General features: G+C 38.1%; 1 protein-coding gene and 2 long non-coding RNA genes across 4 annotated transcripts in view; all 3 read right to left on the bottom strand.

Annotated features, from left to right (window-relative positions):
• The window catches only part of LOC121370739, a 7,578-nt gene extending 518 nt beyond the window's left edge, over nt 1-7,060 (bottom strand). Inside the window, exons 1-4 of the mRNA XM_041496170.1 lie at nt 6,912-7,060; nt 3,578-3,749; nt 1,772-1,891; nt 1,589-1,644 (exon numbers count right to left, since the gene is read on the bottom strand). Of these exons, the coding sequence (XP_041352104.1) occupies nt 1,601-1,644; nt 1,772-1,891; nt 3,578-3,749 (336 nt within the window). The 5' untranslated portion in view covers nt 6,912-7,060 and the 3' untranslated portion in view covers nt 1,589-1,600. The remainder of the gene's footprint in view (nt 1-1,588; nt 1,645-1,771; nt 1,892-3,577; nt 3,750-6,911) is intronic.
• Nucleotides 7,061-16,669: 9,609 nt separating this feature from the next.
• On the bottom strand, nt 16,670-29,801 carry LOC121372550. Of its 2 annotated transcripts, none has more exons than XR_005957950.1 (4): nt 29,659-29,801; nt 18,134-18,253; nt 17,239-17,294; nt 16,670-16,749 (listed from the first exon to the last, which is right to left on the bottom strand). It is a non-coding gene; the product is annotated as an uncharacterized LOC121372550 (long non-coding RNA). The 2 variants fall into 2 exon arrangements; XR_005957951.1 differs by lacking the exon at nt 29,659-29,801 and adding an exon at nt 20,151-20,559.
• Nucleotides 29,802-40,341: 10,540 nt separating this feature from the next.
• Nucleotides 40,342-49,124, bottom strand: LOC121372461. The gene is made up of 5 exons (XR_005957933.1): nt 49,017-49,124; nt 46,391-46,538; nt 43,438-43,539; nt 42,369-42,424; nt 40,342-40,424 (listed from the first exon to the last, which is right to left on the bottom strand). It is a non-coding gene; the product is annotated as an uncharacterized LOC121372461 (long non-coding RNA).
• Between the last annotated feature and the right edge of the window lie 22,965 nt (nt 49,125-72,089).

Here is a 72,089-nt window from a genome sequence, read left to right as displayed (position 1 = left end):
TATTACATAATCTCCAGGCTGGGATTCAAACCCATGGCCAATGTTTTCCATTACTTGTTAGAATGCTGCATCTTAGACCACCACAATGCTATGTGTATTTTAAACGTGTCAAACAAATAAAGTGATGGTCAACATCAATATAAAAATTCAAGATTGAAATAAAAACAGTGTAAAGAACTGTGCAAAAATACAAATATCACAGATAGATACTGACTTTTACTCAAAATGTCAATTGTATCTCGAAGAAAACAAGGGGATTTGTGCTGTATTGGTCATTCTCAAAGAGAATGTTACACCCCTGCACCACGGTGAGGTTACAGCACGCGCAGGGGTTAAACCTTAAAAGCAACCAAACAAATAATGATCAGAATTTATTGTTCCTGATTAAGGCAAAAACATTCAAGTTATTGCAATGATGTGCTTATTGCTATGTATCTTCTTGATACTTTGGATCGTGACAGTAAAGAATTATTTAATAGCATTATACTGTTGTCCAATGTAAAGGATTATTTGACTGAATTCATCCCTTTGGTACAAGAAGTCGAGGGCATATTGAGACTATCCCTTATCTCATTATCCACTAACCCACGGTCCTGATCAGTTAGCTGAGGTGCGGGCCCAGGACAGCGTGCTTGAAACTTAATTGGGTATAAGTACGAGAATAAGTATAAACAACAACAAACTCTGATATATGCATTACATCAGATAGCAGATCATATGCATTACATCAGGTACAGTGTTCGTCGTGGATATACTTTATTTTCAAATGTTTCGATCGAGGAAAACGTCGCTGTATAAAAACTAAAATGTGATCAGGGCTGTACCATGTCTAAACTAAATGATGTGCAGTTTAAAGCCCAAAAGTGCTTGTTAATTGAAAGAGGAGTTCTTTAAGGTAGTACTAGACCAAATAACTTCCGGCTGGGTCAAAGTTCGAGGTGCACCGAACTTTTGATAGAGAAGTGAACACCACAAGTCCTGTGATTGGTTATAAATGTGAGTGTGTTGGTTGTAAAAAATAATCGTTTTATCTGGGTTAAAAAAAAAGCAATTTTATTTCATCTAGTACCAATGTGTCAAGTAGCCTTGTGCTTGAAACATGTATGGGGTACCTGTAAAAAAAAGTACTCGAATTTTGTGCGGAACTATGGTAGTCATAGACGCTACCCGTTATCTCAGAAACGAGCAGCTTGACCCCCATTTTTTTCTGATTCACTTTAAGTGTGAGGGGTGGTAGTATTTATATCCGTGGCGTTTATGTTGGTTGATACGTTGCAGGTAGGAGTTTTAGCCACATATGTTACTATTGTCGTCTATGGGATTTGATTTGGTAGTATACACCCTTAAGTAAATGATTCGTCTGGGAACTGTACGCCTATTACCCCGCAAACTACAGTGTTCATAGTATAAGTGTATTTATGTATACTTATTAGTTAAATAAAATATGTTGTTATACTTAAGACATCTACATTAATTTTGCTGATATTGTAATTAGAAAACATAAAGAAAGTATGACTATATTTAGACAACAAGCTTTTACTGGAAGAATCAGAAAACGATTAATTACTTAATATAATGATGTAGTTACCTGATTAACTGGTCACTGCTTGTCATTAAATTCATCAACAGAGAGGAGGTCATCACCTGTGGAAGCATATATAATATAATATAATATAATATAATATAATTTCGCAAAGACTTCAGCGTAATTTATCCAACCGCTATTGCTTTATCCGTATGACCAGCTTGATTCTGTACACTTAATACTTACCATTTTCATTTAAAGCCGATATGAAATCGAGAATGTCTCGTTCACTGAGGTGTTGTTCTAACTCTGTTTCATCCAGATAGCCGTCCTCGTCTGTGTCGAGTTCTGTACCAAGATCTCTCTCTGTGAACAAAATCATGGAATATATATATATATATATATATATATATATATTAAACAGGCTACAGATTTTCGTAGCTATCTTAACGCTACAATATAGTAAAACCGTCGTAAGCTTTGACGTCACAACGACGCATGCCATAGCCTACGACGGTTTTACAATATCGTAGCGCTAAGATATCTTTAAAAATCTGGGCCCAGATCATTTATATAGAGAATAATACACGAGTGGCCGTTAGATACCATTTATCTCACAACGAGTTGTTTTAAAATGTATCTAACGAGCGAAAGCGAGTTTGATACGTTTGTAAACAACGAGCTGTGAGACAAACTGTATCTAACGGACACGAATATATTATTCTATTTCTTACATATCCTCACAAAAACCAGGTTTTAAGCAAATTTTAAGCATATTTTTCGACTAAAAGTTATTTACAGCCGTTGCACTTGTAGCGAATGTACACGTCACAAACACATGATTGTCAGGTTAACAGTGTCATCTATTTCCACCGTGTTGATTTTCATTGGCTGCATGGCACTGGTTACCTGGTGATCACCTAGGCGCAGCCAGTCGTATGTCGTACGTATGTCGTACCGTACGTGTGTTAACAACCCATGTGTTATCAAATATAAGGCATGGTGTTGTCACCAACGGGTGTGTAAGAAGTATATATTTTAACACAGCTGGGTGCTGCACCTTTGATTAATATTCTGTGAAAGGAGAGATAGGTAGGTAGGTAGGTAGGTGGAAAAAACTATAAACGATAAAGACGTGTACAGTATATATGTATTAAAACAATTTTAAGAAATAATATCCTTTAACATGTTTCAATTATTCATCATCAGAAAGGAACTGCTAAATAACTGCTTAATATGACGTCATACATATTATGACGTTATTGCAGTAGAAGGGGATTGGTAATTACTTAATTACGTAATGATTGCTTTTATCTAACGAAGAGCATTAAGAAATGGACAAAACTTTCTAATAAAATACATTTTTTGTCTTTCTTTTCGATATTGGGGAATCCCCCATATTTCCAACACGTTAATGCTGATTTTATTGTCCCCAAGGATTTGATTAGGCAATCATTTGTTTTTTATTAAATTAAAATCTAAAGGGACAGACCCTAGTTTCAGTCCATGAAAATTAACACTAAGTTTAGTTCAACTACAAACCTGTAACACATTTGGATAAAGATACAATTGAGGGAAACCTGAGTTTGTGACTTTGAAATGGTGAAATACCCTCTAAAAATAGACTAAAACTCGACTCCATAACTGCTACATCTCAGACGCACGTGCGTTTTTAAAAATATTAGAAATGCATTTTGTGATATGAAAAACACCAGGATGACAAAAAACACTTCGATCGTACGGAAATTGATAATCTAAACCATAACTTTTAAGTAAAGTTTAATTTCAGTTATCAAAAAACGGTTATAATAGACAAAAATATGCCTTAGTGTTTAAAAACTAGGGTATGTCCCTTTAATAATTAGGTTTGCTATCAAAGCTACTAGCGTAGCCAGGATTTTACACTGTGTATATAAGTATGTATATATCATTTTATAAAATTTAATACAGTAAAAAATGTGATTGGGGCATGCCCCCTCCCCCTCGCTGCGCCACTGATTAAAGTTGATGCAAATTAAAATATTGTCGTATGATGAATATCTTGTCGATTACCTGCTCTTTTGGATACGATTAGGCCGTATCTTCCAAAGGGACCTGGGCGTGACATGCCAATGACACCTGGGCGTGGCAGGCCAATGACACCTGGGCGTGGCATCCACTTGTAAGCGTCAGATTGTTGCCATGCAACACAGGTGAAAATCAACAGAAGTACAAACAGCTTCATCTGTAATAATGGAATTTATATGCTGCAAATATCGTATAACACATGTATTCTTTAAAAAAAAAGAGGAAACTAATCTATTAAAAAACCTATCACATCCCACACCCTCAATAAAAAAGCACATTAAATAATCATTAAAAACACAATGCTGAGAAAGTAAAACAAAACAGAAAATAAAAAAACAAATTAAAAAACAACAACAATAATGATGTTCAACAATAAATATTACCGAGCTACAGCTGCGGTTTCGCCACATGTAACATATGAGTGTACCTTTGATGATACAGGTCGGGACGTAGCCCAGTTGATGCGCGGTCGGTTTGGGATCGATCCCCGTCGGTGGGCCCATTGGGCTATTTCTAATTCCAGCCAGTGCACCACGACTGGTATATCAACGGCCGTGGTATGTGCTATCCTGCATTTGTTACATAGTGTAAATTAAAACTAATATCTGAGAGTTTTTCAGTAATGAAATATGCAAATTACTTTATATATTTGATAAATATTCCTTGGATATCAACCGGAGAGTGTACGAATAATCGGGACAACGCCGTACCAAAAATCGTCCAAAGTCCACTCCTGAGGTAACCGAGTACCCATACAGTGATACTACACTGATTTAAAGAGACATTCCTGAGTTGCTGCACGTTTTAAGATGTTATCGACTAACAGAGACTTTAACGATTGTATTTGCATATCAAATATATTGTTCTGCATCAAATATTAGTGGCTGTATATTAACATGTTTGTGATCGTTCTAATATTTGTACTGGGTTAAATTTCATTTTATTTCCTAATTTGTTTTTTCGCACGTACGAAATTATTTCAAGACAATATCCAGTTAGGGCTTCTTACAAATATTAAGACGACCAGAAGCACATTTAATATACAGACATTGGTATTCTAAACAAGAAAATATATGTAATATGCAAGTTTAACCGTGGACATTTTTTACTAGTCGGAAACATCTTACAATGCAGCAAACTCGGGAGTGTCCCTTCCAAAACATATGCATTAAAACCCCTTTACGGATGTTAAATATTAGTAAATAGTAAATATTTTACGGGCAATATCGAATCTAAGCCAATTGTTGATCTTTGAGAAATTGTGTCGCATATATTTCACAATCAACTATGACGTCAGATATCTATAGGACCGGGGGGGGGGGGGGGGGGGGGGTGGACAAATGAATTAACTTTATTCCTGTATGCCAAAAAAACAAAACATACAATACAAAATCGTGAACTATATAGAAATTTTAAAACCAATTTGCAATACAACACTATGTAACAATAAATATAAATTATTAAACAGATTTATAACTATTATATTTGATGAGGAACACTGCTAGATAAGGGGAATCAGTGGTAAAGCGCTCGCTCGAGGCTTGGTCAGTGTAGGATCGATCACCGTCGGTGGGCCAGTTAGGCTATTTCTCATTCCAGCCAGTGTTTCACATGTTTTGTAACAAAGTCCGTGGTATATACCATCCAGTATGTGGGTTAGTGCGCTAATTGATAGTTAAGTGTAGCACATGGAGTGGTCTTTAACCATATAACCGAAATTAAAATGAGTTCTCTCTTTCTGACCTGTTTGAAAACACACTGAAAAAATTCAACTTAACGGCAATTAGCATGGCTCATCCTGATCTCATCGTGTATTTTCAAATATTTTGCAACGGGTAGCTTCAAAAGTACCATTTTTTGTGACAATCAACAAAGTTCTGACGAGGTTAACGGCAACACGCCATTGGCTACTTCAAGAAATGTAGAGTAAACTGGCGAGTACATTTAAATACATATATATATATATATATATATATATATATATAAGCATTGCTAATATAATTGATTTCAGATTTCATCCTGTTTTACTGAACAAATAAATAGTTATTTGTTTTAATTAGCCAATGAATACCAGTACTGATATTTAACCAATTAATTAATTCACTAACATGATATCTCTATTTAATTTGTGAATTTTCAACTCATGAATCTCCACACCCTCCGCAATTAATCAAATGTTGAGTACAAATATCAGTTTGTTTTGTTTAACGACACCACTAGAGCACATTTACTTATTAATTATCGACTATTGGGTGTCAAACATTTGGTAATTTTGACATCTAGTCTTAGGGAAGAAGTTTCTTTTGTTTAACGACACCACTAGAACACATAGGTCTTTTGTTTAATGACACGGCTAGAGCACATTGATATATTAAAGGGACATTCCTGAGTTTGCTGCAATGTTTAAGATGTTATCGACTAACAAAGACTTTTTAACGATTGTAATTACATATCAAATATATTTTTCTGCATAAAATATCAGCGGCTGTATATTAAACGTGTTTCTGATCGTTCGAATATTTACACTAGGTTAAATTTCATTTTATTTCCTAAAATATTTTTTTTTCGTACGTACGAAATTATTTGAAGACAAAATCCAGTTTGGGCTTCTTACAAATATTAAGACGACCAGAAACACATTGAATATACAGACACTGATATTCTAAACGAGAAAATATATTTAATATGTAAGTTTAATTGTAGAAGTATTTTATTAGTCAGAAACATCTTACAATGCAGCAAACTCAGGAATGTCCCTTTAATCTTAGGCTATTGGCTGTCGAACATTTGGTAATTTTGTCATATAATCTTAAAGATGAAATTCGCTACATTTTTTCCATTAGTAGCAGGGGATCTTTTATATGCATCATCCCAGACAGGATAGCACATACCACAGCCTTTGATATATCAGTCGTGGTACATTGGCTGGAACGAGAAATGGCCCAAACCAACCGCGCATCAAGTGAGCAGTTTACCACTGGCTACGTCCCGTCCCCTACAAATATCATGTATTGTAAATAAATAAATGAATGAATGAATGAATGAATGAATGAATGAATGAATGAATATTTACCGACACCCCAGCACGAAAATACATCAGCTATTGGGTATCAAGATATTGTAAATGCAAACCATAAGTGATGAACCACATCAATATAAACATTCAACAGTTAAATGAAAACACAGTGTAAAGAATAGTGCAAAAAAAAGCAAATATTACAGATAGGTAAAATTAAAATTAAGAATAAAAGTTGGTATCACGAAGAAACAAGTATTGTAAAATATAACAAATAAATCTATAACAACCACAGCCACTTACCTCTGTTATGTGTCTGGTTAGAACAATGTGACTTACTCCCACATGTAATCAGCTTTTTAAACTTTCACGGTGCTAAAAATACACACGTGTGGTGTTATATAATAATAATATCATTTAAAATGTGCAAAATCCGGATGAGAATAACAGCTGTAGTTCAGGATACAATGGTATACTGTCGTGTAAATAATCCGTATCCGCAATAGCACCAGCAAAATGAAGTATCACTGTAAAAAACGTTTAATCAAACACATTATAAAAGTGCACCATAAAAGATAATCAAGGTAAAGGCAGACTCGAAAACACTTTAGAAAAACCCTTTAAAAAGTGACATCTAAAACATATTATATAGATTAGTTGCCCGTTCGAAACTTGCGTGATACAAATCACTAATATATGTAATAAAATGCATAGTATTATTGGCCTGACGCTTCAAAGGTTAATTTTTCCTACACCGTTATAAGTGAAGACCAATTGTCCCTATAACAGAAGGAAGGAAGGAAATGTTTTATTTAACGACGCACTCAACACATTTTATTTACGGTTATATGGCGTCAGACATATGGTTAAGGACCACACAGATATTGAAGGAGGAAACCCGCTGTCGCCACTTCATGGGTTACTCTTTTTCGATTAGCAGTAAGGGATCTTTTATATGCACCATCCCGTAGACAGGATAGCACATACCACGGCCTTGGATGTACAAGTCGTGGTGCATTGGCAGGAGCGAGAAATAGCCCAATGGGCCCACTGACGGGGATCGATCTCAAACCGACCGCGCATCAAGTGAGCGCTGTACCACTGGGCTACGTTTCGCCCTGTCCCTATAATACACGTCCTTCCTGCCCTGGGATCCGCCGGGCTACGTCTCGCCCTGTCCCTATAATACACGTCCTTTCTGCCCTGGGATCCGCTGGGCTACGTCTCGCCCTGTCCCTATAATACACGTCCTTCCTGCCCTGGGATCCGCCACTGGTCGTGTCTGACACAGGACCTAGTGTGTAGACATGTCTGAACCTTTATGCGCGTTTCTGATCGTCCTAGTATTTGCACTGCGTCAAACTTCATTTTATTTCCTAATATATATATATTTGGATATGTACGAAATTATTAGTGATTGTATATTAAATGCATCGATCCACATCAAATATATAGACACTGATATTTTACAAGAAATATATATGTAATGCTAGTCGTTTCGAAATTGTATTAGTCGAACACATCTTACAATGCAGCAAACTCAGGATGTTGCAGCACCTTCAACCAAAAAGCTCAGGCCCTGCACGTCAAATATCCTTTCTGCGGTTTTGATTTCTAAATATGTAGGTTTAATAACGTTTACATTTAACTTTCAGGAAAATAAATGGTTGAATTTACAAGAAAAGGTAGATGGTCTATAGCAAAATTTCGTCTCGTCTTGAAAACAGACATTTAGTTTGGCAATAACAAATAAAGAGACAAAAAACAAACCAACACAAAACTGTGTGGTAATAAAATTTAAAATAATTATACTTTGAACATGTCAGATGACGAACTATGATATTGTATAAAATCTGCTGAAATTGGGGATACCTTTATGGGTATGTAAAACAAACAAACAAACAAACAAACAAACAAACAAACAAAACAAAACAGAGACAAAACAAAATATAAACAAAACAAACCATAACAAAACAAAACAAACAAACAAATCAAAATAAAACAAAACAGAGAAGAAGAAGATAAAACCACACAAAAAGACAACAGAGAAAACCCACAAAAAACATCAAACAGGTACAAACAACAAACAAAGGGTCTGAATGTCTGAACATGAAAATAGTTGTTTATGGACAGTAAAACTAGGATGAATAAACAGGATCCCGGATTCCAGGCCTCCAGTGTACTCATAGGCTAATCCGTTAATTAACATTTGGTACCAGACCTCTAACACCAGGTGTAATTACAAGTATCACGTCTGACAGTACAACAGCCATGCACGCGGATAGTCTGTGTCCTATTCAGAAGGAAGGGCGCACAAGAACAATTCTATTGGTTCTCATCCTGTCACATTCATGTAACATCAATGTGTTTTATATATATATATATATATATATATATATGTATACATATACATATATACAAACTAGTAATAACAGACTTCGAACACTCAAACTTCGAACATTCGAAAAACTCTATCTCTCAAAGTAATTTTGTGGTCCCACCATAAAAAAAAGGGATATTGGACTTCCAAAACTCGAAGTTTGTGGAGTGACTGAGCCTTTTAACTGTACCGGTAATACTTTAAAGAAAAATGAATTGTCACCCAAGCCAAGCGTGGGTGCCCCGACTGGTCTCGGCTATCGATGATACACGCTGTAATTACAGAATAATAGATCGCCGACTATGCGGAACGAAATGATCCTACATGCCTGCATTGGGTTGTCGGTGTTTGTACACGGCAGCGGGCCTCATTACACAAAGTACGGATAGTCTTGTAATCTTCAAAGAACTGTTGTAATAACAATTAACGCTGTTTGTTTGCAGAACCGTGAACATTCGGAAGAAATGCTGCTCAATCTGTGCAAGATTACAGACACAGTAATGAAAGACGATTTTTTAAGCAAGTGTGCCAAACAATCTCTAATTACAAAAAATTTCGGATAGTTCTGCTCTTTGTACTTTGTGATTTGAGAGCTATAAATTATTTTGTACTGTTGTGAATGTTTTATATGTAAAAAAAAAAAAGTACATAACCTAGTGCTATTTGGCATACAGCGTTTTGATTTGTTATGTTATGTCTCGCTATGTTAGTGAGGGTTTTTAAAATGATTTTTGTGATTTACAATAATTTTGCTATTTATATTGTGTATTTTTTTATTTGATAAACAAACGTACTTAATGCTAATCGAGATTCAGTATTTTAATTTATTACAACGTTACGTTCCGCCTTGTTTTGACATTTAAAAAATATATCAACTTTAATTTATCGCTTACTTCCGGTTATATGTAAGTACGTGCTTTCAGTTGTTTTTGTTTTTTTGTTTTTTTACTTTACTGTCAATTAATACAATAAAAGTACATAGAGATAACGTCAAATTGATCGGATTTATCTCGTTTCTGTTAATATTTACATAGTTTTATCATATACACAGAAGAAATGTGTTAACATCCGATATCAACGAAATGATAATACTGCAATGCAGTTTCACTTTGAGGTCTGCTGTACGAATTTCGAACACTCGAACTCCCTGAAACTCGAACTATTTCGTCGTCCCCTTCAACTTCGAGTTAACGAAGTTTGACTGTATATATATATATATATATATATACTTAGCTGTCAACATCTGCTACCGCCTGTGTACTGGATGTTCATTGGAGTGCTAGTTATAACCAATACATTTGTTTTGTTTAACGACACCACTAGAACGCATTGATTAATGAGTCATCGGCTATTGAATGTGAAACAAATGGTTATTCGGACTTGTAGTCGTCAGAAGAAACCCGCTAGATGTTTCCTAATGCACCAAGGGATCTTTTATATGCATTTTCCCACAGATAGGAAAGCACATGCCACGAGATTTGTTCAGTTGAGCTGCACTGGTTGAAACGAGAAAAAAACCCACAATCAGTTGAATGGGTCCACCGATGTGGTTCGATCCTACGACGCAAGCACCTCAAGCGATCACTCAACCGACTGAGCTAAATCTCGCCCCGAGCTCTAACCAGGACCAAGAGAAGAGGAGTATGTGAGAAAGCAATGGCAGACATAGATGAAGTCCAGGCAACTGGTGCTTAATCAGAACTGTTCGAAAGATCAGTCTGATGGAAGCTTTATTAATACTTTTTATTTTTTTAATGTCACTTTTAAGGACTTTCATGGTTTCAATCCCCTGCTACTAATGAAATAAAAAAAAATGCGGGTTTCATCTCTAACACTAAATGTCAAAATCACCAAATGTTTGACATCCAATAGCCAATATTTAATAAATCAATGTGCTCTAGTGGTGTCGTTAAACAAAGCAAACTTCTTCTTCATGGTTTTGTTTCGTAGTACATTTCTTATGTATAGCCCGTTTAGCACGATTAGAAATACGGGAGTCACTTTGCAAGCCAATCAAGCGGTGATGACAGATGAGGTCATTATATCATTGCAAAGTGACCTCCATAGGTTTGGACCTTTCCTCTAGATATAGAACATACATGAATGAGCTGTCTGATCATTCATTGACATATGAGTATCGTTAGTGTTAATGACTATTGTCACCAGTGATGCGGAGTTATACACATACAGACTAAGTGATAAGTATGTATCTACTTCAGCCTGATGACACATTACAATGATGGGATGTCCTCGACAGTCCGAAAATGTGTACACCAGGCTCCGTATTCATAAACGTACTTAAGTCAATGTATGATACTTTTTTATGTGCTTTAGGTATGTATTTAGGTATCATACATTGACTTAAGTACGTTTATGAATACGGAGCCAGGAGAATAATAAGATGATTAGTCCATTGTCCAGGGAAAGTTTGAAGAGTGATTCCTTCAACAACTGACGAATTTTCAGTTTGTTATTAAACAAGCATACATTAGTTTTGAGCACCTTGCCCAAGAGACAGGTGATCATCCTATTCATTAAAACTCAGCATGACTGAATGCGATAGTAACTCTGGTCTATCAGGTCAGGGTTTGAGGTCTATATTTGACAAATGCAGTGTGACTATACGGAAGTTCGAGCTATCATGCGGCACTCTGGATCATCACTTTCTATCTCCACTAAACGTTTTTGTATGGTGGTATGAACAGCACAAATCTTACAGAAGCCCGGGCTAAAATGTGGTATCAACAGAATAGCAAAGGAACAAGGACGCTACCATCAGATAGCTACTCTCTCATATAACACTGCCAGTTACATCACCTTCTTTCAGCTCTACTATTCTTTTGTCACACAACCGTTTGTGTTGAACGTGACTGGAGCTTGTTCAGTAGAAAATGCTGTGCCGTTAGCAAAAGTTGCCCACTACCCTTATAAGATAAGAACTGTTTGTCATTTAAAAATTTTTATTTATCTATGTGCAACTGTTACAGATTGCATAAAATTGCTTAGCGTAGCGAAGGACTTTAGACTAAAATCCCCAGAAAATAACGTCATTACGTCAAATGGGACATCATTACGTAAAGCAGATCATGGGAACAACGTTAGAAACTGATTTATGAATTATGTCTAGTTTTAACTCAATAATTTGTGCTGTTTGTAATTATAAGAATTGTTTGTCATTTTGTTGTGAATTTATCGATGAACAACAGTCACACGCGATTTTATACAATTTGTGACTGTTATACATCGATAAATTCACAAAAAATTACAACCAATCTTATTTAACAGTGTGTTTTATTTTTCATATGCACATAAATCATTTCATGGTTCACAGTTCACACTATTGGTGACGTCATCCAATAAGAATTCTTCATTTATTCATTCATTTCAAGTTATTTTCGTGCTTATATCCAATTAAGGTTCAAGCACGCTGTCCTGGGCACACACCTCAGCTATCTGGGCCGTCTGTCCAGGACAGTGGGTTAGTTGTTAGTTGGTTAGTCGTTAGTGAGAGAGAAGAGGGTGTAGTGGTCTTACACCTACCCATTGAGCCCTTAAGAACTCGCTCTGGGTTGGAGCCGGTAACGGGCTGCGAACCCTGTACCTACCAGCCTGTAATCCGATGGCTTAACCACAGCGCCACCGAGGCCGGTAGAATTCTTCAAATCTTATTCTAACAATAACGCGTTTGTAATTAATTTGATCTGAACGACGAAACCGTTATCCGTGACTAAGACCATATCTTACTCTCTACACAATGCAGAGTCGAAAGAGCATTTGGTAAAATACTGGTTGATTCCATGAATTTCTGTGGAGTGTCTCGTAGATAGGAGGACAGCCATTCACGACATCCTATCCTGGGGATTCCATCCCTTTTGTATCGCCACAAAGAGGACTGCCATTCACAGACTAGTTTACTAAATCAAACCTAGTACCGGACAGAGCTCATTAGAATAAGAATGAATTAATGTTTAACGAAACTTCAGCACAAAAATACACATCGGCTATTGGGTGTCACAAAAGGTAAGTATATGAAAATATTATTTATAGACTTATGTAAAACCACAGTGTGGTGTCTGTGGGGGGAAGTATAATACAATACATAAATCCAATAACCACTGATTAATAGTCAATGTGTTCCAATAGGTTTAAATTTGTTACAGTTAGTGTATTATTCTCGAGTGTAACCGGCGACATCACACTGTTTGGCAAGGGGTTATATATCTGGAGAAACACACACACACCCGTCTACGCCTCCGCGCCATCGGCGCTCGCGTTTGATGAGTTCCGTCTACATGAAATGTCGACACCCCTCGCTAAACATGCTGGCTACAGGCCTGCCGTCGGTGAGCCTAGTGTGCTATTTGTCGTTCCAGCCTGTGCTCCACGACTAGTATATCAAAGACCGTGGTATTGGCTACCCTGTCTGTGGGATAGTGCATACGAAATATTACTAGTTACTAGTGGGAAAATGTAGTGGGTTTCCTCTCTAAGACTATATGTTAAAATTACCCTATGTTTGACGTCCAATAACCGACGATTAGTAAATCAATGTGTTCTAGTGGTGTCGGTAAACAAAAGAAACGTTTATCTAAACTGTCGAGAAAAGATCTATTTGGTAACAGAAATATGATAGCATCTTTTAAATTCCATGCAGAATAAATTTTAAAGCTGTTAAAAGATGTTAATTTTTATACAAAGTTTATTAAACACGTGACCCTATCGATATTATTATATTTTTCACAGAATATATTGTGACATGGAACTTATATTGAACTGCATGGAGTGATCCGTCAGTGTAAACGTGAGTGTAATTATGGTACCTGTCTTGGATTTCCATGAACTGTTACACAAGATCGAATACAATTTGGGTGGTTTGATATACCAAGGTGGAAAAACAAAGTATGAAGGTGTTTTCAAAATGTCAGTTAAATCAATTTTGTAAACTGATAAAAATTGCTTACTTCGAAAACTAATTGTTCGGATTGCTTCGGCCTCGCATCAAATAACTTCATACATTTGTTATCAAACACCGCATTATGTGCAGGATGTTTTGGCAATGATTTAATCTTGTTAGAATACTGCTGAGAAAGCTCTGCACGATCAAATTTTAAATCGTGACCTCTTTTCTGGCAGTCTTTGACTTTGAGAAGCGAAATCCATTATTACTTGCTATTGTTGGAGTTTATTCAAACAAAGCTACAACTGCCGTAAAGTGATACTCATAATGGATGACCTGTAGGAAATCCGAAAATCACCGACATAAAACGCGGATTTCAAACACTGGGCGACATATGGTACTACAACAACAACTACAACTTATATACGTTTCACCACCACTCCGGACGGCGGCTTGCGGGCTTTTTCATGATCATCATCATATATCATTCATTTCATTTTAATTACGGCCCACCTGTGTTGTATGGATAACCTGGGGGGGGGGGGGGGGGGGGGGGGGGGGGGGTGGGGGGGTCGCCGTGGTAGGGTGCTTTCGGGTGCGTTAGGGCGTTGGCGGTTTGGGCCGATAGGGATGCCTGTTATGAGGCCTCCCCCCCCCCCGGAACGCCCCCCCTCCCCGTGGAAATCCGGACCTACCGGAATGGGCCACCCGCCTGTTGGAGCGCCGAATGGACGGTGGCGCGGGGTTCCCCCCTTTGCGAATCCTTCATCCTCCAGGGCTAATTTGAATAATTAATAAATTAAAATAATTGATTAAATTAATTATATAATATATTCTTTCGAACCGCCCGATCGGAAAATTATTTATTATGCACCTACTAATTATATAGTAAAAGAATAGAATGATTTAGGTTTTTGGTGCTAATATTATTTATATATAACATAAGATATAAGTTAATGGTAGACCCCAAATTGTTTTATTTTCCTTTTTTTAAGTGGTCATACCACATGGTTAAAAATTATCCCCTACATTTTTCTTCCATAACCCCCCCCCCCCCCCCCCCCCCCCGGAGGTGGTCACTGGCGAAGTCAGAGGCTAGATCCGGGGCGGGCGTACCTGAACCCTTGTGGATAGGGGCACGTTAATTGAGTTGCCCATTGCCCATATGGTATATTTTATCATAGGCGTATGGGCCATGGGCCAGCACCCACATATTTTTGGAAAATAAATAAAACAAGATGCAACACACGGACACATACATACACATACACATACACAAGAGAGAGAGAGAGAGAGAGAGGGAGAGAGAGAGAGAGAGATGAGTGGAGAGGGAGAGGAGAGAGAGGAGAGAGAGAGAGAGAGAGAGAGGGGAAGAGGGGGGACAGAGAGGGAGAGAGAGAGAGAAGGAAGAGGAAGAGAGAGAGATAGAGGAGAAGAGACAGAGCGGAGAGAGAGAGAGAGAGAGAGAGACAGAGGAGAGAGAGACAGACAGACAGACAGACAGAGAGGACAGACAGAAGAGAGATCGGGGGAGGAGAGACAGACAGACAGACAGGAGAGAGAGACAGGAAGAGAGAGACAGACAGAGGGAGAGAGAGAGAGAGAGAGAGAGAGAGAGAGAGAGAGAAACAGACAGAGAGAGAGATAGAGAGACAGACAGAGAGAGAGATAGAGAGACAGACAGAGAGAGAGAGAGACAGACAGAGAGAGAGGGGAGAGAGACAGACAGACAGACAGACAGAGAGACAGCGAGAGAGAGACAGATACAGAGAGACAGAGAGAGAGAGAGAGACAGACAGAGAGAGAGACACAGACAGAGAGACAGAGAGAGAGAGAGAGAGAGAGAGAGAGAGAGAGAGAGAGAGAGAGAGAGAGAGAGAGAGAGAGACAGACAGACAGACAGACAGACAGACAGAGAGACAGACAGCGAGAGAGAGAGAGATACAAATTAGCGAGCGCCTATATATACCGAACAAGAAGAGAAAAGCATTTGACCTTGGAAAATACCTACAATGGGTCACAATAGGTCCAAACTGTTCACAATAACTGATAATTGTAATAGGCACAAAATCTAATGTGATTCAAACTGAATAATTTAAAGGAATTAAGAAAAACTAAATTAATATTGCGCTTTCTTTTGTTGTTTATATTCCGTGCGTTGGGTTTGGTGCTGCTATTTGGCCTGAACAGCTCTGTTATTTATTTAGCTATTTTGAATTAAAAGGACATTCCTGAGTTTGCTGCAATTTTTAAAATGTTATCGACTAACAAAGACTTTTTAACGATTGTAATTACATATCAAATATATTTTTCTGCATAAAATATTAGTGGCTGTATATTAAACGTGTTTCTGGTCGTTCGAATATTTGTACTAGGTTAAATTTCATTTTATTTCCAAAAATATAATTTTTTCGAAATTATTTGAATGCAAAATCCAGTTTGGGCTTCTTACAAATATTAAGACGACCAGAAACACATTGAATATACAGACACTGATATTCTAAACCAGAAAATATATTTAATATGTAAGTTTAATCGTAGAAATATTTTATTAGTCAGAAACATCTTACAATGCAGCAAACTCAGGAATGTCCCTTTAAAACCTCCAAGGGCCACTAATACTGGCAGCACACTCGGTCATTAACACTGAGTTGTTATATGAAACTTCCAAATAATGTATTCAATCAATTATCTTGGAGAGATTTTGAAATGTTCAGTGAACAGCTGCTGGTATTCTTTCCCTTCATTTTTATTTCCCTACATTACAATTGATTCACAAAACCATTTTACTCAAATTTGTTTTATTCTACACAACTGATTGTTTTTGGAATTTCTTCTTCATTCTGTTTTTCAAAGGGCACAGTCTGAAAAACAAGTCAAGCAAGACTGGTGTTAATGCAAATTAATATTCATAAGTAATAAACTACGTATTTTCGTGCTTATAAGGTTCAAGCACTCTGCCGTGGACATACACCTCAATAATTATCAATTGTCAAGAATCAGAAAAAAATATGAATTTCTTAATCTTATAGTTATAGATATAGTTTGTTTTCTTTAACGACACCACTAGAGTACATTGATTAATTAATCATCGGCTATTGGATGTCGAACATATGGTCATTTTGACACAGTCATAGAGAGGAAACCCGCTACATCTTTCCATTAGAAGTCATGAATCATTTATATGCACTGTCCCACAGACAGGATAGCACATACCACGGCCTTTGATATACCAGTCGTGGTGCACTGGCTGGAACGAGAAATAGCCCAATGGGCCCACCGACGGGGATCGATCCTAGACCGACCGCGCATCAGGCGAGCTCTTTACCACTGGACTTTATAGATATAGTTACCTGATTATCTTATCACTGCTTGTCATTAAATTCATCAACAGAGAGGAGGTCATCACCTGGGGAATATAATATATATGTGTATATATAAGAAGAAAAAAAATGAAGAAACATTATTGAACTAGTCATAGCAAGGTCATTTCTCAAAATGTCAAAAGTGTAATGGAAGCCGTAACATACATGACGTTTATATACCGGCTATTAGCATATTCAATACAGTATCTCTGCACAACACCGATTCCAAAAGAAATTCTGATAGAGTCGTGTGTGTTTGCAGGCATTATTCACTATCAGGTGTTTTTGTCTACAGAGGGGAGCTGATATTGACCAAGATATTTGGTAAGTTAAAACTAAACTTTGTTTTCTTTAATGACACCACTAGAGCACATTCGTGTATTAATCATCGGTTATTGGATGTCAAAGATATGTGGTAATCAAACTTACGTCTGGGTGCCTACACAGATATGCACAGAATGCTGTTTGAAGCAAGGAACTGTATGCGTTTAACAGAAATCTTGTTAACATTAATTGGAGGGCAAAGTACCTATAAATTAATGTCTTTAAATCAGATTGGTTTAACCTACGTAGAAACTAAATCTTTGGGTAACCAAACATTATGAAATAACCGCACATCGGCTTCTTGCCCGCTTCTGACGTCCACAGTTCTTGCCGTTTTCATCCAACGAGTCTTTGAAGTCAGGATTATTTTGTTAAATCTGATATGGATTTAATAAGCAATCCAGTTTTTTTAAGAAAAATAATCCCATTTTTGGAAAAAAAGAAAAAAAGAAATCATACGATTCTGAGTAGTATCCTCCAGAATCTTAGAGTGATTTTATACGCTTGATTCCTTGTTGTATAAAGACTTCCCAGTACATTTTATACAAACAGAGTTTACCGTTTTCATCTAAAGCCGCTATGAAGTCGATAATGTCTCGCTCACTGAGGTGGTGTTCTAACTCTGTCTCGTCCAGATATCCGTCCTGATCTGTGTCAAGCTCTGTCCTAAGATCTCTCTCTGTAAACAGAATCAATGAAGATATCACTGCATGTGTGTGTGTGTGTGTGTGTGTGTGTGTGTGTGTGTGTGTGTGTGTGTGTGTGTGTGTGTGTGTATGTATGTATGTATGTATATGGTGCAGATTATATTGATATTTTAACAGTTGAGTGCTGCACGTTTTATTAATAGTATGGAGAGAGCCATAGAGACAGAGATAGAGGATATGCTGACAGGGAGAGGGAGATAGGTAGAGAAATATCTCTATGGGGGGTCGGGGGGGGGGGGGGTCAGAGAGAACAAAATAGAGACAGAGAGCGAACGAGAGAGACAGATAGGGAGACACACACACACACACATACAGAGAGAGAGAGAGAGAGAGAGAGAGAGAGAGAGAGAGAGAGAGAGAGAGAGAGAGAGAGAGAGAGAGAGAGAGAGAGGGAGGGAGGGAGGGAGGGAGGGAGGGAGGGAGGGAGACACACACATACACAGAGAGACAGAGACATAGACAGAGAGAATATGGCTGCTTATTATGGTGTTTGTCGTTACCTCCATCAATATCACATTTAGTGACAGCGACAGCAGCAGTATCAGTAGTTGTAGTAATTAGGGGATAACGATGTTGTATTTGACTGCTGGTTTTAATGTCGCGAAATAGTCAAATCCAACATAGTTATTCCCATTCTAATTCATTAAATATTTTTAAAACCTTTGTTCGTGTAAATAAAAATAAAAAAATTTGAAAGGAAACAATGTTTTAAAAATGCCCACTGCCCACTACTATTTTCTTAGGCCCAGTCCGCCGTAAAAACAATTATACAGCAAGCAAATGAAAATAGACGTTTTCACTGTTACTTCCAATATCATTTTTTTGTACTTTTATAGTTTTAATAACGACAGTGGCAACAATGATTACCGATTTTACTTATTGCAAATGCTCATCGCGATAACTAGTGCTCGATAACATTGCGAAGATTCATGTTTCGGCATAGTTGCCGTTATTTGCTTCAGCATTCCTATCAGCTTCACACACGTGACGTCACGAAAACCTTTATAAACAGCATTTTCGTCATAAACGTGAGAGAAACACGCATATAGCGTCAGAAAAGTTTTAGACATTGGAATTTAAAAGTAGCCTACGTCCAAAAATTATAGCGAGAAGTAGCGTATGAATATGTAAATGAATTGAGGAATCCCCCAAATTCACGACACGTTAAAGGGACATTCCTGAGTTTGCTGCAATTTTTAAGATGTTATCGACTAACAGAGACTTTTTAACGATTGTAATTACATATCAAATATATTTTTCTGTGTAAAATATTAATGGCTGTATATTAAACGTATTTTCTGATCGTTCTAATATCTGTACTAGGTTAAATTTCATTTTATTTCCTAAAAATAATTTTTTTGTACGTACAAAATTATTTGAAGACAAAATCCAGTTTGGGCTTCTAACAAATATTGAGATGACCAGAAACAAATTGAATATGCAGACACTGATATTCTAAACAAGAAAATATATTTATTATGTATGTTTAATCGTAGAACTATTTTATTATTCGGAAACATCTTACAATGCAGCAAACTCAGGAATGTCCCTTTAATGCTGATTTTATTGTCCCAAAGGATTTGATTAATCAATAAAATGTCTCGTTATTGTACAACCGGCCTCGGTGGCGTCGTGGTTAGGCCATCGGTCTACAGGCTGGTAGGTACTGGGTTCGGATCCCAGTCAAGGCATGGGATTTTTAATCCAGATACCGACTCCAAACCCTGAGTGAGTGCTCCGCGAGGCTCAATGGGTAGGTGTAAACCACTTGCACCGACCAGTGATCCATAACTGGTTCATATTCAAGTTTGCTATCAAAACTGAAGCAGATTAAATATATTGTAGTATGGTGTGTATTTTGTCGATCACCTGCTCTTTTGGATACGATTATTCCAATGGGACCTGGGCGTGGTAGTATACCAATGGGACCTGGACGTGGTAGTATACCAATGGGACCTGGACGTGGTAGTATACCAATGGGACCTGGGCGTGGTAGTATACCAATGGGACCTGGGCGTGGTAGTATTCCAATGGGACCTGGACGTGGTAGTATACCAATGGGACCTGGACGTGGTAGTATACCAATGGGACCTGGGCGTGGTAGTATACCAATGGGACCTGGGCGTGGTAGTATACCAATGGGACCTGGACGTGGAATTCATCGACCCAAACTGATAGCGTCAGACTGTTGCCAGGCAGCACAAGTGAATATCAACAGAAGTACTAACAGCTTCATCTGTAATAATGGTAAGGATTTGCCGTAAATATCGTTTATCGTAACCCCCCCCCCCCCCCCCCCCCCCCCCGAAAAAAAAAAAAAAAAAAAAGAAAAAAAAAGATGCAACACAATCCATTAAAACCCATACCAAACACCGAAAAAAAAGAAGCCCCACAGTACAAACAGAAGAAACAAACAAATAAACATTATCTACCTAAAACATAGACATCGGTTTGCCTTTGATGATTTTTTTATATATACTAATACAATTAAAAAAATTAAATACTCCCCCCAACCCCCTCCCAAACAAAAACAAACCAAAACAAACAATAACAACAACACATTCCACTTGGCAAAAGGTGAGATCATGCCTCAGGACTGTTTTTAGATATAGGGTCATTGCAGATTTGTCAAGTGGTTGCTATGGCAGCCATTTTTCAAACTGGTCGCCGTCGCTACCATGAAACCCAGAACAGGTGTCGGAATTTACATTATTGACACAATTAATGACACTGATTAATATTTACTGTGTTCGTTATACATTTTGAAGGGTGGCTATTTGATGAAAAGCTCAGTGAAAGATCCAGAATGTAGGCCAAATGAGATTATTTGTTTAACCAGAATGATGTTTTTGGAAAACTTGTTTACATAACTGTGGTACAAATAATGTAGATGTATGTATTATAATATTTTTCCGGATGAAAATGTGTATTACATAAACTGAACACTACACTACAATCAGCTCAAGTGTTTTTTCGTTCATTCTTGCATTACGTTTTAAAACTGACAATTAACATACAGTGGACTCTGTCTAAACCGGACTCACTTCGTACCGTCGAAATAGTCCGGTTTACATAGAGGACCGGTTTAGACAGAGTTCATCCAGAGTTATGGTTCTTGAATGATCGACAACTCGCGATCAACAATGACATTTGAACCCATGGATGGTTGGGAAACAGAGTCATACAAGCCAGACTTGCAATCGATTATTTCACAGACATAAAAAATATACCTAAAGGGACATTCCTGAGTTTGCTGCAATTTTTAAGATGTTATCCACTAACAGAGACTTTTTAACGATTGTAATTACATATCAAATATATTTTTCTGCATAAAATATTAGTGGCTGCATATTAAACGTGTTTCTGGTCGTTCTAATATTTGTACTAGGTTAAATTTCATTTTATTTCCTAAAACATTATTTATTCGTACGTACGAAATTATTTGAATACAAAATCCAAATCTAACAGCCTACCGCAATAAGAGTAAACTTCACACGAGTGTGATTACATTTTGTATTTGATCTTGCGACGGCGTCCTGATTACTCGGCAATTGACGATAATTTTTCAACTAATTAAGCAGCCCGTCGTTGAGTCAAATCCCAATCCGGTGTAGACAGAGGTAATTAATGCATGAACGGTTCTTTCGTTCTTGATTTTTGATCCGGAGTCCGGAGTAGACAGAGTACGGATTAGGCAGAGATTTATACCTAAGAGATAAACGGTAGCTGGACGGGGCTTTAGAAATGGACCGGTTTACGCAGAGATCCGGATTACACAGAATCCGGTTTAGGCAGAGTCCACTGTACATTTATATATACATTCCAGAAAGTTTGCTCATGTTGCCTTTAGACATTTGCCTACCCACCCATCATAGTGCAAACCTAGATTCGGAGATAACTAGAGAATAATACATGAGTGGCCGTTAAATACCATTTATCTCACAACGAGTTGTTTTAAAATGTATCTAACGAACGAAGGCGAGTTTGGTACGTTTTTAAACAACGAGTTGTGAGATAAATGGTATCTAACGGACACGAATGTATTATTCTAGTCCTTACATATCCTCAAAAACCAGGTTTTAAGCAAATTTTAACATCTTGCAGCTAACTTACGCGTCACAGACACATGATTGCCAGGTTAACTATACGTCACAGTGCAATCTATTTCCACGGTGTTGGTTTTCATTGGATGTATGGCACTGGTGATCTGGTCATCACCTAGGAGCAGCTAGTCGTATGTCTTGAAATTGTTAAGACACGTACGTGTCTAACCAGCCCATGTGTTATCAAAAATAACGCATGATGTTGTCACCAACGAGTGTGTAAGAAATGTAATTTGTAACAGTAATATATATATATATATCCCTGATTCTATCACCTGTGATAAGTACTTGCCAATGAAAGAAATGGTTTATTTAACGACGCATTCAACACATTTTATTTACAATTATATGGCGTCGGACATATGGTTACGGTAGTACTAAACCAAATAACGTCCGGCTGCGTCAAAGTTCGAGGTGCACCCAACTTTTGATAGAGAAGTGAACACCACAAGTTCTGTGATTGGTGATAAATGTATGCAATTTTATTTCATCTAGTGCCACTGTGTCAAGTAGCCTTGTGCTTGAAACATGTGTGGAGTACCTGTGAAAAAAAAAGTACTCGAATTTTGTGCGGAACTAGGGTAGTCTTAGACGCTACCCTTTATCTCAGGAAATGAGCAGCTTGACCCGCATTTTTTCTCTGATTCACGTTAAGGGTGAGGAGGAGGTAGTATTTATATCCGTGACGTTTATGTCGATTGATACGCTGCAGGTAGGAGTTTTAGCCACATTACTATTGTCATTTATGATACAAACGTATCATCTAAACCTTATATATAGATTGGTTGCCCGTTTTAAACTTGTGTCATACTAATAACAAATATAATTAAATATTAGTGGTTGTATATTAAACGTGTTTCTGATTTTCTAGTGTTTGCACTAGGTCAAACTTCATTTTATCGCCTAATACATGTGTGTGTGTGTGTGTGTATATACAAGAGATTGAAAATAAATCTCAAGGCAAAATTAAAGAAATCCTGTTACAGAAATGGAGATCACATTGTGACAAAGAAGAAGAAAAATCTATCAAAAGATGGGAAACGTCAAAACAGTGGCTCTTGAAATATGAAGAAGAATTTCATACCACTGTGTACAAAGACAGTCCCTGGCTGAAACCACGTCTGCAGAATAACAGCAGTCATGGCTGGAGAAACAAACGTCATGAAAACAACACTGAAATGCAAGAGTCAACGTATAGAGAACATCCGATATACGGTAATCAAAAAAGGACCAGCCGATACGTAACGTACATTGGACGAAAAACACAAAATGGCCGTATCCTTCAAAATAACAACAATACGGAGCATCATCACAGAACAGCATCGAGCCAAAGGCAGAGAAACAATACCCTTAGAAATTCAGACCAAAGATCACCTTCGTGGAGAGAATCAACATCGATGCCACAAGCAGCGCGGAGAACCAACCACAGAGAACAACAAGGGTTGAACCCTTTTTTAGCCCACAGCAGGAGCTCACAACAGACAGGTTGGCAGAAAATCACCCACAGGAGGCGGAAATAAAAAAAAAAAATTTATCTCACCGGAAATTCACTGCCACAGAAACACGGGTTTTGGAAAAGGGTTTGAAATTTACCCCCACACCAAAGAATAACAATATAGAAGAATTAAAGGAAGATATTAATGAGTTCTGTCGCCAGTTAAGAAACACTGAATACTTTTTTGAAAACAATAGTTCTAATGATGATTCTATAGTTAGGAATAAAAGTTATTGGAGTGCAATAAAAGGTAGGAAAGGAATCAAATTCAAATATAAAAGATTATGAAAGAAAATGTTTATTAAATTTAGCAAATGATAAGTCTATTGTTATTAAACAAGCGGATAAGGGTGGTGCTATTGTTATCATGAATACTGCTGAATACAAACAAATGGCTCTTTCCAAAATTGAAGATCAGAATAATTACATAGAAATTACAGAGGTAAAATCAAACAATTTTAAACAACTTAAAACATTTATAAAACGATTTGAGGGAGAATTGACCGAAAAGGAATTTGATTATTTAACAAATTTTGAATGTAAGGAGAGTAATTTTTATGGCCTTCCTAAAGTACATAAGAGCCAGATTATTAATTCTATGTGCAGAGAAGCACAGAAAAGTTATGTAGAATTATTGCATCCCAATGACTTACAGTTACGACCAATTGTAGCTGGCCCAGTGTGTGCAACCCACAGACTGAGCAATTTCATTGATATATTGTTGAAACCATTTTTATTAAAAGTAACCAGTTATACAAGAGACACTATGGATTTCATCAACAACCTGCCAGAAAAGACAACGGAAGAAAGCGTACTGGTAACAGTTGATGTAACAAAACTATATTCTAGCATACCACATGACCTTGGAATCACCGCAGTGTCATACTGGTTAACCAAATATCCCGAACTTTTGCCAGAACGAATTTCGAAGTCTTTAATTGTAGAAAGCATAAAATATATATTGGAAAACAATATATTTTACTTTGATGGGAAACATTACAAACAGATTAAAGGGACGGCAATGGGTACCAAAATGGCACCAAACTATGCCACACTGACTTTAGGTTACCTAGAACAAATATTAGAAACTAAAATTACAAATATATTTGGATCAGACTTTCATCTATATTTCAAGAAGAACTGGAAACGTTTTCTTGATGATTGTTTCATACTGTGGCCTTTGTCCAAACACTGTTTGGAATTATTTCACGAGTTACTTAACACACTGAATAGTAACATAAACTTTACTATGGAAACAGACGCAAAGAAAATTCCTTTTCTAGACACTTTAGTAATCAAGTGTGGACGCATAATAGAAACTGATATATTTACAAACCAACTGATAGCAAACAGTACCTTTCTTTCTCATCCTGTCATCCGAGTCATACGAGAAGAAGTATACCATATAACCTAGCACGGCGTATCTGTATGATTGTGTCAAATATACAAACACGTGATCAACGTCTCCGGGAACTAAACATGTATCTTAAAACGCGAGGTTATCCAAAACAGCTAATATGAGATAGTATCGAAAAGGCGGTAGTATTAGATAGAAAATATCTTTTAAAACCAAAACAAATCGTTTCAGCGAAAAGGCCGCTGGCATTTGTATCCACCCATAACCCGCAGAACCCCGATATATATAAAAAGATCTTGTCAGAATTGCACATTTTAAAACAAAAATGTCATCCATGCTAGACTCTATTTCAATTATAAATAGTAAGAGACAAAGCAAAAACTTGAAACAGATACTGACAAAAGCACGATTTAAATCTAAAACAGTAGAACATAAATGCAGTGTCAAACAGTGTAACCGAAGTAACTGTGGTACATTGCAACATATTTTAGAAGGCACACATATAGAATTCAACCACAAAGGTTTATTTTGGGTACACAGGGATATGGATTGTTCGGTTAACAATGTTATTTATGTAATTACATGCCAAGGTTGCAAAGAACAATACATTGGTCATACCACTCAGCTGAGAGCCAGAGTACGCGTACACAAACAGCAAATAAAACAACCTGAAACAAGATGCATACCCTTGAGTTCACATTTAAATATATGTGCGGCAAAAAAAGATATTAAATTCACCATTTTCCCATTTTATCACATAGATACCAATGATGAAATGAAAAGAAAGACAAAGGAAATGTATTTTATTAGAAAGTTTTGTCCACTTCTTAATGCTCTTCGTTAGATAAAAGCAACAATGACGTAATTAAATCAATCCCCTTCTACTACAGTAACGTCATAATATGTATGACGTCATATGTAGCAGTTATTGAGTTCCTTTCTGAAGATAAGTAAAGACTGAAACATGTAAAAGGATAATTATTTCTTTAAATTGTTTTTTAAAATACATATATACTGTACACTTGTTTTCTTTTATAATTTTTATATATATATATATATATATATATATATATATATATTTGTGTGTGTGTGTGTGTGTGTGTGTGTGTGTGTGTGTGTGTACTGTTAAAAATAAGTAGGGGATATTCTATTTCAAATATCAATAATTATAGACTAATGAGATATAAATGTATAAGAATGAATGAATGTTTAACAACACCCCAGCACGAAAAATACATCGGCTATTGGGTGTCAAACTATGGTAATGCAAACAAATAAAGTGATGATCAACATCAATATAAAAATTCAAGATTTAAATAAAAACACAGTGTAAAGAAGTGTGCAAAAATACAAATATCACAGATAGATACTGACTTTTACTCAAAACTTTAATTGTATCCCGAAGAAAACAAGGGGATGTGTGCTGTATTGGCCATTCTCAAAGAGAATGTTACACCCCTGCACCACGGCGAGGTTACAACACGCGCAGGGGTAATGAGATATAAACTCAAAATAAGTGCGCAATGTGCGGTAATGTTCCCACTCAAAAAATATGAAAAAACGCACCGATTGTTTTAATCGCGAAGCAGGTGACGTGACGTTGCACGTGCGAAGGGTGTGTAATTTTTTCAACAATGCGACGTTTCCAACGTCAGGAACGTCTCAGGGATGTAGCCATGCTCCAATTTGGTACCACCCAGCGAATTGTGGCCCGTAGACTTAAAGGGACATTCCTGCATTGTAAGATGTTTCCGACTAATAAAATATTTTTACGATTAAAATTACATATTAAATATATTTTCTTGTTTAGAATATCAGTGTCTGTATATTCAATGTGTTTCTGGTCGTCTTGATATTTCTAAGAAGCCCAAACTGGATTTTGTCTTCAAATAATTTCGTACGTACGAAAAAAATAATTTTAGGAAATAAAATGAAATTTAACCTACCACAAATATTAGAATGATCAGAAACACGTTTATAGCCACTAATATTTTATGCAGAAAAATATATTTAATATGTAATTACAATAGTTAAAAAGTCTTTGTTAGTCGATAACATCTTAAAAATGGCAGCAAACTCGGGAATGTCCCTTTAATGTGTCACATTCTGTCTTTAGGCGATTGTGATCCCGATATCGACAAACCAGAAATGTGGATGATCGTCCCCGTTTAGGACGGCCAAGGGCCACAACTCAGGTTCAGGATCGCTTTTTTAGGACTTACACGTTGAGGAATCGATTTCAGTTAGCCAATCAATCAAGAGAACTGGCGTTACAGTGTCTGGTCAGACTATTCGTAACAGACTTCGTAGAAGTAAAATTCACGCATGTCGACCCTACGTTACCTTACATTTGACTGCGAGACACATTGCTGCCAGACGTCATTGGTGTACACGTCGTAGACATTGGGCTAACAGGCGTTGGGCTCTGTTAATATTTTCAGATGAGTCCAGATTCACATTAGAATTCCATGATCGACGACAGCATGTCTGGCGACGTCCCAATGAACACTACACTAACGTCGACGTGTGCTCATGAGTTAATCCGTTAGTCAAAATGTGTAGAAGAAAAGAGTGTGTGTGTGTGAGAGAGAGAGAGAGAGAGAGAGAGAGAGAGAGAGAGAGAGAGAGAGAGAGGAGAGAGAGAGAGAGAGAGAGAGAGAGAGAGAGAGAGAGAGAGAGAGAGAGAGAGAGAGTGTGTGTGTTTCTGTGTGTATGTGTGTGTGTGTGTGTGTGTGGGGGGGGGGGGTTAATGTGTTATTTATACTAAAATACATTGTAAACTACTGAACATTAACATCTCAATAAAAAAACATTTAATTTGCACAGGTTTATGTATGCGAAGATGATCGTTTTAAATGTTCAACTTAAATGTAGCATTAAATACTATTATAATTGTAACACAAACGATATTTCTTTTGTAACGACAAACCGATATTTTTAATGGTCAAAATGTCAACTGTCTCCCAGATTATACATAGTTTGTGAAAAAAAAAAAAAAAAAAAAAAAAAAAAACAACTTACTATTATATAGACAATAACTTACGAGTTACGAGGAATTATGGATTATCTGTCCTGAGTGAAATTAATGTTGTCAGTCACGAGCTTTAGCGATACAAGTGATTTTTTTTAAATTTTTTTTTTTATTTTTTTTTTTTTTTTTTGCGGGGGGGGGGGGGGAGACATGTCTCGATATCCCCCGGCCAACATACATTAAACACCTGGATTCACCGGTCTTGTCTTCCAGCTTTTCTGTATCAGAGACCGTTTTTGATACACTTTCTGATACAGAAACAAAGAATATGCGCGCATATCCATGACAATTAAAATTAATTTCAGCGTAAGGATAGATTCGTAACCTGAATTCCAAACCACACGTGTTAATATTAATGTGAGCTCGACGTGTTATATATTGTTTTCCTCTCAAAGCAGAAAACATAACACAAAGCGTCTAGACGATTTTAGTAACATTGGGTAGTAATTTGGTAAGAGTATAGGCTATGAAAATGTTAAAGGGACATACCCTAGTTACGGCTAGTTGTTAACCACTACGGCGTTGTTTTTCGCTATTAAACCCATTTTTTCACAAATAAAATTGCACTTTACTTACCGTTTATTATTTAGAATATACATTTCCATTCACCTGAAGTGTTTTTTGGTAATCCTGGTAATCCTGGTGTTTGTAATACCACAAAATGCATGTTTCGTATTTCTGAAAAACGGTCGCACGTTTGAGAAAAAACCGTTGAGCAGACAAGGTCTAATCTATTTTTAGACGGGATATTTCCATTTCTATGTCACAGACGTTGGTATACCACGTGACCGTTATCATTTTGGTTCGGTTTGTTTTCTCGTGCACGGTTCGCGCAATCAACATCCGATTTGTTGTTGTTCATTTGTGAGATTTTTCTTCACAGTTCGTGAACATTTTCAGTAACAATAAAGTTCAGACAAAAGTAAGTATCTCAATACAAAACGTTACAAACCCTTAAAACCAATAATTTTGCTACGTCTTACGATATCTGGAGAGGGGACAGAACAGTTGGAACATGTTCAGGAGAGGTGAAAAGAACGCACCCCAAGTCTGTGAAATTTGTCGTGACGTAGGCATTGGTGTGCTTCGAGTGACGTCTACCGGTGACATCAGAATACAAACTTTCAAAATTATTTCAAGCAATTGGGACATGGGCATTCCCATGGTATTTATCGATATAAAACCTGCTTTTTCACTCCATTTGATAAAAACGTGATCTAAGTGGTTTGTTTTTTTTTTTTTTTTTTTTTTTTTTTGTGTTACAGGGGCCTATTTCACTAAACATCGTAAATTTACGTTTACGTGTAAAACTTACACCTGTCGTACGTCTGCCTCTACGTGTACCTTTACTCCATTTCACGAAGCCGGTCGTAGAAATACTACTAACTTACTTTGCACGTAAATCTACGTCTGTTTTCTTTTGCAGCTCATTTAGCAGAAATTTTACATCTAAAGCCGATTATTAATAAATCAATGTGCTCTAGTACTGTCGTTAAACAAAACAAACTTATAACTTTAAAAGAAAGAACGAATAAACTTGATAAAGTTTGGAAACCACCGTTTCCGGTATACCAACACGCGGTTGTACTGTACGAAATAAACTCCTATAGGCGACAATGTTAACCTATATAATTAAAAACACTATATTATGGGTCAATTTCCTATATTTACTTTGGGAGTGTGTGTGGGGGGGGGGGGGGGGGCACTGATGAATCGGGTACAAACTCTATATCAGATTTTGGGTTACAATGGTAAAAATTAATGTGATAAAAAAAAGTCGATATGCACTTTAACAAAAAAATTATTTTTTATGGTGATTTCAATTCGTGTTTTCCAACAAAGTAGTTGATATACTGCAAAAAAGGGTCCACCCCATGGATCCACAACTAAAATTTTACCAGGTCATAAACGAGTTTATTATTTGTGTAGGCAAAATGCAAGATGACGTTTGGGCGCAGTGGCGTAGCGTGGGTTGCCAGCGCCCAGGGCAAGGCAAGTATTGCGCCCCCTAACCAGTGGACAGTTAGTCCCTTCCACCAGTCCAGAATTTTGCGCCCAGGGCAACCGCCTCGGTGCCCACAACATTGTTCGGGTGTATTTTTTTGTATTTTTTTCACCCCAATCAAAATAATAGTCACTTGACCAGGCAGTCATTTGTGAAAGGATATATCTTTTATTTCTAAATTGTAGAGGAAATATGATGTTGAATTTTAAAAAGATGAAAGTAAAATATGGTACAATGCGTCAAATATAAGTTTTAAAATAATACATTTGATAACAGGGGCGGTTCTAGACATTTGTAAAGGGGAGAGGGGTGTCACAGAATTGTAATAGGAGCAAGCTGAGTTTGTGCAAGGCAAATGAGCCGAGATTCGAAATATTCGTAATGAAGACAAGAAGAGACGTGTTTTCAGGACAGTTTACCACCCCAATACACCCCCCCCCCCCCCCCCCCCCCCCCCCCCCCCCCCCCCCCCCCCATGTCCAGACCACAGTACGGCCCTGCGTTTAATGGGAGCTGGTACAGGAAATAGGTACCCGGGGAAAATATCGTCTGTTTTTTTGCTGCATACATTTACATATATTAAAAAATATGCAGACTCGTCTTAATAGAACGCTATCAGCCTATTTGAAAAATAAAAAATTGAGTGGATTAAAAAAAAAAAAAAAATTGTTTAACGACACCACTAAAACACATTGATTTATTATTCATCGGCTATTCGATGTCAAACATTTGGTAATTCTGACAAGTAGTTGTTAGAGGAAACCCGCTACATTTGTTTCCTAATGCAGCAAGGGATCTTTTATATCCGCTTTCCCAAGACAGGAAAAACACATACCACGACCTTTGACCAGCTGTGATGCACTGGTTGGAACCAGAAGAAAAACAAATCAGTTGAATGGATCCACCGAGGCGGTTCGATCCTGTAACGCTGGCATCTCAAGCGAGCACGCAACCGACAGCTAAATCCCGCCCTAAGTGGATCAAATGACACGGGTGACAAAACTGACTATCACTAGATTAATAAAGGGAGTTATATTGTTAAACACTTTACAAAAACCAAAAGTGTGACCATTTTATGAATTATCGAAGTGGATGTAGCAATTTACGTGTTCGACTAGTTGTTGTCGAGGGCACTTTTAGATTTACGTCTAACTTTACTCGTAACTTACGTTTACACTCCTTTGTGAAATGCTCTTCAGTCGTAGATTTACGTTTACGTGCAAAACGTAGCTTACGATGTTTAGTTAAATTGGCTCCAGGTTTGTAGATTAACCAAATTATAATTTATTTTCGCTGGATGGAACTAGGGTGTGCGGCTTTAACAATAATAATTATAATGAGCTTTTAACGTAACGCAATGACGTTTTGACTAATAAAACAAATTTGTTTTCGTGGGTTGTTTTTTTATCGTAAAAGGTGTGTGTGTGGGTGTGTGTGTGGGCGGGACAAGTGACGTCCACGCAGGTACGCGGCTTGTCAGTGTCATATTCCGGATGTGAACAATTCGATTGGTTTCATCCTGTCACATTAATGCAACACTGAGCGCAAACACCTGGGGGTGAGTTCAGTTAACCGCATGTCGCTAACGTTCGATTGAGTGCATTTCTTTTGGGGGTTTGTGTGGAGGTGTAATAACGATTGTAATTACATAACTTCTGCATAACATATTAAAGTGGATGTATATTAAACGTGTTTCTGGTCGTTCTACTATTTGCACTAGGTTAAATTTCATTTTATTTCCTGAAATATATTTTTTCGTTCGTACGAAATTATTTGAAAACATAATTAAGTTTGGGCTTTCTTACAAATATTAAGACGACCAGAAACACATTGAATATACAGATACTGATATTCTAAACAAGAAAATATATTTAATATCTAAGTTTAATCGTAGAAATATTTAATTTTTCGGAAACATCTTACAATGGAGCAAACTCAGGAATGTCCCTTTAAAATAGTTTGCAAACGTTAGCACGGCATGCTGTTGCTACACACCAGGTTGCATGGTACCAAAGAAGAGAGTTTCGTGTCAAAGTTCGAGGTGTACCGTCAAATATTTATGGAGTAAAAGCAGCTGTGGCTGTGATTGGCAGTAATATCTGACATTGATTATTTGTGCAAATACTATGGTTAATTGACAATACATAAATACACTTTTATTTGTTATACATTGTTATGCAGTATATACCATAGGTTGAAACTAATGCAGAGTACCCCCAAAAATGGAACTGCAATTTTCAGCAAAAATGAAGGTACTAATAAAAACTTTAATTATATCTGTTAAATGGTATGTGACCACCACCCCCCTCCCCCCAGTTTCTTACAGGTAGATTAGACGTTTTATTGGTGAACTTCCTGGGTGTGTTGATACACTGCTTATATCAGTTTTATTGGTAAACGTTAACATTATCGGCAATAGGAATTGATTTGGTCTATTAGAACCACCAGACTGTCCAACGATGAACCGCTAGCGCTTGAGGTAAGTTCAGGTTCGAGTTCAGCCAGATCGAGCGACGTTCGGTCGACTGTTTTATGCGCTTCACGTTAAACCAAATGACCAAACCAAATGACCACAGCGAGAACCAGTCACATAGTTCACAAACATTAGCGTTGCTCGCTGTCGCTGAACATGGGGCAGTCAAACGTGTGTTGTTAACGTTTACTCCAGTGATGTTTTACGCTACACGTTAAATCTAATGACCACTTCGTGAACCAGTCAAATTGTTTTGCAAACGGTAGCGAAAAACGGCTGGTTGCATGGGCGTCATTTGGTGGGTGACAGGGAGGACATGTCCCCCCCCCCCACTTTTAGCAGTGGGGGGACAGAATATCTGATGTCCCCCCTCCCCCCAATTTTACAATGACTCGATGGAAACTATATGAATGTAAATTGCAGTATATATTTCAGAAAAATATTCAGTGTACATGGTGGTGCACTACTCTAAATAATGTTCTCAGACAGCCACAATGACCTTCATTTTACAAAATATTCGGGGGGGGGGGGGCATGCTCCCAGACCCCCCCCCCCCCCCGAGTCGTTTCACGCCGAGGGCGCTCGCGATTAGTCGCACGAAATATTGTTAGAACCCAATTGTCCCCCCCCCCCCCCCCCACACACTTTTTCCTTGCAAATGACGCCCATGGCTGGTTGAAATTAGGATTTGTTTCCTAAACTTGTTTTTGACCCACGTTCAGTCAGCCATGTTGTGATGCAGTGGTTGGAAGGAGAAAAACATGGATATAAATACTACCACCCCTTAGCTTTAAAGTAAATCAGAAAATAAATTAATGGTTTAGCTGCTGGTTAAGCGTCTTTGACTAAACTAGTTCAGCACAATAATGGCTGTTACACTGATACTAGAACAAATGAAATAACAGGAATTTACTGGACATATGAAACATTTTATGATAACTGTCACGGGGATCCTATAATACCCGTAACTGAATAAAACACGATTATCCAAATATCTCTCTTAACTGTATATCTATTAGATCTCTCTGTATCGGGCAGTGTATACCCGAGTGGCTCGTCTCTAGGTACGATCAGAGATACGGTCTTATATAAAGTATAATAATATAGCACGTTAGTTCACTAGAAAACACAACAAAACACAATACACTTTGGAATCTGTATTAACCTTAAGCTGACAAATATATTTGCCGCAGTTAATTAATTAACAACAATAATAATAATAACAACCCAGAACTAATCACTTGATTAGTTAATCACTAGGTGTCTAGTTTGCTCAATATTCTAATCACTTCACCGTGATACAACACACACATGTGTGATAATTGAGAAACGCTTCCAGGGGAACTTAATTAATAAAGGAATTACAACTCTATTCCTACTTGGTTAATTTTTAATTAACCCTTAACTACTCATTCAGTAACCTTGTAATACAGAATTAATACTGGTACCTATCACAATAAAGACAATAACCTACAGTTTACCTAGGTCCTCTATGATGACTGGCTAAGCTTTAATAATTTTAGCACAGTGAAGCCTACAATTTACTTCGTCAGTTTACCGGAAACACTGTCTAAATAATATGGGTATAATACAGTATTAAAATATTTAAAGTCACATCAATCAAATCAAGGTTATACAACAGAGCAGAAATAATATTTACCAAGTCCAAACGGACGCGTTCCCCGGAAGCCTTCCAATATGTTTCTCCCCGATAAATCTAAAATCCTAGCTATTTATTACAAAACCAAATATCGCCTGGGGGCACATCGCGGTACTCCCCCTATCATGTGAATTTTCCACAGCGACCAAGACGACATTTTTTCATAGATGGTCAGACTAGCTGTCGCCATCCGCTAGGAAAACAAGGTCGTAAAACAGAACTCGCGGAGGTCTGGGTGTGTATTAGAGGGTACGGTCGCGCGGAGGTATTACGTAACAAAACCCACCTGGTCTTAAGTGCATATTGGGAACAGCTCGACCACCATCGCGTGGGGTATTACGTAACCACGCCGCACACGGCCCTCTGAAACAATTAACATCGCCACAGGCGAAAAAAATAAGAGCATATTCCGTCACAATAACAAACACTATCCTGTTTATCACCAATGGCAGAACTAGTAGCACTTCGAACTTTAAGATACTGTTAGGTGTATTGATTTCTATAGAGTTGAGAGGCATTTGTTTTGCAATCCCTCACACCAACCATCTGTTCAGTCCCCGATCCCCACCCCGCAAAAAAAAACAAAAAAACATTTGTAAAAATATTTGTATTGAAGGGACATTCCTTTAAATTTGTAGCTATTGTAACATGTAATTAACTGTATATAGCCACCAGTATTAAATATGATACGCAACACTAATTTGGTTAATTAAAATTAACATGTTAAAAAATTGTTTTTTAAATCAACATGAAATTACTAAGATATGCCTTATATATTTGATACAGAACAGCCATGCCCTCTCTCATTAGACCTCACTTTGTGTCTTAATTTGCCTGTCACCAGAATAACAACTCATGCGCCCACACTGTCAAAGCTGCCGGGCACTTTTTTCCAGAGGCAAAGTATTAGTAATTCCGATAGAGCACTTGTGGGTCGAGGTTCTAAACAGGCTCAATGAAGTCCACCCAAAACAGGGTACAAATGGGTTATAACTCCGATTTTATGTTTCCTACCGGTTCATGCTTTGTGAATATAAGGTCATTGCATGTTCCAAACACATTCCCACGGTTACATTCGATAAAACGCAGCTACTGTACAATAAAGTTCCAAAATGTGAATATTCGCAAAAACGCAGCCACGTGCAAACCATGTCACCACTGCAAGTGCGTTGTCTGCACGTGCAACATGAACACCGACAGTATAAAAGTGCAGGGTGTTCGCTTGCCTGGCCTCTGTATCTGGCCGACAGTTGACAATCCAGGACATGCCACGTCTCAGTGAACCGCAGAGAAACAATGCCATCGGCCGACTAGACGCAGGCGAATCCAGAACGGCCGTTGCCAGGGCATTCCATGTGTCCCCAAGCACCATCTCCAGACTGTGGGACCGTTACCAGCAACATGGATCAACACGTGACCTCCCTAGATCCGGTCGACCACGGGTCACTACCCCCGGGCAGGACCGCTACATTCGGGTACGCCACCTTCGGGAACGATTGACTACTGCCACCTCCACAGCCGCAGCAATACCAGGTTTGCGCAGGATATCCGACCAGACCGTACGGAACCGCCTACGTGAGGTAGGAATTCGTGCCAGGCGTCCAGTTCGAGGTGTCATCTTAACACCACAACACCGTCGACTCCGACTGCAGTGGTGCCAGATTCATCGACAATGGCCTCAACTGCGATGGAGACAGGTGTGGTTCAGTGACGAGTCCCGATTTCTGCTCCGACGTCATGATGGAAGATGTCGCGTGTATAGGCGTCGTGGTGAACGTTATGCGGCAAACTGCGTGCAGGAAGTGGACAGATTCGGCGGGGGTAGTGTCATGGTGTGGGCAGCCATCTCACACACTGGCAGAACTGACCTGGTCCACGTGCAGGGCAACCTGAATGCACAGGGCTACATTGACCAGATCCTCCGGCCACACATCGTTCCAGTTATGGCCAACGCCAACGCAGTGTTCCAACATGACAACGCCAGGCCTCACACAGCACGTCTCACAACGGCTTTCCTACAGAACAACAACATTAATGTCCTTCCTTGGCCATCGATATCACCGGATTTGAACCCAATTGAGCATCTATGGGACGAGTTGGACCGACGCCTCCGACAGCGTCAACCACAGCCCCAGACCCTGCCCGAGCTGGCAGCAGCCTTGCAGGCCGAGTGGGCCACCATCCCCCGGGACGTCATCCGTACTCTGGTTGCTTCAATGGGCAGGCGGTGCCAGGCAGTTGTCAACACACGCGGAGGCCACACCCGGTATTGACTCCAGATGACCTTGACCTTGGTGGTGTGTCCTATCAGTTACTCACAATGGACTAGAGTGAATTGTGAACAATCCTGCAACATTTGGTAATTATCGGACTCACCATTCAATAATTAAATCAATTCTCCAAATGTTACGACAATGTGGTTTTGCGTTTCTTTTGAAGAGTATATATATATATATATATATATATATATATATATATTATAAGCGTACGAGATAGGGAGCAAATCTTTAAATTCGGGCAGTAGCGATAGACATTCAGGAAAAATGAGATAACCTGAAACGTTTTCACCGTGTTTTTCCATTGTTCTAACCACACTATTAGCTGTAATCCATGTAAAAATACGCAGTGATTAGTTTGTAACTATACATAGCTGTTTGGCAGTAAAGCTAATGTGAATAACTGTTATCTAGATTCGAGAATTTTTGTTTAATTCGTGCGAAAATCAGCCTGCCCCCTTACAAAAATGGGAGCCCGTACACTTATGGTATATACAATAGGTGTACGGGATCCCAATTTTGTAAGGGAGCAGGCTGATCTTTGCACGAATTAAACGAAAATACCTGAATCTATCTATCTATCTATCTAGCTAGCTAGCTAATCTATATATATATATATATATATATATATATATACATACATACATACATACATACATACATACATACATACATACATACATACATACATACATACATACATACATACATACATATATATGTATGTATATATATATATGTATATGTATATATATATATATATATATATATATATATATATATATATATATATATATATATATATATATATATGTGTGTATATATGTGTGTGTATGTGTGTGTGTGTGTGTGTGTGTGTGTGTGTGTGTGTGTGTGTGTGTGTGTGTGTCTTAAAAGCTCTTAATATTTTAAAAGTTATTGGTAATACGGAATGGGGAGCAGACCGCAAGGTTATGCTCCGTCTGTATCGATCTCTTGTGAGGTCAAAACTTGATTATGGATGCATTGTGTATGGGTTGTAGAGAGCTTGTACGTTGATGCACGTGAACCTTGTTTGGGTGCTAGACGTGCAAAGCTTTCTCTGCAGTATGCTACCAAGATTAAATCTTTACCAAAACAGCCTGCACATGATGCCGTGTTTGACAACAAATATATGAAGTTGTTTGATGCAAGTCCAAATGCTATTCGTACATTTGGTCTTCGCATTAAGCGGTTTTTGTCGCTTTCCAACATTGATTTAGCTGACACTTTGGAAACTCCTTCATATTTAGTTTTACCACCTTGGTGTATTACACCACATAAAATTGTGTTTTATCTTGCGCATCTCAAGAAAGATCGTACAGATTCTGTGGTATATAAACAATTGTTCATGGAAATTCAAGACAGGTACCGTGATTACATACCTGTGTATACAGATGGATCACGGGATGGGAATTCTGTGGCTTGTGCTACAGTGTTTCCATCAGACACAATACTTTCCATGAGACTGCCTGACTCGACATCGATCTTTGGTGCTGAAGTTTCGGCAGTCATTAAAGCCTTGGAAGAAATAAAGGATTCTAGTGCATCCAAATTTATTATTTTTATCGACTCATTTTCGTGTCTCCGAGCTTTGCGCAATATGAAGCTGGACCATCCCTTAATTGGGATGGTGATACCAAAGTGTGTCTTTTTATCTATTGCCAATAAAGATGTTATATTGTGTTGAGTGCCCAGCCATGTTGGTATCAGGGGTAAAAAAAAAGGCAGATTCTGCTGCCAAGTCTGTTTTGGATTTGCCTCATGCCAGGGTTGGTGTACCGTATACTGATTTTAAATATAGTATTAACAAATTTATCTTTTCGACTTGGCAATATGATTATGTATCTCTCTCTCTCTCTCTCTCTCTCTCTCTCTCTCTCTCTCTCTCTCTCTCTCTCTCTCTCTCTCTCTCTCTCTCTCTCTCTCTCTCTCTCTCTCTCTCTCTCTCTCTCTCTCTCTCTCTCTCTGTGTGTGTGTGTGTGTGTGTGGAGATATTTGATTTAAAAAAATATAACTCATTAATCGTGGACAATCCTTAATTATGGGGTTTTGTGTTATTTTTGTGTTATTGTGACTTTGACACACATGACCTTTATAGGGTGTATACTACCAAATCAAATCCCATAGACGACAATAGTAACATGTGACTAAAACTCTGCAGCCTATGAATCGACATAAACGCCACAGATATAAATACTACCACCCCTCACCCTTAAAGTGAATCAGAAAAACATTGGTAGTCAAGCTGCTCATTTCTGAGATAACGGGTAGCGTCTATGACTACCCTAGTCCCGCACAAAATTTGAGTACTTTTTTAACAGGTACCCCATACATGTTTCAAGCACAAGGCTACTTGACAGTAGTACTAGATGAAATAAAATTGTATACATTTTTTGCCCAGATGAAACTTTTTTTTACAATCAGCACACTCACATTTATCACCAATCACAGGACTTGTGGTGTTCACTTCTCAAAAGTTGGGTGCACCTCGAACTTTGACCCAGCCGTCAGTTATTTAGTTTAGTACTACCTATAATATTGACTGTTTATTAATACAAGTGTTCGGAATACTGCCGTCCCGTCCAGCTTTTGCCTGTCAAAATCATCTGTGGGCGGTAGATATTTGTGCCTATCTGCCCGACCGACTATGCACGTTTGAGATAAATATATGTACATCGAACTATTTCTTATACTGATTCAACCACAGATGTAAAATATTACAAACCCCAATAGGAAATTATGTATGTAGACTTTTTTCTGTTGGTTACGGTCTTGTAGGGGCGGGAGTTGGGGGAATATACATTTTGTTTTTGTCCTATTCTATATAAATGAAAAAAGGGCTAGTGCGCCCCAACCACCCCCCTCTCTCCCCACCTCCTGAGACTATCCCACTCCACTAGAGCTTGTGCCCCTACCCCATCTCTCCTATTCCAGATGTTGTTCTTACGGGCCTGTGTTATTGTCAAAATACAAGCGAACAAAAAATGGCGAACACACTCGCTAGCTGCTAAGACACTCAAAATGAAAAAAAAAAACCCAACAAATTTCCACCAAAACAATCCCACCATGAACAAACACATCAATAAAATAAGGCCTTATAATGTATTTATTTGGTCCAGCAAGTTGTGATTCGGATCGGTAGAATGCCCGGCACGAATCTCCAAGAGCCGCTCTTACTCGGTTGCTAGCACTTTGTTGCTTTTTGAAGACTTCCAAATAATGCTTCCAATCAAAAGTCTTGGAGGGAGATTTTGAAATATTCAATGAATAGCCGCTGACATTCTATTCCTCTATTTTGATTTTCCTACAACGCAATCGATACATGAACACATTTTGTTTAAAATTGTTTTATTCTATGTATACACTGCTGACCGTTTTAGAATATCTGCTTCATTTGTTTAACATTGGCACAATCTGAAAACAAGAAGACGTAAAGCAACACTGATGTTAATGCAAATTAATATTCATAAATAATAATCTACGTCTTGTAATAAAATACGACTCCCTCAATCATTTCAATTTATTTTCGTGCTTATATCCACTTAAGGTTCAAGCACTCTGCCATGGGCACACACACCTCAGCTATCTGGGCTGTCTGTCCAGGACAGTGGATTAGTTATTAATCGATACATGAACACATTTTGTTTAAAATTGTTTTATTCTATGTATACACTGCTGACCGTTTTAGAATATCTGCTTCATCTGTTTAACATTGGCACAATCTGAAAACAAGAAGACGTAAAGCAACACTGATGTTAATGCAAATTAATATTCATAAATAATAATCTACGTCTTGTAATAAAATACGACTCCCTCAATCATTTCAATTTATTTTCGTGCTTATATCCACTTAAGGTTCAAGCACTCTGCCATGGGCACACACACCTCAGCTATCTGGGCTGTCTGTCCAGGACAGTGGATTAGTTATTAGTTGGTTAGTGGTTAGTGAGAGGGAAGAGGGTGTAGTGGCCTTACACCTACCCACTGAGCCCTTAAGAACACTCTCTGGGTTGGAGCCAGTACCGGGCTGCGAACACTGTACCTACCAGCCTGTAGTCCGATGGCTTAACCACTGCACCACCGAGGCCAATCTTGATTATTAAATACCATTTTGCTACAATAACGATACAATAGCTGTTAGTGGTCAGTAAGAAACAAGTTGCTGTATTGACCTTACAACTCTCCGTTGAGCCGTTAAATCTCGCTCTGGGTGGAAGCCGATTCCGGGGTGCGAACCTAGTATCTTCCAGCCTTACGGCCGATGGATTAATCACTAAGCCGGTTAATACGGCCTTGGATATACTGCCTGTCTTTTGTTCGTTCACAGACCATTCTTATACCAAATGGATGGTTTTAATGAGAATTGGTTTTCATTTTGTAAATACACCACATGAACTCCAGGCTGGGACACGAACTCATGTCCTTAGTGTTCCGTTACTTGTCAGAATGCTGCACCTTGGACCGTTACATTACAACGTATATTTTAAACCTTAAACACAAACATACAAACAACGATCCACATTTATTGTTACGGAATAAAAAGAAAATGTTCAATTTATGGCAACGATACGCTTGTTACTATGTATTTATGATACTTGCGTTTATGGCTGTAAAAAATATTTGATATGATTATACTGTGTTCGTTGTAAGGGATTTGGTTGGATTTAACCATTTGGTACAAAACGTCAATGGGTATATTGTAATGATACCCGATTCTCTGATATTTTATAACAAACATTACATTAGGCCCAATGTACGTCATGGATATCATACTTTGGTTTTAAATAGTTTTCGATCAAAGAAAACGTCTCTATATTTACAAAACAACATGAAATGAGGGCTGCACCTTGTCTAAACTAAATGATGTGCAGTATAAAGCCAAAATGGCTTCTTAAAGGGGCATTCCTGAGTTTGCTGCATTGTAAGATGTTTCCGAGTAATAAAATGTTTCTACGATTAAACTTACATATTAAATATATTTTCTTGTTTAGAATATCAGTGTCTCTGGTGAATGTGTTTCTGGTCATCTTAATATTTGTAAGAAGCCCAAACTGGATTTTGTCTTCAAATAAATTCGTACGTTCGAAACAAAATTATTTTAGAAAATAAAATGAAATTTACTGGTTCAACAAAGGCCATGGTTTGTGCTATCCTGCCTGTTGGAAGCGCACATAAAAGATCCCTTGCTGCCGGTCGTAAAAGTGTAGTCTATGTGGCGACAGCGGGTTTCCTCTAAAAAACAGTGTCAGAATGACCATACGTTTCACGTCCAATAGCCGATAATAAGATAAAAAAAATCAACGTGCTCTAGTGGCGTCGTTAAATAAAACAATATTTACTGTTAGTCGACAACATCTTAAAAAGTGCAGCAAACTCAGGAATGCCCCTTTAATTAAAAGAGGATTTCTCAAAACAATGAGTGCTCGGGACACTGCACCCCTCTTCCCCCGCTAACTATAGGTTCATAATACAACTGCATTTATGTTTACTTAATAGTTAATCAAAGTATGTTGTTATAAGTAGAAAATCTACATTACTTGTTGCTGATATTGTAATACGATTGTTTTTTTAATAATAAAGTATGCCTATAGTTCGACAACAGTCTGATTCTTATTGCCAATAATCAGAAAACAAGTAATTGCAAAATCTTGAACTGATATAGTTACCTGATTTACTGATTACTACTTGTCATTAAATTCATCAACAGATAGGAGATCATCACCTGGTGGAAATAAAATAATATATCATCATCATCATCACATCATCATCATCATCATATTTTTTCCAGACACGCTAAATCTACGGGTAACCAAAGATCTTAAAATAATCGCATTTCTGCTTTTTACCCGCATCTGACGAACATTGGAGGGGGGGGGGGGGGGGGGGGGGGGGGGGGGGGGGGGGGGGGGGGGGCGAGACGTAGCCCAGTGGTAAAGCGCTCGCTTGATGCGCGGTCGCTTTAGGATCTATCCTCCTCAGTGGGCCCATTGGGCTACTTCTCGCTCCAGCCAGTGCACCAAGACTGGTACATCAAAGGCCGTGGTATGTGCTATCCTGTCTGTGGGATGGTGCATGTAAAATATCCCTTGCTGCTAATCGAAAAGAGTAGTCCATGAAGTAGCGACAGTGGGTTTCCTCTCTCTATATCTGTGTAGTCCTTAGCCATATGTTCGACGCCATATAACCGTAAATAAAATGTGTTGAGTGCGTTGTTAAATAAAACATTTCCTTCCTGACGTCCATGGTTCTGACCGTTTTCATCTAAAAAGTCATGATTTTTTTTTTTAAAATAATAGTCCTTTCGAGACATGAAATCCCATTTTTATTTTTAAAATATTATGGTGTTGTTGTTTTTTGTTTTGTTTTTTTTGTTTTGTTTTTTTAATCATACGATTCTCTGAGTGGCATTCTCAAGACGTTTAATAATTTTTATACCTTCATTCCTCATATAGAATGGCACAGCGGAGCAGGTGGGGGGGGGGGGGGGTCTCTAGCCCACCAATAATTCTGAATTAAAAGTAATACTGGTAGAAAATATTAAGGCAGAAAATTGCATTTCAGGACATCTAGTTTTCAAAATTTTATTTAGGGCGGAGCACACCACTGAAACCCCTAGACATTTTGCTTTGAGCCCTCGATCTCAATCGCCCCACCCACCCCCACCCCCCACCATGTCTACTTGCTCCCGCCGTGCCTAATAGACTGTCTAATACATTCTATACACTTAATGCTTACCGTTTTCATCTAAAGCATCTATGAAATCTAGAATGTCTCGCTCATTGGTGTGTTTTTCTAACTCTGTCTCGTCCAGATATCCGTCCTGATCTGTGTCGAGTTCTGTCCCAAGAACAGAATGAAAATTTCACTGCTGTCTGAATATTCTGGAGAGAGCGAGAGCGAGAGCGAGAGAGAGCGAGAGAGAGAGAGAGAGAGAGAGAGAGAGAGAGAGAGAGAGAGAGAGAGAGAGAGAGAGAGAGAGAGAGAGAGAGAGAGAGAGAGAGAGAGGATATATTGTTGCTTATCATGATCATCATCACCACCACAACCATCACCATCATTTTTAGTTACAATGACAGCGTCAGCAGCAGTATTAATAATTTTAGTGATTAGAGGATAGGTCTATGTTGTATTTAACCATTTTCGGACCAGCATTAACGTCCGCAAATGGTCAAATACAACATAGTTATATCCATTCTAATTCAATAAATCCACTCAAAAAAGTCTGTGCCTTTATGGTACTGTGATGAGACCGATATGATGTTTTATGGAACAAAGAATTTTTTTTTTTTTAAACCCACAAACTAACCATATTTAGGTCTCACAACACATACGACATCTGCCATTGAAATCCGTTGTCGGTAAAACTCAATTTATGACTGTAAAACCAGCATGTACGTCCGCATATGATAAAAGACGACATATTATTACCGTTTAGATCAATTTCATGCGTTCTGATTGGTCAATAGCCAGTGCATACCACAAGTACCGTGTCATTTGTGAGAAAATACAGGATTTGCGGGAAAATACAAAATTTGCCAGTTGACTTGCTCGACTGGTTGTACGAAAATACAAACTGCGGATGAGACCGACGAAATTTTCTCCAAAACTCCTCATTGATTAACTTTGTTAAAAGTCTTGAATTCATTTTGAATGGGAATACCACAATTCGGTAAAATTGAATTTTTATTGTTTATTTGAAGATTTCTTAAGCAACTTTGGCCAAACAATGTGCTAAATTGTAATTTTTCGCGTATTAAAAGCTAATGCTAGAATATAGCATTGCGTAATCAGTTACCGTGTTAGAACTTGGGCTAATTATCACGAACATAGTATAAGTAATAAATTGACATGCTTTTCAAACAGGTTCTACAAGTTAATACAACACGACACATATAATTGTTCGGCTGTGGGTTTTCAATATTACTTTCCCAATACGATTACAACATAATCATAAACGTTTTAAACAATCAAGATAATAAGGCGCTAAGAGTTGTTTCTCTTTGCGAAACACAGGGTTCGAAATGAGTTCAAGCTAAAACCACCCGGAATCCTTGTTGACACTCTTAATACCCAAACAGCTAACACAAAAAAAAACAGTAATGCCTTGCATAGTTATTTGTTAACAAAAAACAAATCCAATATATCTTGAGGATGTTATAAAACTCAAACTCAAAATGTGTGTGTACTTTATTTAAAAGTTTGTTTATTAGTATAATTTTAGTTTCATTATAAAACAAAGATCTGAAAGGTAATAAATTCGTTACGCAAGTTTTTGACAGGCGTACGGGATTCAGGCGCAGCCGAGGGAAATACAGATTTTGGAGGGGAGTACAATCCCGTACGCCTGTCAAAAAACCGCATAACTAATAGGCTAAGTCAATGACGTAGACAGCACTTGCCTCGTCTGGAATTTCCCCAGATTTATTTTATTTTTCCCATGACACTGATGTTTATTTTACAGGTTACACCGATTACAAATCCAGACTTACGCGTCAAGAATTACTTATCCCCTATAAGCGACGTCATTTGATATGGCATTCCCTGACGACGTTATAATTGTTTCTGTTTTTACGTTCATTGATAAATGAACAAACTCGCATTGCTACGGCTGGACCAATGGAATGATGTTAAATTTTAATGAATGTAACAGAAATTTAATTATTGGTCAATACTAAGAGGATTCTACGCTTTACACAGGAAATAGTGCAAAAGCGTGATTTATGGGTTGACAAAAACATAGATCAGTCCACTATGATCTCAGACGGAATACCACGTGACGTTACATTAAAGGGACATTCCTGAATTTGCTGCCATTTTTTGATGTCATTGACTAAAAGACACTTTTTTAACGATTGTAATTACATATCAATATATTTTTCTGCATAAAATATTAGAGGCTGTATATTAAACGTGATTCTGATCGTTCTAATATTTGTACTAGGTTAAATTTCATTTTATTTTCTAAACTATATTTGTTTCGTGCGTACGAAATTATTTGAAGACCAAATCTAGTTTGGACTTCTTACAAATATTAAGACGACCAGAAACACATTGAATATACAGACATTGATATTCTAAACAAGAACATATATTTAACATGTACGTTTAATTGTAGAAATATTTTATTAGTCAAAAACATCTTACAATGCTGCAAACTCAGGAATGTCCCATTAAGTGATAATTATACACAGCAATAAGTGCACGTGCATTTCATAGTCATCAAAATTAACCAACTGCATAAAGAATATTGCTGCGTGTATTTGGCACAAAGAAAAATTAACAAAAATATTTCTACAATTAAACTTACATATTAACTATATTTCCTTGTTTACAATATCAGGGTATATATATTCAATGTTTTTCTGGTCCTCTTAACATTTGTAAGAAACCCAAACTGGATTTTGTCTTCAAATAATTTCGTACGTACGAAAACATATTTTTAGGAAATAAAATGACATTTAACCTAGTACAAATATTAGAACGATCAGAAACACATTTAATATACAGCCACTAAAATTTTATCCAGAAAAATATATTTCATATGTAATTACAGTCGTCAGAAAGTCTTTGTTGGTCGATAACAACTTAAACATTGTAGCAAACTCAGGAATGTCCCTTTAATAATCGTTTGCTATCAAAGCTGAATGAAATTAAACTATTGTAGTATGACGGGTATCTTGTCGATTACCTGCTCTTTTCGATATGATTATTGGGCCGAATCTTCTAATGGAACCTAGGCGGTCCATCCAGCTTGGCAATCGAAATATATGTTGCATAGCGTCAGACTGTTGCCAGGCAACACAGGTGAATATCAACAGAAGTAAGAACAGCTTCATCTATAATAATGGAATGCATATACTGTAAATATTATATAACAATTGTGCTGTTAAACAGAGCCGGTTTATTCTAGTACAGTGAAACCCCTCAACACCGGACCACCTCTAAACCGGAATCCCCTCAAAACCGGACGTTTTCCGCGGTCCCGTGATTTACACATCTTTTAACACTATATTTTACCCCTCTAAACCGGAAACCCCTCTAAACTGAACACCGGACAAACAATTCGGTCCCAATGTGTCAACTTAGTGTAAATCCTACCCCTGAAAACCGGACGATCAAACCGATTACAATCAATATGGCGCCCACCTGTCTGTGAACACCGATGGCTAGTGCAATATGCACATGCTCGAGATCGCTGTTATCAGTGTAATCACCGCTGCATACAGTACAGGTACCGCTCAGCAGGCAAGATTAGCAACTTGACAATAAACAATTAAAAGGACTGATCGCAAGCTTTGGTATGGAGTTAACTACTGTAAACACATTGATTGTGTTGTAATTATGGTTAACATTAGCGGAGTCCGGGTTTGTGTTAGATGTCTTTATTAAGTTACGAGTGTGTTTTAAGGTCTTAAATGTGATCCTTCACAAACATGTCTCATGATTTGCTTCAAAGATTGACACAAATAACAGGGAATTTAATTTGCTGCCTTCCTATTGTGTGAATGTGTTGGGTTTTTTTTAAACGTTTGTTTAGCGAAATAAAGACATTCCGTTATCACGACTAGCACGCGAACTCGTCACTGCCGACGTGGACACTGACATCTTGACCAGCTTCGACGATGACGTGCCGATTGAAGACTGCACAAACGAGTGGGAGAGAGAACTAGTGGCCAACTTCCGTGAGGACGAAATACCCAATGACGGAAGCGACAACGAATCCGAACAAGATGTATCTGTTCCGGGAAACGATTTCAGCTATCCTGACGTGTTGAACATGCTTCAGATTTTAAAGGACTTTGCAATACAGAAAGATGAACGTTTCGTATTGCATGTACAGGAATTAGAGTTTAACGCAGGCAACCATTGTTAAACACAGATGTGAAAGACAACAGACATCGATGGATACGTTTCTCAACGTAGGCTGATTTATCGATTGAATGGCAATTTGTGGACTTTTTAATGTACTTTTTATTCAATATTACTCCCATGGATGTTTTTATTTTTCTAAATGCTCATAAATGCACCATTTTTCAACATATTCTTGTTGTTCTTGTTTTAAAACACTTTAACACTTTCCCTATTTTATGGAGAACGGAAGGTATTTCCGTCCAGGCAGACCCCTGAAAACCGGACACCTCTTAAAACCGGACATTTTACTTGGACCCATGGATGTCCGGTATTGAGGGGTTTCACTGTAGTACATATAGCACGTACTACGGGGACCCGCGCTTCGGGGGGACCCACGGTGATGTATACATTTATTTCCCCCAGGTCCATTTTCCCGTTTCCCCGAGGGGGTTGTAAAATATATATCCTGGGATGGGGGACCCTCTGTTATTATGTGCTACAGGTCCCGCGGAACCGTAAAGAGGCTCTGCTATTAAAACAAAAACACCCCAGAAAAGAAACAAAACAATCCATTAGAACACCTTGCTAACCGACGAAAAAAAAAGACCCCCCCCCCCCCTCCGCCCCACACACATACACACACATAAAGTAAAAAACAAAAGCATTTTAAACGAACATAAAAACTTAAAAAATAAACATAAAAACGCACCCACACAAAATTGGCAAAAGGTGAGATCATGCCCAAGGACATAATTTTAGATATAGGGACATCGCATATTTCTCAAGTTATTGCTATGGCAGCCATTTTTTTTCAAAATGGTTGCCGTGGCTACCATGAAACCCAGAGCAGGTGTCGGAATTTAACCGTGTATTCATTTACCTTATTTGTACAATTAATGACACTGATTAATATTACTATGTCCATTATGCATCTGGAAGGGTGCTATTTGATGAAACACTCCGGGAAAGATCCAGAATTAAGCCAAATGATGTTATTTGAACAGAGTACTTTGTTTAAACCTACAATCTATTATATATATATATATATATATATATATATATATATATATATATATATATATAAATATATATATATATATATATATATATACATACATACATACATACATACATACATATACACATACACATACACATACATATACATATACGCATACGCATACGCATACGCATATATATATATATATATATATATATATATATATAAACATTGAAAATAGATTATCATTTCAGATTTTATCCTGATATACTAAGCCATTAAATAAAGTTATATTTTAATGAACGGTCATATTTAAACAATTAATTAAGATGATGTCTCTATTTAATTTATGAATTTTCAACACCAGACACTTCGCAATTAAAAGGACGCATTTAGTAATCAACTGTCAAAGTACAAATGTCTAGTATTGTAAAAAAATAAATCTATAACGCCAACCGCTTACCTCTGTGGTGTGTCTGGTTAGAACAATCTGATTTACTCCAACATGTAAGCAGCTTTTAACCGTTCACGGTGCTAAGAATTGACAGATGTTGTGTCATGTAGTATATCATTTTAAATGTGTAAAATCCGGATGGGAATATCAGCTGTAGTTCAGGATACAAAGGTATACTGTAGTGCAAATTAAATTATCCATATCCGCAATAATACCAGCAAAATTAAATAGCACTGCAAAGCCATTTAAATGGACCCCTGAGTTTGCAGCCATTGTAAGACTTTTGCGATAAAAGAGCCTTGTTGGCGACTACTATTTCATAATAAATACATTTTCTTGTCTAGAATACCAGTGTCTGTATATCGAATGTGTTTGCGGTCGTATACTAATGTTTGTAGCACTTATTTTTTTACTTTAATTCGTGATATATATGTTTTCGTACGTATGAAATTATTGGGAGGTAAACTCCGGTCAGGGCTACCACATGCATTAGGACAACAACACACACCTTGTAAATACAGACACTGATATTTTAAATAAGAAAATGTATTTAATTTGTATGTTACCATATTGAGAAGGCTCTATTGGTCGGAAACATTTTACAATCGTTGTAAACTCAGGACTGTCCCTTTAATTAAACACATTGGGCCGCATTTACGAAGCCCGTTTTTCTTAAAGGGATATTTCCGACTTTTGCTGCATTGTAAGATGTTTCCGACTAATAAAATATTTCTACGATTAAACTTATATATTAAATACATTTTCTTGTTTAGAATATCAGTGTCTGTATATTCAATGTGTTTCTGGTCGTCATAATATTTGTAAGAAGCCCAAACTAGATTTTGTCTTCAAATAATTTCGTACATACGAAAAAATCTTTTTTTTTCAGGAAATAAAATGAAATTTAACCTAGTACAACTATTAGAACGATCAGAAACACGTTTAATATAAATCCACTAATAGAGTATGCAGAACAATATATTTGATATGTAATTACAGTTGTCAAAAAGTCTCTGTTAGTCGATAACATCTTAATAATTGCAGCAAATTCGGGAATGTCCCTTTAAACGCAGGTGTTTAAGCATTGTAAATGTATGTAGTTACATGTGTGTAAGACATAAACAGGCTCTGTAAACTCGGCCCATTATAAACGTGCATTATGAAAGATGTTAAAGGGACTGTCCTGAGTTTGTTGCATTGTAAGATGTTTTTGACTTATAACATTTTATATCAACAAGTATAACGGCTAGTATCACATATTAAATATATTTTCTTGTTTATAATATCAGTGTCTGTATATTCAATGGTTTTTGATCGGCCTAATTGGTAAGTAGCCCAAACTGGATTTGGTATCCCAATAATTCCGTACGTACGAACACAAAATATATATTGGAAAACAAAATTACGTTTGACCTAATGCAAATAATAGAACGATCAGAAACACGTTTAATATGGATCCACTAATATTTTATTCAACAACAAAAAATGTGTTTAATAATTAATATGTAATTAAATTAAATATGTAATTACGTTGGTCTTAACAATATTAACAATCTTAACAATCGCTGAATACTCAGGTTAGTCCCTTTAAATCTAGGTTAATGCTGACCCGAAAATCTGTTTTTCGTTTTCTTTTAAACAAGCTTGGAAACGTACCGTTTAAAAGTCTGCTCTCCATCAGGAAACCGCGTTTGGAAGCATTCGCGTGCTGTAACCTCACCGTGGTGCAGGGGTGAAACATTCTCTATGAGAATGGCTCATACAGTACAACTCCCCTTTTGGGGCACCTTGTTGACCGTGAGGTGCATCCCGTAATGCTGGATGATGGGATCCTGGTGATTGAGTTGGGGGCATATTTACGGATATGTTTTCTGGCAACATACCACTTTCAGCTAAACGGGTGGTCGGGGAGGCCTGACCTGATCAATCGGCTGATCACGCCAAGCTCGAGAGCAAACAACCTTTGTTTTGTTTATGTAGTCAATAACAAAAATGGTTTGATTTATCATTTGTATTTGTTCTTCTTGGAGCGATCGCTAGGGTCAATTGGGTGTTTTATTGTATGTTTATTGCCAAAGTATATCAACCATGTATCCCTGGCATGATTGTCTGGTGGTTATTCGCAGCTTCGTATTCTCTTGTTATGGAATCATGGATCAATAAAAAACACTATAATTTCAGATGGGACCCTGAGAAGGGTCCACACTTAAGTTTCGGACTCTTCTTCATCTGATGAAGAGTCCATGACTATATCGACCTTGAAGAAATCGAAATTGGTTTCTTCTCTAGCATGGCCAAGGTTGCTTGTCATTGAATCTTCAGATGACCAAGTCTTGAAAACAAATTGTCACCTTTTGCTGTACAAAAGGGTCTTGAAGGCTTGGCCAGTGAACCTAAAACGTTAAAAGGCTTCGAAATGGTTCATTGCTAGTGAAATGCTCCGCAGAGAGTCATTCAAAATGCCTTTTGAAATCAAAGATATTGTGCAATATTAAAATCAAGGTAAGTGCACATTCATCCCTGAATTCATCGAAGGGTGTCATTAGAACAAGAGATTTGGAAGGCGTAGGCGAAGATGAAATTTGTGAAAAATCTCTTTGCAAGGCTTTTCTTCAGTCAATCGAATAAAGGTTCATGGAAACGACGAATTAGTTCCGACGAATACTTTAATTCTGATATTTAATTCGCCTGTCCTTCCAGGCTCTATTAAGGCTGGGTACTTGAAGATATCTGTTGCACCTTTTATTGCCAATCCTTTGTGGTACTTTAAGTGTCAAATATCATGGCTGTCATGGCTTGTACCAACTGCAAGGTTAAGCATTTGGCATACTCTCGCGACTGTCCAAAATGGAAAGCAGAAAAACAAAAAAAGCCAATGTTCCATGACTGGCCGTTGTGTGTGGCATGGTGCATATAAAAGACCCCATGCTACTAATGAACAGATGTAGCGGGGATTCCTCTCTAAGACTATATGTCAAAATTGCGAAATGTTTGACATCCAATAGCCGATGATTAATAAATCAATGTGCTCTAGTAGTGTCATAAAACAAAACACACTTTTTTTTTATTCTGGCAATAAATAAATGAATGAATGAATATTTAACGACACCCCGGCACTAAAAATACGTCGGCTATAGGCTGTCAAACTATGGCTTTGGGAATTTAAAAAAACACCCACGAAAATTGTGCAGTAATAAAGAAAGGTTAGAGATTGTACTGCGAACATGCCAGATGATGAAGTCTGACATTGCATGGCATCTGCTGAACTTGGCAGTGGTTTATGCGTATGCTTATATAAGAAAAAACAACAACCCAAAAGAGCCCCACCACATCCTCACCCCTCACCCCAAAAACAAACAAAAACAAAAAAGAGAAGAAAACAAATAAAAGACAACCCTCAAAACAAGACAGGAATCGAACATGTAAATATTAAAGAAACAAACAACAAACAAATGAACCGAATTATTTCTGACCATGACAATAGTTGTTTATGAACACTAAAACTGGGTTGAATAACAGGATCCCGGATTCAAGGCCTCCAGTGCGCTCATTGGCTAATCCGTTAATTAACATTTGGCACCAGACCTCTGACACCACGTGTAATTAAAAGTGCCATGTGTCTGTAGAACAGCCATGTGTGCGGTTTACCGGTGTCTGATTCAGGAAGAAGGACGTATGCGAACAATTCGATTGGTTTTCATCATATGACATGCAATGTAACAGGCGCAAAAACCAGTCCAATGAGGAATCGTGACCGCTTGAGGTAGCACGATTAACCGTTTGTCGCTAATGCTAGGCTCGTATTGTCAAATGGCACGACGAAGTTGGCCAACTCCACGGATGCGTTGTAATTTCCCCAACTGCCAACATACGACGGGTGCGCTCAGATTAACAACTAATCGGTCGTAGAAATTGTATACGACGAGAATCGAGTTGTAAGAGCGCCCAGACTAGAAACTTAACAGTCGTAGAAGTCATGAGAGCAGAAAGTTGTCCAACCTTGTGCTGACAGTTGGTAGTCTGGCTCTAGCATTACGCTTGCTATACTGATTTTTGCACTACGTTAAACGTGTCCTGTATTCAGTGAAAGTTTGTAACGACACCACTAGAGCACATTGATTTATTCATCGGCTATTGGATGTCAAACATATGGTAATTTTGAAAAAAATTAACGGGTTTCCTTTCTATGACTATGTCAAAATGACCACGTTTGATATCCAATAGCCGATAATTAATACATCAATGTGCACTAATGGTTTCGTTAAAAACAAAACAAACAGTATCGCTTCTCGCAGCATTTTAATCGACATATACACCATGGATATAAATACTAAAGTAGTGTCGGAAATAGAATTAAACTGATTTTCGTCGATTATTTCTTTCATATTAAACTGACAAGTAAATATTTTGTAAATATCTATTTAATGATACTCTACCTAATTTAGCATTTACGTGTTTGGGCTCTCATTGATGAACACGGTGGTGTTTACTCTTGAAATTAAAAGAAATATGTCAGTAAACAGGTGATTTGTGCACTTCATTGGAACAGACTATAATAAATTTTGATCACATGTGTCAATTTCATTTACCCTTAAACAAACTTTAAATTTAAAACTGTAAGTTAACTGGGTATTTTGAATTGCAGCATACATTATTAATCATTATCAGCATATTTAGTGAATCTTGCAACCACTTAAAGGTGCTGTATCATAGTTATATGTGAGCATCTGTTTGTGATAAAAGATTCTCCAATAAAAATGTATTTTCTACTAGTAGATAAAATTATTTTGTTATAATTATTTATGGGCATATAGTTGAAGGTGTAGTCTTTAAATTGTAAAGCAAAATTTAATTTAGAAATAACTTCAAATAGCTGTCATTATGCAACTTGGAGATAGCTCCTTTAATACATAGCACCTTTAATACGGCTATAGTACAAAAGTTACTTAGTAAACAGTCATCAGAGAGGCCCTCACATATTGCAACAGCATTGAAATTGACACGTGATCAAAATGTGTTATAGTTTGTTCCAATAAAGGTCACAAATCACCTGTTTACTGACATCTTTCATCTAATTTCAAGAGTAAACACGACCTTGTACATCAGTGAGAGCCCAAACAAGTAAATATTAAATTAGGTAGAGTATCATTAAATAGATATTTACAAAATATTTACGTATCAGTTTAATATGAAAGACATCATCGACAAAAATCAGTTTTATTCTATTTCCGACACTACTTTACCACCTTTCACTCTTCAAGTAAGACATAGACAGAGCCGGTTTATTTTTGTAGCACATGTAGCACGTGCTAAGTGCCCCGCGCTTCAGGGGGACCCGCGATGATGTGTACATTTATTTTCCCTAGGTGAATTTCCCCTCTCCCCGAACGAGGTTACAAAATATATATCCTTTGAAGGGGGATCCGCTGTTATTTGTGTTACAGGCCCCGCAGATCCTTAAACCGGCTCTGGTCACAGATGCTACCCGTTATCTCTGAAATGAGCAGCTTAACACCCAATTTGTTTCCGATTTACTTTAAGGGTGAGAGTTGGTAGTATTTATAAACACGGTGTATAGGTCAATACGCTGCATGAAGAAAATTTAGCCAAATAGTTACAATTGTCACATATGGTATTTGATTTGGTGATATACGCCCTATATAGTGTGATCCACTAGATATGACATTTTATGAATTCATCTTTTTTATAAACAAATCTATATCCAGTGAATGTGCTGTCGTCCTAAGTTGTAGAATAATCAGAATCACACCGGATATGAAAACACAGATGTTTAAAGTAAAACATGTTTTTAAGCTGTACTTTTAATCGTAAAAACCTATCAATTGGAAACACTGTCACAAAGTCAGGGATGCCTCATTAAAAGAGTTAACACAGCATTAACATTTGTGTGGCCTTGGGGCTTATGATATTTCGTCTGAACGGAGTAGAAAAATCGTATCAATCATTTCCATGAACACGGCTATTTTTAGTGCCAAAATGTAGTCGTATGGTGTTTTTATATAGGCAAAAATATCCAGAGTAGCACTCTGGAATGAAATTGGTTAATGGTAGAGTGCATTCACTATATTATTTTTTAAAAATCACTTTAATGGGCTTTTCTTGTCTGTAATCGGCATACGTCAGTAACCGGCTCATTCAAATGAATCACTAAGTATTTCTGGTGAAAGAGAAACAAATCCAGATATAAAAATCTAAATACATCATTTTAACGATACCTCGGAACATTTTAAACTACGGCGATTTGGTTTCTCAGAGAGTGAGAGAGAGAGCCAGAGAGACGGAGAGAGAGAGAAGACAATTATTCGCTGTCTACACACAGGCTAGTAATTCCAAAAAGCAGCAGGCAATGGCACTTTATCATAGTGTACACACCATGACCTTTACAATGCATGCATAGGGCATTCGTTGAGACAGGAAATCACAGAGTCCACTAATGGCGATTGATCCTGTGAAACACTGCACCTCAGGCGAAGGTTCTTTCACTGAGCTACATTCCACCCGATTTTACAACACTCGTGATAAAATCGGAAAATATGTTACATGGCAAAAACAGTACTTTTGAATACCCATGAGGCATCTATTATATGTAGCTCAGTGGTAAATCGCTCGTCTGATGCGCGGTCTGTCTGGTTGATCCCCGTCGATGGACCCATTGGGTTATATCTGGTTGTAGCGTGGTCCTTAACCTTATGTTCGACGCAACATAACCGTAATAAAATGTTTTGAATTCAGTATAAATATGTTTGTGATTCATTTGTCATAATAATATGTGATATTTATAAAACAAGGCCTGTAGCAAATATGATTTCTTTTGTTCCACATTAGAAACAAGAACATGTGAGTAAATCAAATATAACAGCAAGAGAGACAACAGATTACAGAACTAATTTAATGATTAGAATTCTGCAACTTGTATTGATCGAAAGCAGCGCGAGTACTATTTTTATGATTGTTATAAACATGGCCACATCTGAGGTGGGGCGGGATGTAGCCCAGTGGTAAAGCGCTCGCTCGATGCGCGGTCGGTCTGGGATCGATCCCCGTCGGTGGGCCCATTGGGCTATTTTTCGTTCGAGCCAGTGTATCATGACTGGTATATCAAAGGTATATCATACGTGGTATGTACTACCCTGTATGTGGGATGGTCCATATAAAAGATCCCTTGCGATGGGTGCTCTCAGATTAACAACTAATCGGTCGTAGAAGTTTTAACCATAAATAAAATGTGTTGAGTGCGTCGTTAAATAAAACATTCCTTTCTTTTTATTTTACATCTGAGGTGGAAAATAGTGTTGTATACGGAAACATACATCAGGACGCTAAAAGACACCACCCCCCAAAACAAAGAAACAAACAAACAAACAAAAAAAAAAAAAAAAAACAAAAAAACACACAACAACAAAAAACACAACAAAAAACAACAAAACAAACAAACACCAGACAATCGAAACAAAACCAACAACAAAAAAACAAACAAAAACAAAACAAATTACCCACAATACCCCTTTCCCTGCAAAAATAAATAAATATATTATAGTTTTTTTTACCAAAAACCCACGTTAAATGAAACACACACTAAACAATATGAAACACACAATTTGAAAAATAAAACACACAAACACACACAAACTAAAAACCCCACCAACCAAACAACAAAATCATAGGCGTCTGAAAAGGTTAAAATATGTTTTAGAAATTACAACGGCAGGGCCAGTCCCTAAACCTAAAACTTTGAAGCGTTTTAGTACACTGACGAACGTATTTGAGGAATTACTACATACAATGAATATTTACAATGACAAGATGATAACTGAGTTTCTTCATAAAAAAAGACATGATTCAAAATAACTATAAGTGTACACATTACTTTAAATGAAAGAAAAGAAAGAAATGTTTTATTTAACGACGCACTCATCACATTTTATTTACGGTTATATGGCGTCGGACATATTTTTTAGGATCACACAGGTATTGAGGAAGGAAAACCGCTGTCGCTACTTCATGAGCTACTCTTTTCGATAAGCAGCAAGGGATATTTTATATGCATCATCCCACAGACAGGATAGTACATACCACGGCCTTTGTTACGCCAGTCGTGGTGCACTGGCTGGAACGAGAATTAGCCCAATGGGTCCACCGACGGGGATCGATCCTGGACCGACCGCGCATCAAGTGAACGCTTTACCACTGGGCTACGTCCCGCCTCTTTGCTAATTGGAGACATCGAAATTAATTTTACCTTGTCAACAATCACAGTATTACTTCTGATACTGCTGATTTTTTTGACGTCTATAAGTATATTCATGTACTACATCGGTCACTGCAGTCGCCCTCTATGTTTGGGGGCGGGACGTGGGACGTAGCCCAGTGGTAAAGCGTTCTCTCGATGCACGGTCGGTCTGGGATCGATCCCCGTCAGTGGGCCCATAGGGCTATTTCTCCTTCCACCCAGTGCACCACGACTGGTATATCAAAGGTCGTGGTATCCTGTCTGTGGGATGGTGCATATACAAGATCCCTTGCTAATAATAGAAAAGGGTTGCAGGTTTTTACTCTAACACTACATGTCAAAATTACCAAATGTCTGACATCCAATAGTCGATTATTAATAAATCAATGTGCTCTAGTGGTGTCATTAAACAAAACAAACCTTTTGCTGGCAACAATAAAACATGGATGCAACTGTTGGACAGATGTTGAAACTGCCAGTATAAGAAATTTGTGGTACAGTTCTTCATTTTTTGTGCTTACCGGTGACACTAATATATTATGCAACATAATAAAAATGTATCGATATGTCATGATATAAGTAGTCTGTGGGATATCGTGTTAATTGCGTCGTTAAATAAAACATTTCCTTCCCTCTATGTTTAGTATCTTCAAATCAGACTTAATGAAGGCCAGATATTTCAGTGATGCCTGAAATTATTTGACATTTGAAGATCTTTTACTGAAAATTGGGAATCGCTGATAAATAACACAATTTAATATACTACTGACCTTGGATCTTGTTTACGCTACTGGCTCGATTTTCATTTCGACTTGATTTTCGTGCTTATATCCAGTTAATGTTCAGGCACCCTGTCCTGATCTGTCTGTCCAAAAAAAAAGAAAAAAAGTTTGTTTTGTTTAACGACACCACTAGATCACATTGTTTTTATTCTAACCATAGGCTATAACAGATTTATTTATTCTAATTATCGGCGATAATAACTGGATGTCAAACATTAGGTAATTTTGACATATAGTCTTAGAGATGAAACCCGCTACATTTTTACATTTTAGCAAGGGATCTTTTATATACACCATTCCACATACAGGATAGCCAGTCGTGGTGCATTGGCTGGAACTAGAAATAAACCAATGGGTCAACCGACGGGGATCGATCCCAACAGCCCACGCATCAGACGAGCGCTTCGCCACTGAGCTACATCCCGCTATTGGGTTGTCTGTCCATCACAGTGAGTTAATTGTTCGTGATTATCGAGAATGAAGTCGGTGTATAGCGAGCTTAATCTCTTCACCGAGTCCTTTAAACTCAGACTGGTTGGTCAGCCAGTATCTGGATGCGAACCCATTGACTGGTTCGGTCTTAGTTCCTGTATAATTCGACACCATATAACCGTAAATAAAATGTGTTGAGTGCGTCGTTAAATAAACTATTTTCTTCCTTTCCTTCTAGTTCCTGTAAAAAAAAAGCTAATGAACTTGGATCTTGACACAATTGCACGAGTCTCTCCTGTCATGCCACGACCAGAAGCGGTCAGGCCCTTTTTAAGGGCCCTATGGGCAACCTAGGGAGACACCACAACATCATAGAGGTCTAATTTACGAGCTACTCTCGATTCACTAATGTCAAAACCTATATTAGCTCCGGAACTTTCTTTTTGACCGACCGTTCAAAATTGCGCCCAAATTCCTCAGTCAAACTTGCGCACCTCTCCTCTTTTGGCATAATTCTTGCTCCATTAACAATTCCATAGCACCATTACCCCCCCCCCCCCCCCTCCGCCTGCTACCGGGCTGTTGGTGCTCACTTGCACCTGTCAGTGCAGGCGGTCCCTCCTCCCCCCCCCCCCCCTTTCCTGTCCTGGACGGAGGAGCCGGCTCTTGTGCCCAAGACAGGCGTGCGCTACAACAGCTTGCTCTGAATGTGCACGTAAAGTCCTATGACCTGACCTGACCTTGGATCTTAACCCACTACTGATTCGAGCTTGTCTTTACAACTTTCAACTGTCTTCCTTCGCAAAATATGGTTGTTTAAACTCTATATGGGTTGGAGCCAGTACCTGGATGCGAACCCAGTCCCGTCCAGCCTTAAAACCAATAACTTAATGACATACTGGTTCTGTTTTATCTCGCTCGGATCAAACCGCTGGCCATGACATGGGTGGGAGCCGGTGTGGGGGGGGGGGTTTGGGGGGGGGGGGGGGGGCATGCTTGAACCTCAAATGAATATAGGCATGTAAAACAAATTTCTAGTTCTGTTTTGGTTCTTGTTTACAACTAATATCACCTTGGATCTTAACCCATCACTGATTCGAGTTTTAGTCCTTGTTTGTTTTTACAACTTTCAACTGCCTACAGCCATGTACTTAGGAAATAAAAAACAAATGGCAAGCTTGTTACCAAAGAATAATTAAGTCAAAATATCTGATCCCTTGCATTATGAGCATATCTCTTTGCTCAGACCGATGGGGTTTTTTTTTTTCTTCTTCTTGTTATATAAATCAGAAGGATCTCCGGCGTAAACCAGTGTTACAGGATTTGTATCTTGCAGCAGCACAAAAGCATCAACAAGATTGCACCGTCAGTGGACGCTTCCCGTCAGATTAGAAACCCAAGGAACGCATTTAATTATGTTTTAAACCTTCAGTTTTTTTAAAAATCAAATTCGAAATGCATTTTTTTTAAATCCTGTTTTTTTTAATTCAATTTTGGTTTGGTTTGATTTGAGTTTTGTTTTTGGTTTGGTCCTTTCTCCAAAATGGATAATAAATGAAAATTACATTAATATTTGGAAACCAAATCTGGCTATCACATCACCTCAACTGAACCACGTTGGAATGAAATCCATGTCAACCTGTTGACAATAGTTTTTTAATTATAGACCATTGCCATAATTCAATTATTTTTACGAAATATCATTAATAAGTGGAGTATGGTGGCTACGTAGATGGTTGAATAAGTACATTTAGGGACAAATCAATATATATTCTTAGATACTACTTTGTTAGGCTGTTTAATAGGTCAGTGGTCTGCGACAATATGCCTTTAACGACAACAATGAAGGAATGAATGTTTAACGACACCCTAGCACGAATAGTACATCGGCTATTGGGTGTCAAACTATGGTAATGCAAACAAATAAAGTGATGATCAACATCAATATAAAAATTCAAGATTTAAACAAAAACACAGTGTAAAGAACTGTGCAAAAATACAAATATCACAGATAGATACTGACTTTTATTCAAAATAGCAATTGTGTCTCGAAGAAAACACACCGGTCTCGGTGGCGTCGTGGTTAGGCCATCGGTCTACATGCTGGTAGGTACTGGGTTCGGATCCCAGTCGAGGTATGGGATTTTTAATCCACATACCGACTACAAACCCTGAGTGAGTGCTCCGCAAGGCTCAATGGGTAGGTGTAAACCACTTGCACCGACCAGTGATCCATAACTGGTTCAACAAAAGCCATGGTTTGTGCTATCCTGCCTGTGGGAAGCGCAAATAAAAGATCCCTTGATGCTAATCGGAAAGAGTAGCCCATGTAGTGGCGACAGCGGGTTTCCTCTCAAAATCTGTGTGGTCCTTAACCATATGTCTGACGCCATATAACCGTAAATGTGTTGAGTGCGTCGTTAAATAAAACATTTCTTTCTTTCTTTCTTTCGAAGAAAACAAGGGGATTTGTGCTGTATTGGCCATTCTCAAAGAGAATGTTACACCCCTGCACCACGGTGAGGTTACAGCATGCGCAGGGGTAGTGCCGTCGTTAGCGGCCATGTTTAGAATCACGTGATCGGCCAGCCATTAAGGGAGTGAAATTCACACAAAAATAAAAAGAGAGGAAAGCCGTTACATTGTTGAGCCCACCGCCAGGGATCGATCCTAGACCGATCTCGCATCAGTCGAGCGCTCTACCACTGGGCTACATTCTGCCCCTACTTTTAATTTGTTTAATACAAAAATGCATTCCAGTGAGCTCATTAACTGCGGCCGGAACGCGGTCGAGATGTATGCTCCGAAAGCATGCGACAGCCGCAACAAGACGCATGAACTGGACCGCACGCATACGCCGCATTCAGTGTGAATGAGCCATTTTTATTCACATTATATGCGGCGCTGCGCGGCAAAAAACACCCCCGAAAATTGACTATTTGCAATGAGAGCATAAAGGCTCATATATAGATTGAATGCGACGCGTGCGTGCGGTCTGACAGATGCGTCTGAGGCTTGCGTTTTGGGCATATACACAAATTGATTATTACATTGCGGCTGTCGGCAAGCGTTTTCCAAACGCACGTATCGCAGGTTCTCATTGAAACTAATTATAATCCTATTTCGATTGTTTTTTAGCCGGACCGCACGCATCCAGTGTGAATGGTTTCATTTGAATGTTTGGTAGTACATTTCAAGGCAGATATGAATTTTACTTGTAGAAAGTAAGAAAGAAATGCTTTATTTAACGACGCACTCAACATATTTTATTTACGGTTATATGGCGTCAGACATATGGTTAAGGACCACACAGATTTTGAAAGGAAACCCGCTGACGCCACTTCATGGACTACTCTTTCCGATTAGCCGCAAGGGATCTTTTACAGGCAGGATAGCACAAACCATGGTCTTTGTTGAACCAGTTATGGATCACTGGTCGGTGCAAGTGAATTATACCTACCCATTGAGCCTTGCGGAGCACTCACTCAGGGTTTGGAGTTGGTATCTGGATTAAAAATCCCATGCCTCGACTGGGATCCGAACTCAGTACCTACCAGCCTGTAGACCGATGGCCTAACCACGACGCCACCGAGGCCGGTTTTACTTGTAGAATGCAGGCAATTGCATTTCAGGATATCTAGTTTTCAAAATTTTACGGGGGAGAGTATTTTTAACATGCTCATGTACCATTAACGTTTCAGGCATGTCTGTCATGGGTCAAGTCTCTGGATAGCCAGTGGCCTGGTCCGGAACAGTATACCCCCGAACCACCTAGAAACGTTGTTTTGCGCCTTACATCTCACCCCCCCCCCCCCCCCCCCCCCCCCCCCCCCCCCCCCCCCCCCCCCCCATATGTCCAATTGCTTCCGCCATGCATGATGGGGTCAGATTCAATATCGCAAAACAAAAATGCTTTCATGAAGTTTATAAGAACAATAAAATCTCTGAAGAGTGTCAAATCAAATCCTAAAGACGACAAAAATAGCATTTTGTCGCACTGCTTTTGTATACACCATGGGTATAGATACAATCACCATTCACCTCAAGTAAAAAGTGTTAAGATAAGCATGTCCTGCCCCGCCGGTGACACAAGTCATGAGTACTGCCACCACAGCCGTCAAGTCTGTTACAAACGCTGTCAGATTTCTGATACCAATGGTAGGACAGATAGCGTTAATTGTGCTATTAAAAGTTGAGTGCACTTCGAACACTGACCCGGTGCAATGTGCTGCTTCTTGAAAGGGTCAGAAGACGAATCGAATTGGAAACAAATGAATTCTTGTGTTCTGGCCACCCAAAAGGATGTTTACCGGGAAGTATGAACTGTCACTTCCCTGTTACACTAATCATCACATGTGCATATGCTTCGCTCGTAATTAGAACTAGAATCATAGTATAATTTACATTCTGTACATTCCTCATTAGCAATATGAAATATGCAGCTTGGTCATATGGAGTTTATTTAATTAAATATAGTCGTCCTCGTGACGTACAGACTCGCCACACGCTCGATTTTAATGGAAACATGACATTGGCTACAAAACACAATTACCTACCCACCGGTCATTTAAAATACACCTGCGAAGTCACAGTATTGTCTCAACGCTCCAATTATTTTTCTGTAATGAAGTGATGAAACCCTACTTAATTAACCCACAAAAATCATTGGTATTAAACTCCATACTAACATATATTCACATAAAATTATTATTTAGTGGTGGCGGGTCTAGTCTCCGTCATTTTTCAGGAATGGAGAGTTACTCGGGCATCCCCCTATACGTAATGGTTAAGAGGCTGGTGGGTACTGAGTTCGCATCCAGGTACCGACAGCGAGTTTAACGACTCAGTAAAGCAGGTGTAAGACCATTAAACCTCTCTCACACACTCTCTCTCTCTCTCTCTCTCTCTCTCTCTCTCTCTCTCTCTCTCTCTCTCTCTCTCTCTCTCTCTCTCTCTCTCCCTTCTCGTAGGTTAGCTTGATCTTTAATCCGTATAATAACGTCGTCAGAATAATTCTCAGTCGTAGTACTATTATTATGCTAAGACACAATTTACGGGGGTTCCGATTGTTAACCTCTTAATTGCGCAGCATCGAGAATTCACTGGGATGATGGAAAAAGAGAAGTGCACCAACAAATAGAACGACCACGTTATGTCTCGTTATTGTTATATAATTCTTAGGGGCAAGACGTAGCCCAGTGATAAAGCGCTCGCTCGATGCGCGATCGATGTGGAATCGATCCCCGTCGGTGGGCCCATAGGGCTATTTCTCGTTCCAGCCAGTGCAGCACGACTAGTATATCAAGTTCACAAGACTAATTTTTTTTAAATTAAATAAAGTAAGGTTTCTCAATAATTGTGAATTATACAAAAAAACAACAAAAAACAACAACAAAAAACAAACAAACAAACACCGCAGCATACCTTTCATTTTAAACACGCTAGGAATAGTTCTATATTTATATATGTTGTTTTTTTCCTACCGTTTTCAATATATTGATTCTATAAATTGAATAAATAATGGAATTCATCTCCAGTATATCCAACGTTTACATAGTATGTTTACTTCAGGAATATAAAAACATCTTCCCGTTTCTAGAGTCAGTCTTAAATTTGATGTAGGCAAGTTTGTCATACAGTATCTATTTTGGTACGATAATCTCGTCAAACAGATTTTTGAAGTAAATTTTCGTTTTGAATGGTTTATATAATTGGCCCTTGGAAACGTATATAATCTCCGAAAAACTACTGTTGTAGACCTATGAATCGATCGCAGAAATATGTTTTAATTCTTGTTTATTGGATTTCAAATCGACACATTGATTAATGTAGATGAACCCCATTCCCGTGTTATCGAAAATACTCTTTTTTTTATGAATTTCACCCACCCACCCGCATGACATCACTACTAACACTATTCTGTAACTCGAGACATGGTTTAAGTTCCCGAGTGAATGCATGAAGCAAGTGTCATGTAGGACCGATCTTATGATCATAAAAAAAAACCGCATTATTTATCTCATTTAGAGATTCGACCTAAAAATTCCAGATATTCTAATGCTTGAAAATACTATTCGAATATTTTGAATACCTAAAAATGTAGCGGGTTTAAAATTACGAATTAAACACTTTATAAATCTATAAACAGCTTTGTATTGCTATGAAAAGCAGTCACGTGGGAATGATCGAATCGTCACAGAACAGTTAATAATTAACCATTTTCAAGATGACAAAGACGATAATAAATAGGATGAGACATACAACTCTGACTCGAATGTAGTTGCACGTCGTTTTACTCACATTTCCTTAAAAAAACCGTATAAGCAATTATGATTGTTCAGCAGCTAAATTACAGAAATAATTGCATGCCAATGTCTAACATGTCACCAAATAAACACAGTCTTTTGCAATACTAATAGAGCTCATTACTATAAAATCGACTTCTTTGCTCCTGAATTTACATCCGGAATCCGGAGTAGATATAATACCGGCTACGGTGGTGTTGTGGTACCGGCCTCGGTGGTGTCGTGGTTAAGCCATCGGAAATACGGCTGGTAGGTACAGGGTTCGCATCCCGGTACAGGCTCCCATACAAGTATAACGACTCAATGGGTAGGCGTATGACCACTGCACCGACTTCTCTCTCACCAATTACTAACCACTAACCAATTGCAAATGTCCTGGGTAGACAAGCCAGATAGCTGAAGTATGTGTCCAGAAGAGCGTGCTTGAACCGTAATTGGATAGAAGCAGGGAAATAAGTATAAATGAAATGTAGACAGAATTCGGATTAGGAAGATAAAGTAACTGTCAGTAGATGGACAATTTGAGATCGTGCCAGTTTGTAGGAATTCGGATTACACTGTGGACCAAAGACTAAAGTTTGTTTGTTTCTTTTCACGACACCAATAGAGTACACTGATTTATTTATTAGTCATCGGCTCTTGGGTATCAAACATTTGGTATTTCCGAAAAATAGTCATAGAGAGAAACCCGCTAAAAAAAATTCTATTAGTAGCAAGGGATCTTTTCTATGGACTATTTCACAGACAGAACAGCACATACCACGGCCTTTGAACGGAAGACAAAGACACGTTTCTTATATTTAGGTCTTCTGGCTCTTATTTCACCAGGACCAATCTTACACGGCTTACAACGGGACTTTAATTCATTCGGCCATTTGGCCACAGATCACGGTTATCTTCCCATTTAGTTGACCAAAATTCGGAAATATATCCGCACAACTAGTCTGCTGTTTGGCAGCTTGGTAGTAGACAATGTTTAGACTGAAGTTGGCTGGGAAAGCCTATAGTTTTCAAACATGTGTAACTTGTCAACACTGAAGACTTCTTTGTGGTAATTCTAAGCTATGCTTTTAGTGCAAAATGGGTTCACTACAGGCTTAGTGGGTGTGTTTGTTAAAAAACGAATATCCTGGGAGAAAGAGCTGAACAACAAGAATTGTTCTTTTCAGGACACGTTGCTCCCAGGCAGGCATAAGAGTATTAAAAATAAGCCTACGGGTCTACTGATATTAATAAAGGTTCTATAGCTACTAATGTTACATAGAAACACAATTATAGCGTAAATAAGTGTGGTCTGTGGCCTGATATAGCAGGTACACTCTCTGCACTACTATGCCTTTTAATCGCAAAATGCAGTTCACAATTTCACAAGATAGACATTCATAGGCTATAAATGGAAGGAAATGTTTTATTTAACGACGCACTCAACTCATAGGCTATAATGACTTTTAGATGAGTAAGATGCGAAAAGAAACAAAAACAGAAGAAGATAACAAGATGAAATACATATAAGAACTGCTTTAGTTTTAGGCTTCTCACACGTAGGTCTTTTGTTAGTCGGCGTGAGCCATCAATCAGCGAGGGGTCGGGTGGGGTGGGGTGGGGTGGGCAACCGCCCTCCTAGTGCTAGAGCAAATCCTCAAATTCGGACAAAAACGATAGAGATATTCGGGCAGAATATGCTAAGCTGACGCTTTTTTTCTATTCCATTATTCTACCTGCAAAATTAGTTTAAATCCACGTGAAAAAAAAAAAAGCGTATTGATTCGTTTGCAACCCTATATAGCTGTTTCGCAGTAATGCTAATATGACAAAAGCGTCGTTAGCCTGATTCGGGCATTTACGTTTAATTCGGGCAAAAACAAGCCTGCGGAGTGAGCTGGACTGACTGCCTGAACGCCTGACTGTCTGCACTCGGATTAAAGTATAACTGGAACTCAGAATAAGTACGCCATGGTGTCGTAACACAGAGTAAGAATTATATAACAAAGAATTTTTTTTTTTTTTAACGACGCACTCAACACATTTTGTTTACGGTTATATGAAAGAAAGTTTGTTTTGTTTAACGACACCACTAGAGCACATTGATTTATTAATCATTGGCTATTGGATGTCAAACATATGGTCATTTTGACACAGTCATAGAGATGAAACCCGCTACATTTTCTATTAGTAGCAAGGGATCTTTTATATGCACCATCCCACAGACAGAATAGCACATACCACGGCCTTTGATATACCAGTCGTGGTGCACTGGCTAGAGCGAGAAATAGCCCAATAGGCCCACCGACGGGGATCGACCCTAGACAGACTTCGCATCAAGCGAGCGTTTTCCCACTGGGCTACGTCCCGCCCACGGTTATATGGCGTCAGACATATGGTTAAGTACCACACAGATATTGAGAGAGGAAACTCGCTGTCGCCACTCCATGGGCTACTCTTTTCGATTAGCAGCAAGGGGTCTTTTATATGCACCATCCCACAGACATGGTAGTACATATCACAGCCTTTGATATACCAGTCGTGGTGCACTGGCTGGAACGAGAAAGAGCCCAATGGGCCCACCGTCTGGGGATCGATCCTAGACCGACCGCGCATCGAGCGAGCGCTGTACCACTGGGCTACGTCTCGCCCCTAAGAATTATATAACAATAACGAGATATAACGAGGTCGTTCTATATTTTGGTGCACTTCTCTTTTTCCATCATCCCAGTGAATTCTCGCTGCTGCGCAATTAAGAGGTTAACAATCGGGACCCCCATAAATTGTGTTTTAGCATAATAATAGTACGGCGACTGACCATTATTCTGAGGACGTTATTATATGGATTAAAGATCAAGCTGACCTGCGTTGTTTGTTGCAGGAGAGTTTCTTATCAGATGTTATCTTTATTGGCCTGTTCGCGGCGGGATATAGCTGGTAAGATCAGACACATGAAGAAAATGAAAGTACATACCATGTAGTCGTGACTCGCTAGCTGGATTGAGGAAAACCCCACGAAAGGGAGAGGTGCTGTGGCGTAGGGGGTGGGTCACGATGACCCCCCCCCCCCATAAAACCTCGTTGGGTTTTTTTCTCCTTTTTTTTACTGTATTAAAGTTTATAAAATCATACATACAGTGTGGCTCACCCACCCCTACCCCCAATCTAAAATCCTGGCTACGCCATCAGACAACACACGCGAAGTATACAATATAAGACTGGTTTATTGGCTTGTGACGTCAAAGTGCTTGTTAGCGGCAATCTTTAGAATCACGCGATAAAATGTGCAGGCATTGCATCTGGGTGCATTTTCAGTATTTATGACAATTTTAGTACGTTTTGGGGAAAGCAAAACCACTATGATTGTAGATTCATATTAAACTTGGTGGATGTGTGTTAATCATTAAAAACGCAAATAGCAAAGCACATATATGTGCGAATACAAAAGCATAGCGAATAATTTAAACATATGCAAGGAAATATAATTTCGATTAAAGGGACATTCTTGAGTTTGCTGCATTGTAAGATGTTTCCAACTAATAAAATATTTCTACGATTAAACTTACATATTAAATATATTTTCTGGTTTAGAATATCAGTGTCTGTATATTCAATGTGCTTCTGGTCGCCTTAATATTTGTAAGAAACCCAAACTGGATTTTGTCTTCAAATAATTTCGTACATACTAAAAAATTATATTTTTGGAAATAAAATGAAATTTAACCTAGTACAAATATTAGAACGACCAGAAACACGTTAAATATAAAGCCACTAATATTTTATGCAGAAAAATATATTTGCTATGTAATTACAATTGTTAAAAAGTCTTTGTTAGTCGATAACATCTTAAAAATTGCAGCAAACTCAGGAATGTCCCTTTAAAAAAAAAAAAAAAAAAGTCCTTCCTCCTTTGCAGCGGAGTAGCATGATCTTGAGCCGAGTGTGAATGGAATATAAATCTACAATATGTATACTTGAATTTTTCACTGTAAAAAACATGTTTTAGCCTCAACGGAGAGGGCCACAACTCTGTAAAAACAAGTCAAGTAAAACTTGATCTGTAACAGTACATAATTTCAGATCCATAACTTAAGGCACTGCGAAAAATAAGTCCTGAAAACACATTTTCATATTTCCTAAGTTCAAGGGTCATAACTGTCAAAAATGGATAATTCGCCACAAAAGTCAAACTTGATCTGTAACAGTACATGATAAAGCTATACACAACATTCCAGCTCAGTAGCTTAAGGCACTGCGAAAAAAGTCAAGAAAATTGTATGTGGGACAGACGGACAGAAGGAAAGACGGACAACGGAGACGAAACCTATAGTACCCTCCAGTTGGTGACTAGTAACTTGATAGAAGAATAAGGCAATATATTTGTTCAACAATCGAGTCTAAAACGATGAATGACTAGACGCTTTAGTGGACCAGTCTAATTAAAATTAGCTCCACTATTTCATGTGGATTTTGACAGCAGCCCGTTGGAGCTCATGTTCAGTTGACATTTCATTCGACCAATCAAAACATACCTTGCAAAATCATGCCAGTGATTTGAAAACAATTTGAAAACATTCGGGATTATGCCGAGGGTATACGAAATGATTCGGGTGAATTACGAAATATGCCGGAACCTAATTGCAATATAAACTTTTATATAAAATTCGTTTCAAGACAAAAAAAAAAAAAACGTTATGCTATAGCCATAAAATCTGTTTACACTACTATACAATCCAGAGTTTATTACTGCACTTTTCCCCCTGTTTTTTCAATGTTGAAATAGACCAACAAGTTGGCCTATTGCATAAATAGTCTCGCCCGATATTTTTAGATTGTGTATGCTCCCAAATAACGCTATAAAAGGCGAAGTGTAATTGGTCGATATTTAAATTGTTATTTATAGATGAATTGTCACCTGGACATGGGAGTCCACGCAATGCTGTTAGACCTACTAGTAGACCCAGTAGAGCTAATTTTAATCAGATTGGTAGGGGACACTCTGATTTTTGCCAGAATTACACGAAAATGCCCGAATCTTGGTAACAACGTTTATTCATATTATGATTACTGCCAGACGGCTGTATAGAGTTGCAAACAAATTACTACGCATGTTTATACGGATTACAGCTAATATTATGGGTAGAATTAATGAAATACTTGGTGAAAAGCATTCAGGCCACCTCATTGTGCGTGAATATATCTACCGGTTTTTGCCCGAATTCGAGGATTCGCTCCAGCACTATTGGGGCAGTTGACACCCACCCTTCCCCCACCCCCCACCCCCGTCTCGTACGCTTATGTCGTTGGCACTCGTGTAAAATCTGACATATCCCCTACCACATTCTCCCCTCACTCCGTATACACCCCCAATCAAATATTTGGTAATTTTGAAATACTGTCTTAGAGAGAAAACCTGCTACATTTTTAACATCAATAGCAAGGGATGTTTTATAAGCACTATCTCACAGACAGGATAGCACATACCACACGGACTTTGATATACCAGTCGTGGTGCGCTGGCAGGAATGAAAAATAGCCCGTTTGGAATGGATCCCAGACCGACAGCGCATCAAGCGAGCACTTTGCTACTTGGTTACGTCCAATCCCAAAAGATGGAAATGGAAGAAATTGGTTTATTTAACGACGCACTCAACACATTTTATTTACGGTTATATGGCGTCGGACATATGGTGGGAAACACAGATATTGAGAAACCCGCTGTCGCCACTTCATGGCTACTCTTTTTGATTAGCAGCAAGGGATATTTTATATGCACCATCCCACAGACAGGATAACACATACCACGGCCTTTTATATACCATTCGTAGTGCACTGGCTGGAACGAGAAATAGCTCAATGGGCCCACCGACGGGGATCGTTCCCAGACCGACCGCGCATCAAGCGAGAGCTTTACCACTAGGCTACTTCCAGCCCCAAAAGAACACTAAAGTTGGATTCTAAAAGGTGTGTGCGTTTTTAAGAATATGAAAAATGCATTTTGCAGTATGAGGAACACCGGAATGGTCAGAAACACTTAAAGGGACATTCCTGAGTTTGCTGCACTGTAAGATGTTTCCGACTAATAAAATATTTCTACGATTAAACTTACATATTAAATATATTTTCTTGTTTAGAATATCAGTGTCTGTATATTCAATGTGTTTCTGGTCGTCTTAATATTTGTAAAAAGCCCAAACTAGATTTTGTGTTCAAATAATTTAGTACGTACCAAATAAAATTAAATTTAACCTAGTACATATATTAGAACGATCAGAAACACGTTTAATATACAACCACTAATATTTTATGCAGAAAAATGTATTTGATATGGAATTACAATCGTTAAAAAGTATTGTATAGTGGATAATATCTTAAAAATTGCAGCAAACTCGGGAATGTCCCTTTAAGGTGTACGAAAGTGAATAATCTTAAAAAATAACTCATAAGTAATGTCTAATTTTAATTGTCAAAAACGGCTGTAATAGTGACAAATACGCCGTAGTGTTTTAACAACTAAGGTCTGTCACTTTAACACCATAACACAAGCGTGCATCTAAAGTGATGGTATATCAAAGGCCGGTGTATGTGCAATCCTGTCTGTGGGATGGTCCATATAAACAAAAAAAAATCCCTTGCTACTAATGGAATAAATGTAGCAGGTTTCCTCTCTAAGACTGTATCTCAAAATTACCAAATGTTTGACATCCAACAGTAAGGCCCCTCCACAAGTTCAAAACATTAGACTCGAGTACTCGAGGGTCAAACTCGACCCGGACCCGAGGACCCGAGTACCCGACACTTGCACTAGCTAATAATAAGACTAAGGAATAAAGTAAAATTGCATTATGCATCTTATTTCGAGCGTTGAACATGGATGCCAAATCATGCCATTATATTGCATTCCACACATATACTTTTATTTTACTGAACATGTCTCATAGCCAGTCACGGGGATCCTATAATACCCGTAACTGAATGAAACACGATTATCCAAATATCTCTCCCAACTGTATATCTATTAGATCTCTCTGTAACGGGCAGTTCAACCCGCGTGGCTCGTCTAGGTATGATCAGTGATAAGATCTTATACAAAGTATATATTATTATAGCACGTCTAGTTCACTAGAAAACACAACAAAAACACAATATACTTTGGAATCTGTATTAACCTACGCTGACAAATGTACTGCCGCAGTAGTTAATTAACAACAACAAATAATAACAACCCAGAACTGATCACTTAATTAGTTAATCTCTAGGTGTCTAGTTTACACAATATTCTAATCACTTCACCGTGACACAACACCCACACGTGTGATAATTGGGAAAC

Source organism: Gigantopelta aegis, chromosome 4 (assembly GCF_016097555.1).
Source record: "Gigantopelta aegis isolate Gae_Host chromosome 4, Gae_host_genome, whole genome shotgun sequence".
NCBI classification, from domain to species: domain Eukaryota; kingdom Metazoa; phylum Mollusca; class Gastropoda; order Neomphalida; family Peltospiridae; genus Gigantopelta; species Gigantopelta aegis.
The sequence above is the reverse complement of the archived record's forward strand: the minus strand, read 5'-3'. Positions and strand labels throughout refer to the sequence as shown.